Here is a 72,089-nt window from a genome sequence, read left to right as displayed (position 1 = left end):
AAGTCTCGTTTTGTAATCATTTTATTTTTATTTTTATTTTTAAAAATTAGGGTGAAAATTAAGTCTATGGACACTACTTCCACCTTAAATTTTTTCTTTTCTTATCTACTTTTCACACATAGTTTAAAAAATCAAGTCAAATTTTGAGAACTAAAAAAGTAGCTTTCAAAAAGGTTGTTTTTGTTTTTAGAATTTGGGTAAGAATTCAACTACTGTACTTAAGAATGATGTAAATCATGGTAAGAAATGTAGATAAAATAGACTTAATTTTAAGAAAAAAAAAAAAAACAAATGGTTACTAAATGGACTCTAACAAATTCGTTTTTAGTTTTTATTATAAAAAGGGCTAAAACTAATGGGATTGCAAAATCACATTAAATCTTAACCAAATTTCAAAGGGGAAGAAACAAACAAAAATGCAAATTCATTCAAACACATTCACACATAATGGAAAAAAAAATTACATTCTCTCTTGAAATTAATGTGAGCTTAATTTGCTAATAAAGGCACTAACTTAAATAATTGTACTTTTGTGGGTCTCATAAAAAAGGTAAATGACAGCACAAATCCATTTTTAGTTTAAATTCAACCACAAAAATGGCAAAGTGGGTTGTTGATGTTTCACTGAAAATAGCTTCCAATCCAATAGAATTGCACCAACTGTTATGTTTGATTTTGATGCACGATATATATATAATCCCTTGAAGATTCTTTCTTTTTCAAGAAATTAAAGGACCTTATTTTATAAGCACAAAAGAAAGTTCTGGTTCTTAGGGTACTAATTATGGCAATGGAGCACATAAAATATTGTGCACAAGAAGGCCAAATTCCATTAGTTAGCTTGCTAACAGCTGGCCTTTCAATTGTGTGTTGAATAGAGAAACAACCTTTTTTTAGTGCTTGGGCATTGCTTAATTGGCTAAATTATTCTTTTCCCATTAGTTTATTTGTGGTAATATGCATCTATTTATAGGTAGTGATGATAACATTATATTCTATTTAAAGGAAGCCAAAAAGATAAGTGTGAGAATTTGGAGATCATTTGAGATAATATGAGTGGCAATGGCCCCTTAGATTATTTTGATTTGAGTTTGATAGATTCTTTTGGAAAGATATGTATAATAATATGGTATTTTTTTTTCATACAAAGAAAAGTAGAGAAATAACTATATGGTATAGAGAATGTAATGAAATAAAACACCAAATAGTTTTAGTGGTGTCAGATTGAAGATATAATAAAAGGAAAAAATCCTAAGATCTTGAGAGTTAAGATGCTCGAACGCTCTAAAAAAGAGGCAAAATTAATATAATAGTAATGAGAAAGGAGTAGACTAGGGGTCCAAGAAGACCAAGTGATTTTACTTCCCTTACAATACCACAAATCATGAATATTGGTTTCATAATCCTGATGACACAAACTATATATTCTGTTGAGCAAAATCTGGCGACTTGCAAGAATCTCACATGCGGGAAGCGTGTTAAGAGAGACTCTCCATAGGTAGATACCACAATGAATTCCACATCTTATTCATTTGGAGGATAAAGGAGGATGAGACAACAAGAACAATTGATTGAGCCACTTTGTAAATGTTGGAAATGACTTTTGGCTTAGGCCCATAACAAAAGTTAAGAGAGTGAGAGAGTTTTGTCCCACATTGGAAAATTTAGCAATGCCTAAAGGGTATAAATACCAAAGCATACTACATATAAGTTGAAAGTGTGTTGGTGGTGGAAGTATAATCCTTTCACAACGAAAAATAACTTAATTTATGTACACATTTTCTTTAGCTAATAATCTTCTCATCTGTTTTTTTCTACACGATCATATAGATGATTGATTAGTTTTTTTTTCTATACGATCATATAGATGATCGCTTAGTTTTTTTTTCTACACGATCATATAGATGATCGCTTACCTTTTTCCTACAGATCGTTTAGACGATCGCTTAACTTTTTCCTACATATCGTTTAGACGTAGACGATCGCTTACCTTTTTCCTACACAATCGTATACTTCACTTAAACGATAAAAAATTTTGTCTATACGATAGACGAGCTTATCTCCCATTTGCTTTGTTGTTGTATACGATCTCTCTTCCTCTTTTCCTCTTTTCCTCTACCAAATCCAAACAAAGTCCACCCTTTGGATTCTCACTCCAAGAATACTGAGGGCTCTGAGTGGTGGTGTCATCTCCGTTTCCTTCTGTTCGTGTGGAGACTGTTCGAGGTAGACGATTGGATTTTAGATTTGCTGTGAAGAAGAAGTCTTCAACTAGTATGATCTCTCGATTTCTTTAGCATTATGATTGCATTTTAGTATGTTTGAATGTACATGTGGTAATTCTGTCACAGTGAATTGGAAAGATCTGCTTTCACTCGTAAGTACTCTTGAATAAAAGTTCCTTCAAATTTCTAGTTTGAGATCAAGAACAAGAGAGAGCCTCTTCTCTCTTCAATCTCAAGTTGCATAACCTCATCTCAGCAGAAATGAGTTGATTTTTATTTAGCATCAACATCTCCTTCAAAGTTATGAGAATTTGACACCAAATACTAATTAAGAAAGTAGAATTATATGGTGTCAAAATGTGGGAGAAACCCACCATGGTTTTGTTTTTCATTTTAAATTAAAACTGAATCTAGAAATTAAAAAGAAAAACCAATTTTCTAATGTATTAATTCAATAATTAATACCATATAAAATTCATTTTCTAAATTGATTTTACATTAAAATCAATGTAATTTTGGAATTACAATTTTTAAATTAATTTAAATAATTAATTAAATGATTTAATTAATTAATAATTTAATATCCAATATTAAATTACTAAATCACCAATTCCACAAACATGAATCCTTATTCATGTAATTAAATATTTAAATCATACTTAAACATTATCTAATTCTCCAATTTCATTTAATAAGATAATTGAACGTGTAATTATATCATATATAATTACTGATTCCCTTAATTCGAATTTGAACGTTTCGAATTCTCTCATCACGCTATTCTAAGGTTTAGTCATTTTTGAACTAGTAAGGGGACCTAATGGACCTACAGATCATAGGCTCCAACGATCTAAGATTAACCAACTAAACTCTTTAACCTAATTAACCAACATTCATTAATTACCGGGTCACTCCACTAAAGCCCAATAGTTGCATTCCCCTCAGTGTAGATATATTTATGTCCTCTCGATATAACCATAATTAGCAAGTCAAGTTGTTCGTAATAACGGCTGGGTCAAAAGCTATTTCACCCCCGAGATTATATCTTGTTCTTTAAGTTCCATTGATCCTCTAATGAATAATTGGTTTGTGATCCAATCACCAAAACCGAGTCTCTCTCGAGCCCATGAGAGGGTGGGGTCTCTTGTTCAAGACCCGAAGTCAGCATTTAAGGGAACAACCTTTCTACTATCCCTAAAAGCGGGTAGAAGTGAATTTCTTCTTGCACCCTATTTTCTCAGCTATCTACCTGGTCTTAACCCTAAAATGGGAGGCTTATTGAGCCAACGCGGTTGAGCCAACACTCACTCATGCAAATATAAGGATAATTCCGAATAAACAAGAGCTCATAGTTAGTTTAGGATTAAGGTCAAGTTACCTAGGTTATCGCTTTGAAATAGTTAGTTTTAAATAGTGAGTGACTATTTTTTGGTCCATTCTTATACAAACTCTTTGCATAGGTCGCCCCCACTCTCATGCCTCTACATGAATGAATCAGGATTACATCATTTGTAGCACTTTACAACAATTGTAATATCTACAAAGTGAGTCGCATCCGATAGTGTCCCTATAATAAGGTACCCAACATTATCCGTATACTATAGACCATATTAACTATCTACTTAAACTTGATCCACTCTTATGTCTCCATATAAAGTCCAAATACTCATATAATAGCCACTGGATGTTAGTTTATTGGATTTAGGTTCTTTTTAAAACGAAATGAGCAATTTATACATTCAATAACAACTTTATTGAATAGAACTTCAATAACATCTATTGATTGACAAAATAAGTTTATTGTTTACAAACCATGAGTTTTAGGACACAAAACCCAACACCATGGAAATGTAGATGTATGAGATTTTTCAAGCAAATGTACTGCTTGAGAAATTTTCCACATCCTAGAGCATCTATAGAAACCATCTGAAACCAAAAAGAAAGATCTGACACTTCTGGAGCTGATCAGTCACATGCACAAGAAAGAAGTCAACAAGTTAGAAGATAAGCTAATTTCTGGACATCTGAATTCAGTTAATGCTAATTTGGTTGAATCTTCTATTGTTAACAAAGACAGGTTCAAAAATCACAAGAAGCAGTCTAAAAAGAATAATACATCTCTCAAAAGAAGGGATATCACAAAGCTGCTAGTGGGAAAATTGAAAAGAAGAAAATAATTTGCTATGTCTACAGGAATCCTGGGCACAAATCCTATCAATGCAATTAAAGGAAAGGAAGGCCAAATCAGCGACCCACCCCACAGGTTAATTTTGCTGAACAAGATGACATAATAGCTGCTGTTGTGGAAGTCAATCCGGTGGAAAACAAAATTGACTGGATTCTTAACACCAGAGCTTCAAGACACTTCTGCTCAAACCGAGAGCTTTTCCACAACTAAGAAGACACGATTGACGGAGAGTGTGTGTTCATGGGTAACTCTGACACGACATAAGTACTTTAAAAAATGGAGGTTTTTTTTTTTAAAAAAAAATTAACCTCTGGAAAAACTTTATCCTTAAGTAATATATTGTATATACCTTCTGATAGAGTTAGCATGCAATAAACGGAAGTAATTAAGGATCTAAGCATTCTAACTACATCAATTTTAGATAATAAGTATGCATGTACATGGTTTTAGTATATTAGGGTTTCAAGTGAATACCTTGTTGAGATTGGTGTCCTAATTCTCTTGGTAATCTCGTAGTTTGTAAACACTTTGTGAACATATTGTTATTATAAAATAAGTGTTATTTTATAAGCATTTATTCAATTCAATAAACTAAAACCCAAGGTTATTTTATATAACTTGGATCATGTCTTAAGTAATAACCTAAATGGTCTGTAGTATATGGATAAAAGAAGGATACCTTATGCTGGTAACACTACGGATACGACTCGCTTTGTAGATGTTACAAGTGTTACAAATGGTCTGTTCCTGACCATTCTTGTAGAGAAATGCGAGTGGGGGTTTCCTATATAAAGAGTTTGTATAAAACCAGACCACAAAATGATTAGTCTCTTTATATAACATCATTCATAATTGAAACTTACATTTCACTAGGATGACCATAGGTGACATGACCTTAATCCTGAGTGAGTTGGGAACTTCTGTCTATGAGGGCGGTCCTTTTATTTGTATGGGTGAGAGTGGCCAGATTGCTAATTCAACGAGCCTTCCATTTTGGGGATTCGTCTGATTGGGGAGTTGGGAACTCAACCACACAAGATGGAATTTACTCCTTCCCTGAAGTAGGGGTAAGTAGATAAATTGCTCCATTAAGGGCTGATTTCGGGTCTTGAACATAGTGGCCACACCCTCTCTTGGGAAGAGAGGACTCAGTCATAGTAGGACTATGACTTATTGTTCATTAGAGGAATCAATGGTACTTAAGGAGTTAGATGTAACTACAGAGGCAAAATGGTAAATTGGCCCAGGTGTACTTACAAACAAATTGTGAAGAATCATCGCACTGTTGACTGATTATATCCAATGGACACAGAAATATATCTATAGTGCGAAAAGTGCAATTGTCGGTCTTTAGTTGAGTAACCAATAGTTAACAGATGGTGGATCTCGTGATTAAAGAGTTTAGTCAGTTATTCACGTATCATTGGAGTTTCAAGCTACAGATCCATAAGGTCTCCTTGGTAGCTCAATGAGTTCAAGTTGAGAATCAGATTTTCGGTTTGTTTAAAGTGTTCAAATTAACAAGAGGAAATTTGATTGTATGTGATATAATTAAATTGATTCAATTATATGTGATGTATTTGATACATTATCATTTGAGGAATAATATAAATATGATTTATATTAAATACCATAAAATAGAAAAAGAACTATGGTTTATATGTTTCATATGATGAAATATTAAAACTATAGGTTATAAATATAATATGATAAGTTGGTTATTATATTTATTTATATATATTAATTATATGATAATTAATTATTCTTTTTCACAATAACCGACTTCAGTGGGAGGTTATTGGCAGATTGTGGTAACTGTGAGATAAAAGAAAAATAGTTTTTAAAATCATTATGTGAATTTCATTCGGATTGGTCTCACACAAAAAAAAGTCTATTGAGTAAAAATGTTTTACTAAACGATAGCATAGAGAGCATACACGATCAAGCATCGAGTCTTCTATACGATAGTTACTCATTGCTACACGATTGAGTAGTAAGTCTATACGATAGGCTTCTTCTTACTACACAATCGAGTATCAAGTCTATACGATAGACTTTCTTCTACTGTCGCATACTTGATCGTCTACTTGATCGTTCACCTCCTCCATTCCTTTATCCAAAGTCACATAGAAGCCACAACTTCTGGATTCTCACACCGAGAATACCAAAGTAACTCTCGTGGTAGTGTCTTGTTCCGTTCAAGGGTCAAGGATCGAGTTGCACTTGATAGTGACCGAGGATTCTCCAATTCGTGTTGTTGGCTGTTCTGATTGTTACGTTCAAGTTGCTGTTTGGACGCGTTGCTGATTGATCGAGGGAAATGCATGAAGAAAGAGTTCTTCAAAGGTATTACACTCGATCCATTATTCATTCTTTTAAGAAGTATGCTTGTAATTTAGTCTTTATGCATGACTGTAAATCTATTTGTTCTTTCTCAATGGAGTTTGGAACGATCAGTTTCCGCTTATTAGTTCTCTATTTTAGAGTTCCTTCATACCTTTGATGATTCTCCCAAATTGACTGAATTCACCACGAAATTCTTCTTCTATCTCTGTAATAAACCACCACAAGTGTCTTCTATACTAACAGGCTTTAGATTGAGTTGTGGAACTCAAATTGAGAGGAATGTTAGTGTAATATTGGGGTTTGGTTTGAATAGGAAAACTTAAATTATTTCTCCAGAATTTCTAGTTGCATGAAGCTAATCTAATCTGATCAGCTATCTATTTATACAATAAAACCATGCAACACTGAATTGAAGGGGAATTTGACACTTAAACTCTACTAATTTTAGTAAATTAGGTGGGAAAAATTGGAAAAAAAAAAACTACTTCCAATTTTAAGATTAGTTTTTCCTTTTAATTAGATTTTAATTTTCATGGGGCTTAAACACTTATCTATAGCCTTTTGTCTGGGTGGTCTATTGCGATAGACTAGATGATCCATGGCCCTTTGTCTGAGTAGTCTGTTGCGATAGACTTGTTGGTCCATAGCCCGTTGTATGGGTGGTCTTAGGATAGACTTGATGGATAATATTAAAACCTTTTAATGATCCATAGCCCTTTCTTTGGTTGGTCCTGATATGGACTTGATGTATAAAGATGAAATCTTCATAGCTCAGTATTTGAGTGGTTTGCTTTTGACAGACTTGATGAAGATGGTCCAAACACGGACTAGATGACGAAGTTTTCATAGCTCAGTTTTGAGTGGTTTGTTTCTAACAAACTTAATGAGGCATATGACGTGATAGTGAATGTGTGATTGCCTTATATGAAAGAATTTAAAGGTCTCTTTCTTGAGCTTTCACGGTGACTCAGGGTTTATGTGCATGGCCATAATAAGTACACTCTATATCATAGAATCAAGATAAAAACTAGGAGTAAAACGTGTTGTGGGGGTCTCAACTAGTGTTATTGAAAGTTCAAGAGGTAACTCACTCTCTCTAACAAGGTTGTTTCTTTGCTTCACTACGCATCAATTCAAATAGTTAAATATTGATGTTTAAGTTTGATCTCCTTTATTTGCTCAGAACCGTTTCTTCAATTTTTTTTTTTTTTTACTTGTTAACTTTGCCATAACAGTCATTTGTGGAGGATTGTTAGAAATGACTTTTGGCCTTAGGCCCATAGAAAAAGTTAAGGGAGTGGGAGAGCTTTATCCCACATTGGAAAATTTAGCAATGCCTAAAGGGTATAAATACTAAGGCATACTAGATATAAGTCTAAAGTGTGTTGGTGGAAGTATAACCCTTCCACCATATGCAAGCATCGCCATTGTCATTTGGTTGGGTGGGTTCAAATAATCGTGCTTGCGTGAAAAAGAACTAAATTTTTATTACTTATCCATTTAATTTTTTAACTCGGTTTATTTTTACTCGTTTATGAACATTTTTTTTCTCTTCTCCAAACCCTAACCATTTTCGGTTCTTCTTTTTCTTAACGCGTTCATCAGATCTGAGAGCATTTTCTTTATTCTTCTCATATATTCTGAGCGATTTTTCTTCCGATTCTAGTCCATTTTCTAGCGAGTGCATGTTCGGGTCGAAAATCGTTGTCGTTAATTCAATTTCAAATTCGACTTCAACTTAAAACAAAAAAATTATTTATAAATCACTAACTACTACTTATACTACTAGGTAACACAAATGGTAAGCACGGGGTCGAACCACAGAGAGGCTAAGAATTAGATCTCCCCTAAAGCTAAATTTGACTATGGAAAGCAATAAAAACGGGGGTTTTGGATTCATTGACAGGAAAACTAAATGCGAAAAAGTAAGATAGATTGAGAAAGAGAGAGATCGAACACAAGATTACCTTCGTCGATTTAGAGATCATAGGATTTCTTATGAATCTAATCATCGATTAATTATGAAAACATGCTTGAACTAACTATTTCTTAAGCCTAATCGAATGTAGGGACAACCCATACAAATTCCCTAATGAGACTCAACATGCCGCCCTAAATTAACTAAGCTCATAACAAAGGCAATTTACTTAGCTAATTACATTACGTTCATAGATTGATTAAGACATTAAGCAGTCCTAATGTATTTCCAATCTTTAGGTTTTGTTATCAATTAGGTGATCCTAGATAGCCTAGATATCATACCATAATTCAAACTAAAACCTATTGCTATTGAATTTAGCATGCTTTCAATGCAATTACGGATATAAAAAAACACACATAACAAAGACAAACATACAATAAATCAAGTCGTCAATTCATCAATCCTATATGTTTATGCTAGAAATTGAATCAAAGAATGGAAATCATAAAGAAACAGAAAGATACAAACAAAAATCCATAACAAATCTCATAGAATTCAAGAAAATCCCTACAAACCTAAAAAATCAACGTCGTGGCCTTTAATCGTTCATCAAATTTGATTAACGATGCCAAGATATATAATTACAACTCAAAATCAAAGAAAATCTCATGAGTTTTGGCCTGAAATGGTCAAAGTCGAGCAACGCGCTCTCTAAGATGGCCTAACTCTCCTCTTCCCTTTTACCTAATTGGAAAAGTACATATTTATACAATAGTTGCAGCATTGCAGCGCTCTTGTCGATCCATCCCTCAAGCGTTAGAGTGGCGTTACAATTCTGGCGCGACGTTGTCTTGCGCATGCACGTTGGTGGCATTCTTCTTTTCTTCGCAATGTTGCAGCGTTTCTCTGCATCCTTGCATTCTTCCTTTCAACATTGCACTAGAGCGTTGAACGAGGGTTGCGATGCTACAATTAGAGGCACTTTTGTCCTTCATCCTTCTTTGAAGCCTGGATACTCAAATTACCTCTAAATTGCTTCAAATTAACCCCGTTTGAATCCAAATGCTTGGTTCTACCTCTTCGATACTCAATACCTACAAAATAGGATAATTAACATGTAAAATCTATTAAGGAGGCTAAATTAAGCTAGGAATTATAGCTTTTTTTTAGAGCTATCAGTGCACACCTAAAATTGGAGGTTGTTTGACCTTGGAGAGCAACGGGCATAGTGATTAGCACTGAGGTCGTGCCATAATTGCTTTTAGGCCATTGGTTCCTCCATGGCGTAACAACTCTTTGCGACATCTGTTCTAACAATAACCACTTTTAATCAAATATATGCCTTTCTTTGGATCCAATCGGTGGAATGCTTTCTATGGTGGAATCTTTCGACAAGAAAACTAACCTTTTGTTTGTGGGGTAGATCAACAAGTATCATTTTTCTTCTTCTATTGAAGTCAAGTGGGTGCCCCCTCCTCAAGATTCCTTCAAGGTGAATTATGATGCATCTATTGGAAGCGGTAATATGGATCTAGGAGTTGTGGCGCACAATTCCAATGGTGAAACTTTGATGATTTTGGAAAAGACCCAACCTTTCATCAGTTCTGTTGAGGTTACTAAGGCTATGATCCTTAAGGCTGACATTCAACCCTTTTTGGCCTGAGACCGATTCCCCCATTTTTTGGAATCTTATGAATAGATCTTCACGATATTGTAATGAGATTCAGTATTTCGTGGACTCCTAATATGATCTACATCGTAGCGGAGCAATCCAAGATTTCTACTTTATTACAACTGCAATTCTGTTGTATATGAACTTACTACACATGCTCATATATATCGACTGACATTGATTTGACTCGAAGATCAACCATCATTGGTGAACTTCCTTCTAAATGTTGGTTTTCTTTTTTTGTCTTACTGTAAAAATATAATAAAATGAAAATATTAATTACACTTATTATTACTTCAAAGTAAATAAGGTATATTTTAAAAATATGAATCCTAACTAATCAAATTTCAACAACTTTTTTCCCCATAATTTTCAAAGTTGTTATTATTTATTTAGGGTAGGTATAAAGTTGATGCATAGATGTGAATGATATAGAAATTAGTGAAATGATAAGAGACAAGTAAATGATAGTTTGAATTGAAAGTGCTTTTTCACTCTAAAGTAACCGTCCCATTAACAAACAATCAAGTACTTAATTAGGAATTGACGGAAATACCAAACAAAAATATCTCTTTTAGGTCTTTGTTCTTTGATCAACTTTCTTCTAATTTCGTGGTTCTAAACTATATAAACTGAGTTCGTTAGGTTCAAGATATAATGGGTACTAATTCGGTAATAAAATGGAAAGGAACTAAAAAGTAAAACCTAAATTTGGAGATGTAGAGATAATTTCTTAATTTCAACTAATAATCATTAGATTCTTATCATTTAATATCTTTAAAAAAAATGTTAATAGCTTATTACATATAGAAATTAACAAATAAAAAGAGCGGTATAAATATTATTTTGGTCCATATATTTCTTGTTTTAGTCCATTTTGGTCTCTATATTATTGGAAATGATTTTTGGACTTAGAACCATAGGAAAAGTTAAGAGAGTGAGAAGTTTTGTCCCACGTTGATAGTATAGAACTGCCTAGAGGTTATAAATATACCATGACATTCTAGATGGGAATCCAAAGTGAGTTGGTGGTGGAAGTATAACCCTTTCACCACATGTGTGACCATATTTGTTTTAGCGTAGGAACTTTTTTTTTTTATATATATAGAAAGTTGATAATTTAATTTAGCTAATTTAGATTTCAAATAATAATTTGATTTTATTTTGAATGGATTAATGTGATAGAGACAAATCTTTTGAATTGGTTAATGTGGTGGTTGATAAAAAAATTAATGTGAAGATTGAAAAATAAATCTAAAAACAATAAAAACTAAGATTTTAAAATGATAAAGAGAGGGTGATACAAATTGTTTAATCTTTATAATTAAAATAAAAATACTCCATATATTTATTTAACCTTCTAATAAAACTGTCGAATACATATTTAAGTTGAATTTGAAGAAAAATAAATGTAGATTATTCAATGTTAACTAATGTTGAAATTTATTGAATCTATAGATGTCAACCACTTGGATAAAATCGTGGATAACTTTGTTATTTTTCTTTATTTTACTTTTAAATTCGCTGATAATTATCTCCTAATTATTATTATTATTATTATTATTATTATTGTTATTATTTTATTTTGATGATTGATGATTTGATAATTTTTTTATCTCAAACTTTGAATTAAACCTTTTTTTTTTTATTTCTTGATAATCTCTTTTTTTATTTACTTTTTATTGGATGATTTGATTACCCTCCTACTATAATTTTAAATAAAATAAATTATTTTTGCTATAAAATTTCATAATAATTGTCTCTTAGTTAAATTTTTATTTTGATTTTGGTGATTTTATTATCTTATTAATTTCAAACTTTGATTTAAACCAAGATTTAAAAAAAAAAAAAACTTTGTGATAATTCTTTCCTTTTTATTTTAAATTTTTATTGGATAGTTTGATTAGTTCTTAATTCTAAACCTTAACTTAAACCAAAATATTTTTCTATTCTTTTATTTATTTTGAATTGAATATTTTGATTATTCTCTTAGTTTTACATTTTAATTTAACCTATTATTATTTTTATTTAATGATAATCTTATATATATATATATATTAATTTTTTAATTGATTTGATTATATGATTATTCTTTCAATTTCAAACTTTAATTTAAACTAAAATATTAATTTTTCTATGTATGCATAAAATTTCATAATAATTTATTAGTGGTGTAAAAAATTATTTGACTATTTTCTAATTTTAATTTAAAAAGATATATTATATTTTTCCATCAAATCCCTAAAAACCTAAATATCTTTTGATTTCCGAAGTTCTTCTTGATTTTAAACTATATTTCAAAATTTTGTGAAAAGAGAGAAAAAAATACAAAAGCATTCAAAAAGTAATGAAAATGATTATAACCTCACCAACGGGTGTGCATTTACAAAAATAAAAAAGTGAAAAATTAGAAAAGCACATACCTCTAGATTACTCAAATCTTGTTGAATCTCACAAGGATGGTCTTCTACTCTACCCTCTTCAATATTTTAGGATTGGTAGATGAATTTGCGTGTATAAAAAAACTACGATTGCATATAAAAATACATTAAAACACTCTATAAATTTTTTAAAAATTGAAAAGTGACAAAAATTGAAACAGAAGACGTGCATATAAAGAGAGAGAACGAGAGAGAAGTAGAATTTCTTTAGGCATAGAAGAGATACCTTAAACATAACCATTAAAATTTTCTTAAAAAAGAATGAAAAGAAAAGATGTTACTATTAAAAAAATGAACGCTAAACTTCTATACGAAAAAAAAAGAAAAGAACAAAATGAAAGCAAAAAAGTTGGAAGAGCGGATTAACAAAATTATTAAAAAAAGAGAGAGATAAGAGATACTTTGTGAAAAATGAGAGGTTGAATTACGCTATTTATATATATATATATATAAACAAAATTAGATTTCAAAATATAATTAGATTTTATTTTATATTAACATCATGAGATATAGATTGATTGTAAGATAAATTTTGATTCTTTTTTTCTCTTTTATACGTTATGCTAAAAAAAAATATAGGAATAAAATGTGATCTTTTTTAATTTGCCAAAAATAGTATCAAATTTTGATTTTAAATTTGTACGTGTATAAATTTTGAAATAGAGATAAATTTTGACTTTTTTTTTTTTTTTTTTTAATGTTCTGTTCTTTTGTACGTGACACTAAAAAAATAAGGATAATGTGATCTTTTTAATTTGCCAAAAAGAATTCTTTTAAACGTGATACTAAAAAAAATGAGGATAAAATGTGAACTTTTTTAATTTACCAAAAATAGTATCATATTTTTTTATTATTATTATTTAATTTTTATGTGTCGTGTTCAAACTTGGAGAAAAATTATTTGATGCCAATAGAGTGTAGCTTGGCACAGTGCTTATACTATTGACTTCGAGATCTGAGGTTTGAATCCTCACCCCATACTTTAATTACAATACCTTTACAAAAAAAAATTATTTGATTATTTAATAATGTGAAATTATCTAAGATTATCTTCTAACCATAATCTAAAAGGGATAAAAGGAAAAATCAAAAGTTTCTTTCCTATAGCCCATCTTAGATAGTATATAAAAATTGTAGAGTATGTTAATACTCTATTAGATATCAATCAACAACCATATTGAATTTTGGAAAGTACAATCATTAGTATATCAGATATCAATTAGCAAAAACATTAGATCTCTAGTTCAACAACATATTATTAAATATCAATGAGCATTAATATTAAATATTTCAAGTATATCAAATATAAGACATGAATGTATCAACCATTAATCAACAAAATACTTGAAGTAAAACATGGGTGTATCAATAATAGATCTAACATCAATCGACATTATACACATATCAGTAATATATCTATGGACTATCAATGTTCAATCAATAACTTATTTTGAAGTAAAAATGTGTGTTTTATTTTATAAGCATGATATTCTAAGTATATCAATTGTATGTATCATATATAAGACATGAGTGTATCGGATATCAATCGATAAATACTTGAAGTAGTGCATGGATGTATTGACAGCATATCTAACAACAATAAACATTCCAAGTGTATTAGCAATGTATCTGGCAACAATTAACATTCGGTTAGTAACTTATTTTAAAGTAAAACATGTGTATATCATTTAGAAGCATAAATATAAGCGTATCAACAATATATTATTGTCACAAAATCAACAATTAAAGAATACAAGAAGAACGTAAGGAAAGATTGACACACAAATATGTGTGGTTTACTAACAGCGTGATAGCTACGTTCACGGGACAGAGGGCGAACAATATTAGAGAGAATGTTTTCATAATACAAAATGATATCATTAGGGTTAAAGAGTTTATATAGTGTACTCCCCTAAACCTTAGGGCCATAATCGTAAATAACCATAAATAATGAAAAATGCTGAATACGAATTCTAAATAGGTTTCGGGGGCCTCATACTTGGTTCTTCGAAGCGCCAGATAAAAAATTCAAGGCATTCCAAAATATATCATATATAAGACATGAGTATATCAGACATCAATCAGTAAATACTAAAAGTAATATTTCAACAATGTATCTAACGTCAATCAACGTTTCAGGTGAACCAGTAATAAATCTAACAATAATCAACATTCAATTAGTAATATGTTTTGAGAAAGTATGAATTTTGGTATAAAAAATTGTATCAATATCTTATAACCTATCGTTATATAGAAATTGTAGAGTACACAAATAATCTATCAAATATCCAACAACATTCCTTTTTAAAAATATTAAAATTTAAAGTACATATGTAAGCTATCAAATATCAATTGACTTTCATTTTCAACCAAGTTTAAGTTTGGTATATCATGTATTTCAAATGTATAAAATGATATACTAAGGTTGATAACCACACATTTTTACTAATATATCAACAAAATTGATAAAATATTAAAACATTGCTATATCAACAAAATTCGTCCCACTCTATCCAAAAGTATAAATCTGTCATATTAATTTATATTAATTTTGCTTGAGTGAGAAGTGAAATCCTAATTTTGACGAGTGCATCTCCATTTTAACCGCCACATTTTTTTTTGTTGAAAACAAATTCTCTATTTTTTTTGCTATATTTACAATGTTTAAAAATAGTAGACATGGGTGCAATTTTTTATATTCCTTTTGCTATTGTTGCAAATACTCCTATAAATTAAATGATAGAATAATCGTGATAGACATAAAATCTCCCCTAAATGAGTTTGATTGAATTTTATGAGGTGAAATAAGTTTATTGTCACTACGATTTTTTTTTTTTACTTCCTTCGATAAAATTTCATCATGACATTGAAATTAGGTAAGTCATTGATAAAAGGTAATGATATACTATTATGTAAAGATTTTTTTGAATAATTTATAGATGGGGGATCAATCTGTTGATCTCGAGATTGATAATACACACTTAATACTAGTAGTAAATTCATCTTGACTACTACTATGTAGAGATTGAGGATTCTACGACTAAGCATGATTGAATAAAAATATCATTAGAATGAATATATGGTAGTAGTGAGTACAAATAGAAGAAAAAGAAAGAGAGGAGATAGAGGGAGGGAAAAATGCTACCTCAGCCAAAGAAAATCTTAAAATCCAAATAAGCTCCATCCCCAAACCTTAATGACCAAAATTATATTGTTCTAAAATTTGATTAGCATGACAATTATTTACTTTTTAAACTTATTTTTTTAATTATGTCATAAATACTTTTTAAAGGAATTACATCATAAATTTTGATTCTTTATTCTGAATTGTTAAATGATGGTGTGATATGCCTATCAAATAAATATTGATTCATTTCATACATTCGAGTTAAAATGATACTAGGTAGGTTTTTTTTTTTTTTTTTTTTTTCTACATATTTATTTAGTATAGTTATCTAATGTTATGTTATTATTATTATTATATAAATATTACATTTAAATTTCAAATTTGATTATTTATTGCAAAAAAATAATGAATATGTTTAAATTGAATATTCAAATATAGATTATATATGTGAATAATTTGATTTATATTTATTTCTTTCTACTAAAAAAATTTAATTAACTTTTTAAAGTAAAAAATTGAGTAATTTATCTTTAAATTCAAATTATCATGTAAAACTAACCATAATAACCAATTTAATGATAAAGTTGATTATTTATTTACATTTTGCTCGTATTAGTAATTTAAATTAATTGACTTTCTAAAATAAAGTAATAGGGAAAAATTCCCCGTGGGGAACCTGATCCCTGCGAATTTCCCGCGGAGAATCCCCGCCCCGATCCTCGTGAAGAATTTCACGGGATGAGAAATGAAATGGGGAGCAGGGATAGGGAATGATATCCCGGCCCCACCCTGCCTCGTGGACATCTCTACTAATGTCAAAGTGAGTTTAATTCATCCAAGAAATTGGAGGTTCAATCTCTAACACGTAATTGTTGTACTAAAAAATCATATTTATAACAAATTAACTATTAATCATTCATCAAACAAGCCATAATCATGTAATCATAAATGCTACTAAGTATGTATTATTGCACATGTCTTTGTGTGGCTTGAAGATCATCAACCATGGGTAGAGTCTGCCACTCGCTTTGATTTACTTTATATTTAAGTCCTTGTTTATATGAGTTTGTTGTATTAAAAAAACATGTACAGTGTAACCTCTTAAAATTTGATATTTTTTTAGTATAAATTGTTGGGGAGATTTGAATCACAATTTTTTTTTTTTTTTTAATCTTAAACCTATATAAATGTGAGTTGAATTAAACTCTTCTCAACAAAATTTGACGATTAAGTAGACAGATTTATAAATTTTTATAATTTAATCAAAATTTTAGAAACTGGCTTATTTTTAACGTTATAAGTTCGCGCAAAAACCTCAGCCTCTAGCCGTGGATTAGAGATTAGGGTTTAAGGCAAAAGATCGACTATTTTTCTATTTTTTTCAAATCGTGCACAGAATTTAAGGGACGTTTTGATTGTGAAGCTGCTGCGGTTGATTGGCAATAGGGTTCCGCTGTACAAAATTTACAATTCGTGAATCATAATCAACATATTCAAGGGTTGGTTACTACTTAGTGGTTGGTTTTATTTAACTGCTGCTCTGTTTGTTCAAGCTCTGAATCTCTATCACGAAGTCTTGGGAGCAGAAGAGGCGGAGGCATTGAGATTTTTTAGGGTTGTGGATTTTGCTTTGACCCTTAAACAAGCCAAGGAGCAGAAGAAGGAAGAATCCCATAATTTTTTTTTTCAATTTTTTTTCTTGGATGTGAGAACTGCTGTAATGGCGACAGATCTTAGCGAATTCACCATCATCAAGGAGGGCGAGGCTGAGATTCTTATGCACGCGAAAAATGAAGTCTTTTTCAATAAGACCCAGGTGATTTGTTTTTTGAATAATGGGTTTTCTGGGGTTTTGGAGTTTAGGCATTGTTCTTAGTTCAAAAATTAATTGGTCAGTCAAAACTTCCAATGGATTTACATATGATTGATTCTAGATTGATTGAGGAAATATTTAAGACCTGACTTTTATTCTTATTGAAGTGGGAAAGCTTCATGGGGGAGAAGAGGTAGCTTAGGGAACTCATTCATTTTGATGAAGTGAAGAGGCTTTGTAATTGTTGCCAGTAGCGCCAAACTTCAGCATGTTAGCATATTTAACTGATTGATATTTGATGGAGAAAATAAGATATATAATTTATTCAAGTCAGCAAAGTATAATGTGGTATGCTAAATTCAAAGAGATTGTTCCATGTAGTATGCACAACATGGTGGCAATCTGTTTAATCTTGTGAATAACTTATCATTCTTTTTAATAAATCATCCTCTTCTAATTAAACTGCTTTTATGTTTCATGTCCAAGCAGAGTCCCGTCAGTAATTAAGAGTCTTCATGAAAACTATTTCCTTCCTACTTTTTTTAAATTTCTAAAATCATCGTAGAATAGAATTATTGGTTGTTTGATTTTTCATTTTTTCAACTTTTTGTTTTTGTTTTTTATGGCTCTATACTGGCTTCAAGCTTTTTTTTCATTGTCGAATCTTGACTTTTCACCTCTGGTAATACTCAGGTTAACAACAGAGACATATCCATTGCTGTCCTTAGGTTATTTATAACAAAACGCAAACAGGAGCATGAAGCAAAACTATCAAAAAGAGCAAAATCAGGGCAGAAGGTCACTGAGAATAATGGTTCTGAAACTGTTATGGAAGAAGCATCTAATGAATCTGCAACAAATGATGAAAAGTGTCATACAGATTGTGGTGCTCATGAAAAAACATCAAATGAGTGTGGAAGTCCAATGTTGTCAGAAGAACAAAAAGAGGTTGCGGAGGGAAAAGAACAAAGAGATCCCAAGCCAATTAGAGTTCTTGAGGTTGTTTTAATTTCATTGCCGTTTTATTATGTGCATGTGCAAAATCAAATCTTAGTTTATCGTCCAATAAAGTATAGAGTGTGGACATTTCAAATTAGGAATATGTTAATGCCTGGATTATTAGCCCCCACGTTTTCATTCATTTGGAATCTGGGCTCTTCTACGTCATTTTTATTTACTTATTTTTCCCTCTTTTTTTTTTTCTTTTTTTATTCCCTTCGATCATTCCTTAAGTCCCATAGGTTTGATCCTGTAGAATCTGACCCATTTTTTCATTGAGCGAAAGGTACGAAATAAATCAGATTGATTTTTCGATCAAAAGTACTATGTGAAATCTTCATTTTTTTCCTCTTTCTTTATCCCTATCCCGCGGGTACATTGTTTGAATCAATAGAGAACCTTTTCTTCTGTATCTGTATGAATCGATATTATTACATTCCAATTCATTCCCCATACCTCCCAAGGAAAATTCCGAATTGGATCCAAAATTGATGGGTTAGTGTAAGCTTTTATCCATGCGGTTATGTTTGAGTAATATAGAAGTCTTATATTCTACAATCTGTCTTTCCCCCTACAAAGGCAACCAAAATTCTGAACTGATAGTACTACTGGGAAGGACCTTGAACCTCAATTGTAAATAATTTGTTACGAGGGGCAGCCCCATTAGGAGTGGTTAGTTTTTTTCTGTTTATATTTTATGCTATCTTGCTATGTTTAGTGTAACATACTGTGGTGAGTATATCAGAGTGGAAAGTTTTCACCTTCTCGAAGTGATGGTTTGCTTGTGTAATTCTGTTCTGATTATCTAAATATACCCTTGTGAGGTAGTACAACTTTCAAGAGATGGTCAATGAGAAGTTTGGCAACAATTTATTAACAGTGGATAGACCAAGAGTTGAACTTAGCCTCTCTTTTATCGGAATTTTTTTGAACAAGATGACTGAGTTCGTTAGTACTTTGGAGTTTCCTTTATGACAAAAATTTTAGAACGATGCAACATAGCTGGGGGCTTTTCCAACTCCATGTTCTTAGATGGTTGCAATATTTATCCTCCACCAAATGTCTCCTCCAATTGTTAGCTTCCTCAAGTTGAATTGACTAAGACATAACTTTTTTAACAAATGGAACACCAAGGGAGAGGTTAAGGACGTTAAAAAAAAAAAGATGCTACATAACATGATGAATTGATGAATTTTGAATAAAGAAGCTACTGCGTATCTGATATTTGAATTTTTTCTTCATATATGATAGTTTGGTCATTAGTTTAGAGTTTTTCTTATTTTTATTTTAAAAAAAGATCATATATAGAATTTAAAATCTGATTTTGGTTTGCATACACACTTTTGCTGTACATCAATGCATTGTTAAACGTTATGTAAGTGGCTTGCTCAAATTCTTACAGATGCTGTATAGCTTATCATCTCATTCATTTAGTGGTTGTAATTTCAAGTATCATAATGTAAATTGCATCTTTTATGTGAAATTTATGTAGATTTGTAAAAATATACAAATATATTAGATAAAGTTGTCCTTAATGGTGTGTATATGTGATGCTCATTAATGAACGTGTCCCTGTTCTAACATATTAGAATTTATTGCCCAACATGTTGTCTTCGGGGTCATGAGTCCGATGTTATATTGTGCTTCTAAAATTTTGTTTGTGTGTTTTCTTCTCTTTTGGGATTCCTGGTATGGGTTACGGGGATATGTTTTCCATTACTACTTTCTGACTAATTCCTGTTTGAATTTTTGAAGGCCTTGTCAGCTTCTGGGCTAAGAGCATTAAGATATGCTCGTGAAGTAGAGGGGATTGGTCAAGTTGTGGCACTAGACAATGATAAAGGTAACTTTTTAATTATTGGTTATACCAAAAAGTTCTCTTTTGCCTAAAAGAAAAAAGTTCTCTTTAGCAAATATGTCAACTTGGCCATTCTTCGAGAGGGGGAGAGGTAACAATTTGGTTAGCAACGAAAATGACTAACTTAAATAATGAGGAATACATTATTGACTCATATATATATATATATTGTGGGGGAGAGATATCTTATGTTCTTTTTTCCTTTTTGTGGAATAAAACTTTTATTGTCTAAAAGAAAATAAAGAAGAAGATAAAAAAAGAATCTTGCACTTGCGACCAATCTAAAGTTTGAGAGGATTATCAATGGATACATCTGTACACTCACTTCATATGTGCACAAAGAGCTCAAAGTGGTTACTGATCATGAAGCGCTTTACTTCTATTGAGCTGCTTCGCCTCTCTTCCTCTCTCTATCAATCGAGCTGCTTCGTTTCTCTCTTTTGGTCGAGCTGCTTTGCCCCTTCTTTCCATAGTTCCTTCCTTCATTTGTCTGTGCTCCATCTCTACCAATGATGAAATCAAAATGAGGTTTGTCCCTCTTGTGTCTGCTTGCTACTCCTGCTTTCTCTTCCTTGATCGTAGTTGGTCCTACTTTCTCTTGCTGCTCAAGATGGTCGATTACTGCTATCGGCTACCTATGCCTGCCCGCTTCTTGCTCGACCATCTCTCTACGCTCTTTCGAATTCCTATTTTCATCCTTCATCCCATTAGAATCTAACAAAAAATATTCGAAGAATCAGCTGCCTCTCCTCTTCTGGACTCTTCTCTGACAACACAAGTGTATAACATAATTGTCCAGTCTCTCCCTATGACTAAGAAGCTAGACCCAATAAGAAGCCCTTAGATGCTGACATCTCTTTCTTTCTTTGTATATGTAGATTTCCTTCCAGTGTTCTTAGTTGCATAAGGACTAACCGCTTTCTTGTTTGTGATTGCCTTTACGAATTACACTAGATTCATTCCCAATAAGAAGCCCTTGGATGCTGTCATCTCTTTCTTTCTTTGTAGATGTAGATTTCCTTCTTGTGTTCTTAGTTGCATAAGGACTAACCACTTTCTTATTTGTGATTGCCTTTACTAAGTACACTAGATTCATTCTGTTTGCTCTTGAGATCCTAATGCCAACTGCAAGATAACATCAGAAACATCGATGCATCGTCGAATAGGTGGCAACAGCTCTCTATGTACTTGTAGTTGAGTAAGGACTATAAGCTTCAAGTCCTTTCTTACTTATTTTTTGGAACCGTTGAAGAACATTTGCCAATCATGAGGATTTTCGTCTTCTTCTTCGCCTACCGCTAATAGAATAGCTTCGTCCGGGAAATGCGTCCCCTTACTAATCAAATCAAGCTCATAGTCAGGCACGAGATGATTCGTAGGTGGTTTGCTATTGCTTGCCCCTTTCCTTACTCATTTAGGGTTTCCTGTTGCTTTTACAAAACTCTGAGAGTCACATCTGCCACCTTGCTGGCCCATGAAGGCTGGCTTTTCAAAGAGATGCTTCAACGGGTCCCTCATTTCAATCAGCATGGTCGTATAGTTCAACATGTAGTGGCGTAGGCGTTGCGAGGCTCATGGTTGAGCACAACCGCTTTTTTCTAGAACCGTATACCTTGTCTCATAATCAGTGAACTTCTTGCCGATCTCGTATATTGCTCTTTCTTTCCTACCAGTTTCATCGTGCTGACCAAGGACAGACACAACTCATGGATGCTTTCATTACTTACAGATGCATCAGGAGAGGTCGACCAAGCATTGGCGGTACCAGGATGGGAGGATTGAATAGATATTTCTTCACTTTGTCAAACGCCCTTTGGCAATTCTACTTCCTTGTGTCTATCTTTCCTTCAAAAGGCAGGATCTTCTTCTGCCCAAGACTTTTCGATCATGTCAACGACATAGACCCCCATTTCCTTGTTCATCATATCATAAAAGAGCGTAGTCATAGCTCACAGGTAGGTTGCCCTGGCATTCGTTAGACCAAATGGCATCACCTTATAACAGAACGTACCCTTCTATCTGATATGGTGATAAACACCGTTTTCTCTCTGTCTTCCTCAGCCATCTTGATCTGGTTATATCAAGAGAATGCAAGCATCCATAAAGGACAGCATCCCATCGATGTGAGGAAGAGGAAAATCTTCTTTTGGGCGACTCTCAATTCAGGACTGCCGACTTTGGTGATACTGTTATATCAAGGACAACTTTTCCTTGTACAAGCAGAGGAAGTTAGTGTTGATAATTCATTCCCTTTATATCTGTATATACTTGTGTATTCATCTTATGGAGAGCATGTATTAATGTATCGGACTGCTCGTGGAACCTTGAAAATGGAAGTTATACATTTTACTAATCTTACAATATGCACTTATCTATATTGATATGCCGTTTAGCTGTTCATTTTTAGTTATCAGTTACTAACTGAACCTGTTAATGATACAAATTTTTTTTTTCCAACAGCATCGGTTGAAGCTTGTCGGAGAAACATCAAGTTTAATGGTTCAGTAGCGTGTGCAAAAGTGGAATCACATCTTACTGATGCTCGTGTTTATATGCTCACTCACCCAAAAGAATTTGATATGGTATGCACAAACTATTTCAGAAATGTACGTTGGCTTTGAAATTACATGTAGGGAAGTAAACATTGAAATGGATTTTTTTTCCTTGTTATAGTTTAGAATTGTAAGCACATGAATATTTATGTATAGCATGATATGAGCCCTGACATTAATACAAAGGTTGAAACTTTTATGCAACTTATTTGAATTGTTTCAGGTTGATTTGGATCCTTACGGTTCCCCTTCTATTTTCTTGGACTCTGCTGTTCAATCAGTTGTAGATGGTGGCATGCTGATGTGTACAGCCACTGATATGGCAGTGCTTTGTGGAGGAAATGGAGAAGTTTGCTATTCAAAGTAAGGTTATTTACAGTCTTCGATTATCATTTTTTTAATGTTTTATTGCCATAGATTATGTGTCCTAAAACTTGGTCTGATTGATTCAGATATGGTTCATATCCTTTGAGAGGGAAATATTGCCACGAAATGGCTTTAAGAATCCTCCTTGCCTGCATTGAGGTATACCTATCTTCTGTGTATTTCAAAAGTTTTCTTGATAAATTATTTTACCACCTTTCCGTTTTCTCTTTGTTGGTTTAACATGCTGTACAAGATTCTTATCTTAACACACACACAAACACACACGATCAAATAGTGCCTCTTTAACTGAAAGATAACATACTTCAAATTTCTGGTCGCACTAACGAGCAGAAGTGGACTCTTATGCATTATTTTTGTTCTAAATTCTTTGTAGAGCCATGCTAATAGATACAAGCGGTATATTGTTCCAGTGCTATCTGTCCAGATGGACTTCTATGTCCGGGTTTTTGTTCGTATTTATACGTAAGTTGCCTTGGACTTTGAATTTACTGATTTAGCTATATTGCACTACTTTTTTGATGTGTTATAAGTATTTATATAAAGATGGTGAAATGATTGACTGCAGTTCTGCAAGTGCAATGAAAAATACTCCCCTTAAGCTCTCATATGTTTATCAGTGCACTGGTTGTGATTCATTCCATCTCCAGCAGATTGGCAGAAGCGTCTCAAAGGTATATATTTATGCTGGTTAAACACATGAGCTTATTTTTATTATCCGGTGTAATTTCTCAAATTGGTTTGAGTTTTTCCTGCTTATTTATACACTTCCTGGCCCCCTGCCCCTTTTATTTTCTTTTAAACAACTAGCTTTTATTGACTCGAACGAGAGTAAAACAAAGAGCCCACAAAAATGGAACAACCAGCTAAAAGAGGAAAACAGAGAAAGCAAATTACAATAATGGGCCTCAACTTTTGATGAAAAAAATTTATTCCAAAGAAGTTCTGAACTATGAACGAAAAGGAACTCGTCAAAATGCCCCAACCTGCACACATCTTCCTCACCTTGATCTAAGCGGACTGAAAGCTTGCTTCTTTGCCCTGTGCTAAGATGGATTTCTTACATACCTTTTTTGTCCCCAATATGTAACATATTGTTTCTCCTTGAAGGAAAGAAGAAGAAAATGTTGCCAACGTTGCCTATTGATCCTGTACCACAATATCTACTGATGCTTCTATGCTCTTTATATCATATATTTACTTCTGATTGGAAGTTAATCCTAGTTTGAAGTAGTAATTTCTTTATAATATGAATTTGTATAGTTTCTTGATGTGTCCTATCCTTTTTCTTTCAGAACAACAGCGTCAGGTATTTACCTGGTTTTGGACCTTCTGTTGCACAAGAGTGCAGTGATTGTGGGAAGAAATTCAACATGGGTGGGCCTATCTGGTCTGCTCCTATCCATGATCAAGAATGGGTTACTTCCATGCTAGCAGATGTGAAGTCTATGAAGGACTCTTATCCTGCATATGATCGTATATCTGCTGTACTGACAACAATTTCAGAGGTGTGTTTCTATGCGTGAGTTTGGCATTACAACTCCATGTTGAACTATTAGTACAATATTAGGCCATTGGAATTGTGTTGTTAGTTATTTTTGTCAAGACGACCTTGTAATTTTAGCCATTACCTAATTTCCCTCATCAATAGAACGAAACAAAAAGTTTGATAATGCAGTGAGTTTGGCCATCCAGAAAATTCATTATGATAAGTTAGGAACCAGAAGATAAACTCATATAGGTGTATTTAGAAGATTAAGTGTGCGTAGTTTCTAGGATAATTATCATTTTCCTTTTCTTTTCTCCACAAGAGTTGTGCAGGTTATAATAATAAAGTATGTTTATTGCAATATTCTAGATAACCCTGCATAATTCATTCTGGAGTCATCTCCAGTTCCCTGGTACTCCATTTGCCAGCCTTCATGAGGGATTTGTCCTGAGATCTTGTCACCTCGACCATAGCATAATACCTAAAAGAAAAAGGTCTAAGAACATTTTTTAAAAAAGAAAAATATGTATAGAAATACATATTTTTTCCATTTCATAACTTAGGTAGTACATGCAAATAGTTCCCAGATTTTGGTTAATTTTCTTACTCGTGAAGGATTAAGTACAACATATGAATAGTTCACTAGCAAAACCATAGTTAAAAGTCATCCCTAGCATGTTCTTATTCATCTGGCTCTTATGTTCTGATGAGTGTTTTTTTTTTTTCATGTGCCGCATTTATCGACATTTTTCCTGTGCAGGAGCTGATGGACGTTCCTTTATTTTTGAGTCTACACAACCTCTGTGCAACATTAAAGTGCACATCTCCATCAGCTGTAAATTTCCGTTCTGCAGTGATTAATGCAGGATATCGCATTTCGGGCACTCATGTGAATCCATTAGGACTGAAATCAGATGCTCCCATGGATGTTATTTGGGATATAATGCGTTGCTGGGTAAGGCATTCTGAATTGTCAATTTTATTAAATACCTATACGTGAATGTCATTTGGTTATATATTATACCCTTGTCACCAGACATGGAACTGTAGACTGTAGAGCTTCCTTAGTCCTTTGTCTTAATTGTATATCGTGGTTTCATCTATCCCTTTTTATATAGGTAAAAAATCACCCAGTTAAAGCTCAACCAGAAGATCAGCCAGGAAGTATCATTCTTGCCAAGGAACCTGTTCTTGAAGTAAGTTTCATTTTGTAGTTCAACTGTTGGTTCAGTTGCAATGTTTTTGTCCTCTGTTTTCCACTATCAAACATAATGGGGGCATTTGGCCTACTAAATGGAGTTAATAAGTATGAAGTTAATATGTTGGAGTTAGTAAGTTTGTGTTTGGAGTGTAGAGTTATAAGATGAAGTTTCTCGATAATTGTGAAAAGTAGATTAAGAGGGGAAAATGGAGTTACTTGATAAATGTGAAAAGTAGAGATAGGGAAGATGAAATTTCTTGATAAATGTGAAAAATAGAAAAAGATGGAAAGATGGAGTTACTCAATAAATGTGCATACTTCAATAGTGTTTACACCAACTTATAAAGTTTACACCAACTGAGCTAAATTTTGAGTTACCTTCAGAAATGTACCACAGAATGAATGGCCTGTGGCTGATGTACTTTTGCTGATTCTGATATTCTTCTTGGCAGGCTAATTTTGCTAGAGCTGTGGCATCTCTTAGCAAGGCACAAGCAAAGAAAATTGCACGCTTCCTTCCAAATCCTGAAAGGCATTGGGGCCCCAAGCTGAGAGCAGGTCGTCAAATCACTAGCAAACACATCTCTCTACTCGGTGCAGAGGCAGTAAACGGAGCTCTCAGCCATACAGATTCCGAAGAGCCTAATGCGAAACGTCCCAAGGTAGAAGAAGAACCAGCTCCCAACCAGTAAAAGTTTCCTTTTATCTTATATTTTCTTTATGCTTCAAAGTTATGCAATATCTACTTTTTTGATCCTCCACATGAAATTCTTGTTTGGGGACACTTCTGTAGAAGTAGCAGATTTTTGTTTAATCTTCAGGAAGCCTTTCTTTCAAGATATATATCATTTTTGTTCTTCTCTACGATGTTTAGATTTCTGTCAACAGAAACACCAAGATTTCCAGGGAAATGCACAAAGAAGTCTTTCCCTCCCCATCCCTATAGTCAGATGTTTCTGAACGCAAGCTGATGATTGTTCTTATTTCCTCTCCAATGGAGGGCTTATTTTTAAAAATTTTGAGCCGTCTTCGGATAAAAGTTGAGTTCATTAGGCATACTAAGGCAATATATGTCTTAGAAATTTAATGTCTTAGTTTTTAAAGCTTAGGATTGACAACTTCAGACTGGTGTAATTTATATCTGGTTTATACAGAGGAATGAGTTATACGAACTGGTTTTTTCTAATTAGTGTTTGGGATATATGTTGTCGGTGCAATTAACAAATGCATAGTTCAGGAATATATCAAATATAAGATCAATTTCTTAATCACATGTACAAATCTATTGTGAGCTTTGATAAGCTTTTTTTAAGTGAGTTTAACTTAATGATAATTAGCATGGTCTTCCTATTTAGAGGTCGATGGTTCGATTGAAGGGAAGTTGAACATAGCATGCTTTTAAAATACATCTTATTTTGCCACTTGGTTTAACACGGAGATGGAAAATAAGTAAGGTCTTCATAGAGAATGATTTGGTAAATTCTTGATCTTGAGCTTAAAATTGCAAGCATCTATCTTTTAGGATCGATCAAGTTAGAAGAGGACAGAAAAATGGAATGAACCAGGTTGTCTTAGTACTTAATGTTTATAAAAAATATGTTTTTTGGTACGAGAAACACGTGTTAAAGAATTCGAAGAAAAGTCAATCTAAACAAGTCTTTAAAGAAATGTACAAATATTTGTTGGTATTGCTTTTTTTTTTTTTTTTTTTTTTTTTACAACATTTCGAACTTCTCTAAAAGATAAAATTGGTTTCTAAATATAACTTGAATCGTGTAAGAAAAACATCGATGCCTTGTGGGTTACTATCTTGATTTTTGGAGATTGTTCTTATTAGATTAATCTTATAAGGGCATGTTGTTTATGTTCTTGGTCATTGGAGTGAGGGCATAGCAATGCTTCTGAGATCTAGGAAAGAGCATACCTATTGTTGATAAAAAGTTTAAAACTTGAGGATGTTTTCTTATGATTTCATTTCTCTATCCCTATCTAAAGAATTCAAAGTATAGTTGCCTCTTTTTTATCGAGCAACTACGTACAATGACCACATACACATTCACACTAATATATATCATAGACTCTCCGATGCTTAAGTCGGTTCTTCTGACTCGAGTTTGGTAGAAGTTTCGATATAATAGAGAACACCAGTAGGCTTGTGAGTGGGTGTAGGTTGGATTTATTGAGCCAACAGCCCAAGTTGAAAGGTTGGAAAGGTAAAGTTCTTTACAGTGCAAAAAGAGTTGAAAATTCAATTTCATTCCTTTTGTCCCTAAAGTCAAGGTGTTAGAATGTTATTGTACATCCTCCCTCCATATATCTCTCTAACATTGACAGTACCTATTATACATCATCATCTCCAACTGTACATCAAATTCTTCACACTAACTCTCTCTCTCTCTCTTTTTTTTTTTTTTTTTTTTTCTTTTTTTAATAAATATTATTAGTTTAATTCAGTCAGTAAGATGAAACCCTAATGTGGAACCCACTTGGAGCTTCCACTCTTGGAAATTTCAAGAGCTTATCTCCTCCAACTTCTTCCCACCTGCACAAAAGGAAAAAAAAAAGTTTCAATCTTTACATCTATTTTCATGCTGTTTCTGATTACCAAACAATTGCATAAACAAGAAAGAAAAAGCTACCTGTATTTAGTTACAAAGTAATGTAAAAATGTAGAAATCTCTGCAATTCCCAATTCTTTGCCAGGACAATGTCTAGTTCCACCTCCAAAGATGAAGAAGTAATTATGAGACTCTAAGTTTTTGTCCTGAAAAAAAATGTTACACAAGGGCAAAATGGTCATTTTCCAATAAAGGGCAAGAGAGAGAAAAAAGGGTAGAGAGAGAGAGAGAGACCCACCAGCCATCTCCAAGGGTTGAAGGTGAATGGTTCAGAATAGAGAAAAGGGTCATAGTTTATCTCTCTAGTATACACATAAATCCTCCATCCTTTTGGAATGAGAAAGCCTGTAAAAAGCAAAGAAAAAAAAAGAGTTAAAGATTGAAACTTTTTAGCCTAACTTTTTGGTTTGATCTCAGCACATTGTTGTGATGAAAGAGATGAAGAAGATCTGTCATTCTTTATGAGCCTTATCTAAGCTTGACCCACAAAAAAACAGAGGAGAGAGAAGAAAAGTGGCCCAAAGTGAAAAGGGAGATGAATATTGGTAACTGCAAAAACAGGATCTTGAGCCCCTAAATAACTCAAAACAAAACTTGACCATTGGACCCGCTTACGCATACATAGACAATTCGTATAATCTTACAACATTTAAAGATCAAAATTTACTACCAAACCAACCCATGATTGTTTAATTTAACTCAGTCTTGTCAAAAACACAATTTTGGATATAATCATCTTCTTAAACAGATGATTTTTTAGTCTTAAACAAGTTCATAAGAAAACCCCAAAATTTTATTCTTATTTTTATACAATAAAGTACTCATAAACTCACCATTTAGTTCCATGTCCTTTGTAGTTTTCCTCAAAACCCCATTAACAATTGTGGCCAGTCTAGATGTTTCAAATATCACCTAAAAAATTCAAAACAAAAAAACAGTATAAAGTTAGAATCTTTACCCCTTTTTTTTTTTTTAATAACAAAGACCCATCAAAGAACTGTTAAAAAGACAACAGTAAAAACATAAAAATCATACCGCACGAGTGAACTTCATAGCTTTAAGATCATCCCAATCAATGGGGTCCTCAGGATTTTTCTTCTCTCTGATTGCTAAATGCTCTTCCTGCAATTTTCAAATCTTTAACTCAGAAAAAGAAAAAAAAAGAAAAAAACCAACAGCTTTTTCAAACTTTTCCAACTCAGAAAAGTTGTAAATCTTTCTTTCTTTCTTTTGTTTATTCTTTTAATACTCACTCTGAGTTGCTGAAGAACTTTGGGATGATCATGGAGGAACTTTACAGCCATCATTGATGTTGTTGAAACAGTTTCATAGCCAGAGTACAAAACAGTGATGATTTGATCAATAATCTCTTCATCATTTAGCTTATATTTGTTCTCCTCACTCATTAAAAACCCAAGCATGTCATCTTTTTGAATCTTTGAGTCTCTTCTCTCATTTATAAGCTGCTGCAACAGCTTTATTATGTTCTTCCTCGCCTGAAAATCACATAAAAAAATCACTCATTTATTGCTTAAATTCAAACATGTGGCATCAGAGTGGCTCTGATACCATGATAGTTATCGAGTTTTACCTGAATTCCTCGGCGGTAGTTCGTGCCGGGAAGATCGATAGGGAGCGAGAGGGTGCCGAGGACGAGCTTGAAGAACTCCGGGATGAAAGATTCCGATAACGGGCCGGATTCGATTCCGGCAATCTGCTTCAAAGATGACCGGAGAGCCATCTGAAGAGGGAAAAAACAGAGGAAGGAAAGGAAAAAAATGAGTGAAAACAGAGGAAGGAGGAGGAACACCATCATTAGATCAAACTAGCAAATTTTCTTTTGTTTATTTAAAAATAAAGTTCACCTCTTTAGTTTTTTCTTGGATATCGATGATTTGGCTATCCCAATTCCTCAAATGGGATCGCATAAAGTCATCAACTTTAGGAAGAAGACGGTCTTTAATCATGGTGGGGCTAACAATAGCAAGCAGAGCACCTCTCATAAGCTTGTGAGCGCCGCCATGTACGGCGGCGATATTGCATTTGCCAAGTATATCAAGCATGGATTGAGGGTAACCAGGGACAAGCCCTTTTGATTCATTCATTAAAACATATCTATTAACTTCTGGATCCATGGAAACAATCGTAGGACACCCCAAAATATGTGACTTGAAAATGCTCCCATACCTTTAAGAAAACAGAGCAATGATCAAAACAACTCAAAAACTTAGAAAAAAAAAAAAAGTGAAAATTAATTAGTACCTAGCTCTTTGAGATTTCATAAAGTTTGGACCTTGCTTAAGAAACTCAGTAGTTTCTCCGAAAACAGGCCAACCCATTGTACCAGGAGGCAGCCCTTTTTTGCTATATCGAACTTCATTCCATCGGAGTAAAGCAGAGCAAAAACAGAGGAGTAAAAACAGAGCAAGAATCACCATGGCTAACGCCATTGAAGCTCGAATGAAGGTCTGGGGAAAGAGAAAGAGAGGAAGCTTTCTCTTCAATGTATGGAGCTTTGGTTGGATTTATGTGTTCCCAAACCCAAGTGAGTGTCAATATATATAGACCTCTGAACCACCGCGTGTGGGAGGAGAGAGAGAGAGAGAGAAGAGGAACAGAGGTTTTTTTTTTTTTTTTTTTTTTTTTTTTTTTTTTTTTTTGAAAATCAAGATCCCTATACTATAAGGGGAGGGGACCCTACAAATGTTAGAAGGAAAGGGTAGGCTGTAAAATTCAATGGCTATGGAGAAAATAGGAAGTTGTTGTTGCTGTTGCTTGTTTTAACCATTTGGAACTAAAACAAGTTTGATTTTGAATTGGCACTTTAATCAACCACCATTTTCAAATTCTCCCTATAAAGTAATAAAATTTAGATAAAGACAAGAGTTTTTCCACTACCCTACAAACCTCCAAGATTTTAATTCTAAGGGGACCCCTTCATTTATTTATTTATTCACTATTACATTTTTTTTTAAGTATGTAACGTTGTTGGATTCGTAATTTTGTTTCGATCTATTAACTTAAAAGGGTTATTTCGAACATGGTTTAATGGAGGTTCAATCTTTTACCCCATAACTATTAAATTGAAAGAGAAACTTAGGGTTGAAGAGTTCAGTTTGTTAAATTTTTAAAATTAGTTATTTAAAACTTGAGTTTTCATAACTTGTATTAAGACAACCCGATTTGTTAGTAAATGAGGCACTAATTACCTTTCAAAAGTCAATAGTTCGATCTCACCCCACAATTAAAAAAACAAAAAAACAAAAACTTCATGTCTTGAAAAGAGCATATCAACATTCTAGTGTATGCAACTATAAGATATATGATATATAAGTAAAGACAAATCTCTACTTGTATGATTGTTCTTATTATTCGAGTGGAAGAGAAATGCTTGTGCTTCCCACTCTCATCACACACACAAAGAGAAGAAATTATCATGAGACAAATTATGATTTGACAATTTAGTGAGAAGTACAAAAATAGGTAGATCTCAAGATGCATCTAAGTATTCTTCAAAATAAAAAAAGACAAGTTGAGACCTAAAATGGGCATGTCCTAACACACCTTATTGTAATGAGAATCAGAATAGATTTTATTTAGTACAAGTTAAATTACAAAAATTTGAATCTTCGACTTCAAAGAAAGAAGCAAATATCAATTACTGTTGAGATATACTCACTTTCAACCGATTGAAAGTCTTATAGTAATGAGAGGAAAAAGGAGGTTAGATTTGGATATAGCACAAAGGTAAAAGGAAATAGGGAGGGAAGTAGGGTATATTGTATTGTATTGGTAAAGAAAGACAGTTAAGAAAGGATGTGTTGAAGAAGGAGCACATGCAAAGCACCCCATTTGACCACACACACCAAAAAAAATTAAAAAAATAAAAATAAAAATAAAAAAAATCCAGTCCTTCACATGACTCAAACACACATAAAAAACCTCTGATAATGGAATTTACATCACACACTACAAGACAATCTCTCTTTTTTACCCTTACCATGTGAATATGAATATATGTAAAAAGTTTTTAACTTCATGGTTCCATTCTAACTGAAACTTTGTAACTAAGAGCACTACCCTTTCTTCCTCTTTCAAAACAAATTGAATNAGTTTTTAGGGCCATCTTTAGGACATATTTGTCATTTTATATTATAAAGTTGGAAGGATGGTTTTTTTTTTATTTTTTTTTTATTTTGGTCTTTATATTTTGAAGTTTGTTCAATTTTAGTCTTATTTTCAATAAATCTTAAATCTAGTCCCCATACTAGTTTATCTTTTTTTAAAACCTTTTTCTTATCTACTAGCATTTTTACTATACATTTATATTGTTATTTTCTTGCAAGAAAGTTATTATTATTATTTAACCAATTTTGGTAAAAACTAACTTTGGGAGACAAAATTTAAGATTTATTGAAAATACAGAGACTGAAATTGAACAATTAAAAATTCATGGACTAAAAGTGAACAAACTTCAAAAAAATTATTAACATGCTTTTGAGTGAAATACTTTTTAACAAAGAGCACTGATTAACAAGTATTTTTGTGCGTGAAATTAAAAAATTAGTTTGAAATTACGGTAGCTTTAGAAATAATTTATGGTAATTATGTTTTTAGAGAAATGAGTTGTAATAGGAAGTAAAATTAGTGTTGGGAAAAATTCTAAGTTTGAACTTGAAAATGTGTTTGATAAATTTCAATTTTGAACTTGAAACGATAGATTATAGGTGCTGTTTGGATGAAATAATGTTTTATTGCTATTTAGTTATAATGATCGAAATAGATATTATTTTCATATTGCTATTTAATATTTTATTTATTATAAATTAATCGATAAAAGATTTATATGATTTAGATTGCATGTTAAGTTATTTTGTCCAATCTCAATGGTTTGATAAAAATTTAGGAAAACCTTGTTATAACAAAATTGAATCAATTATATATAAATTTGGAATTTTGAAAATGATGTTAGGAGCTACAATTTAATTAAAAAAAAAAAAAAAAAAAAACTAGTTTTACCAAATAATATGTTAGACAATTAATTAGATTTCTTAATTTGTCAATTGCTTATGATCTATGCAAAAGCAATTCCAAATAACTCTAAATATCATGAAAACATTAAACAAATATGTATAATTCACTATCAAACTTACTATAAAAACTATTTTACTCCAAAACTTTTCTTTAAAACTAATATTTTGATCTCTTGTATTAAATGTATATTCTTATAATATTTTTTAAATAAACAAGTTACCTAGTCTTTTATTTAGAACTTGAGATGAGATTAAATTGTCGATCTATAAAAAGATAATTAAATAGATCCTATTTATAAATTCAATATTAGGTCTACTACACTTTAATTAAAATAAAATTTTCACATAGGTCTAGGTATAGAGTTGATTAATATACACCAATAACATGTTAGAAAAATTTCTTTGGAAAAATTATTTAAATGAAAGAAAATGAAATGTATTATAATATGGATTAAAAAAACAATGAAATTACACATTGGGTTACTAAAAAAACTTTAGTATTTAATCATAGGGAAAAACCTTGATCTTGATGCCTCAATGATGGTCAAAAAGGTTGGCCAAAAGTGCATCTGCCTTTCAATTCACTCTGTTGCTTGTGGAATTAAAAATGCATCCTATATTCATTTTTATATATATATTAAAAAAGAAAAAAGAAATGCATCCCACATTAAATTAAAATAGATGTTTGTGCTTTTTTTTTTTTTTAATCAAATTATGCAGCATTTAAAATTCTTTTAGGATAATTACATTTAATAGCACTTTTAAGAATATTAATCAAGTGTATAGCAACATTAAAAATTATAAATATAACAAATACCACCGATACTTTTAGCGATACAATACGTCATTTATATCTTAATATAATTGATATATTTATTAACGAAAAGTCTCTTTCTCTCTCTCAAAGGATAAGTGTAATTATTATAGGTGATTTTTTTTTTTCCTTTTTTGAAAGGGTATCTAATAGCTATAGAATCCAGAATTGTAGTAATTAATGTAATTTTGAATTAGATATGCCATAAAATATAGTATCTGCACAGTAGATTTTTTTCCTTGAATTATTAGAAGTCTGTCTTGATATCAATTATTTCCACTTCTCTATCCCTTTCTCCATTCCCATCTCATCTGTCTTCTCATTATTATTTTTAATAATATATGAAGTGGAAAAATAGAACATCTGATAACATAAATCTTACATAAGTTTTATAAAATCACTTTAATTTTTAAATCTGAAAAAAAAAAATGGTTGAAATTCATTTTATATATATGAAAAGTTTTATTACAAAACTCATAGATCCACACTAATTTATTTGAAACCATCTAATATTGAATTCTATTCACTATTTAAATCACACCCCAAATATGATGATGATAAAATTCAATGATTTAGTTTTAATAACAAAAACGTGTAATTGAAATTCAATAAAAAGCTTTTGCTGCATGTCACGAGGAATGAAGCTTACAAAGAAAGTCGAAATTTCAAAAGACACTTTCCTTAGACAAAGACGATGAACGTTAGAAGCGGAAACGAAAATCGAATAGTAAAAAAAAGAAAGAAAAGAACAGTGAAGTGAATGAAAGGGGAGGGCCATTCAAAATAGTATATTGAAAGTGTGTGGGGGGGGGGCTTCCGTACAGTTGGTGTACATGATGTTCATCAATCTAATCAACATCTTATAGCCTTTCAAAAATGACACATTTATATTGTCCTTTGTATTTTTCTTTTATCTTCCATCCTTTTCATTTTCATTTTCATTTTAAATTAGTTTCAATCTTCAGCGTCTCCAGTATTGACTTTGACTTTCTCGGCCAAATACACTAAGAGTGAGTAATTCAATTATTGTTCATAATCTTGTACGCTCTGCAAAAGCTAATGGAGATTTTTTTTTTTGCGTGTAATTGTCTTTTAAAAGATAGAGCGTTTTATCGAGTTGAATATTACCGACATGGATATCCTCATTTTTTAAGAAGGATTTTGTTGTTTGGGCCTAATCATTGAAACAAAAACAAAATACCGTTTATCCTCTATTTCAAAATCAATATGTATCGAATCAACTTTAAATATAAATCTACATATAACATGTAAAATATGTGTGAATATTTTAGAAATACAACACAATATCTCATATTGACTAGAAGAAATGACCAATAATACATATATGAAGGAAAACATCTCTATAACAATGCTAAAATTTAAACCATGTGAATTTAGGTTCGAAAATGAACAAAATCATATTTCATTATCTAAATAAAAGTGAGATTTATATATAATTTCGTTTTTTGTTTAAAAAAAATGAAGCCGACTTTCTTGTCTTGAGCTGGCACTAAAATTTGGAATGGATAGTGACTTGAAGGGAAGGGTGGATCCATTGGAGATCCCTTAGAAAAGGATTTGACATAATTATCAATATCTCAACTTTATTATTATTATTATTATTTTTTTCATTCTCTCTCTCTCTCTCTCTCTCTTTTTCATCTATCTCTTAAGGAGTAAATTTTCTTTTTCCCATTAAAGAAAATAAATAAAAAACTATTTAGCTTGATGGAAGATTTAAAAAGGAAAAAAGAAAAAAAGAAAAAGAAAATTAAAGTTGTTTGGAGAAGTCAAGGATGACTATTCATATGTTGAATTTCTAGATGTGGAGGGTATTGCCACGTTTAATATTGAATTTAAAACATTTTAAAAGTGTTTTTTTTCCTTCAATTTAAATAACTTTATGAAATATTTGAATCTCATAATTATCAAAAATTAAATTTCTAGGAAACACAACTCGATTTCCAAAAAAAAAAAAAGAAAATGATAATTTGGTTTATAATTAATGGAGTTCTGTTTTTATTAAAAAAAAAAAAAATCTTGAATTTCCTTTTATTTTTATCTCTTTTTTAAAAGATGATCCAATCCTTTTAGACTTGAATTTTAAATATTGAAAGAGATGGAAAGGCATTAATTAAGGCTAAAGAGATAATTCCAATCATAAAAATTGTTGTAGGGAAATAAATGATAATTGTGTGTGTGTTTGTTTCTTTTATTATTATTATTATTGTTGTTATTTTGTCAAAGAAAATGATAGACAACAATAGCTTGCTTAATTAAGTTATTATCTTATGTGTAAAAAAACTTAATTATGACACAAAATTTTAAGTGATCAAGAACTTTTTGGGAAGTATTGGGCTCATTTTATTGTATTTTTATAATATATGATTAAGAAGCCAAGTCCATATTTTTTTTTAATTTATAAACTTATGTTTAATACTAGATTAGTGATTTGTAAAATATTTTAAAATTATAAAACTCACTTTTTATGTAGGAATTTTGTTTGAATAAATAGATGAGGCTAATTTAACTTTAAAAGCATTACAAAACTTTGAAAGGTATATTGAAACAAACTACGTAAACAAAAAAATTTCACATGTTTTTAAAAGCTAAATAGGATCATGCTATTCTTTTCATCGTATATTAAAATACATTTTATCCAATCTAACAAGAATAGATGCTAATTAAGTAGCCTCCAAAACACATGGACTACTTTAGAAGGTGACCAATAAACAAAGACACTTCAAAAGAGTCCTAAGTTTAACCAAACAAACTATACATCGTATTAAATTAAAAAGAATCAATGTCGTTTAACATATTGCCAAATCAGATAATAACAAACTAACTCATCACAATCAATACAAACCTCTTGTTATTAAAAGAGAAAATTCAATTCTAAAGCAACTATATAGACACGATATAAACATAGGAAAAAAGAAAACGACGACAACATATGATATAAAAATGTAATCATAAGATATAAATCATATAAACAGATCATTGAAATATTAAGTTGCATGTTAAAAAGAGATACATGTAGAAAAAAACATTATATTCCTAAACTTTATGGTTATGAGTTTTTTATGTCGCAAAACATTGAAAAGCTTCCTTTTTTTTATAATTTAGTCCAAAAAGTATATTTTTCTTTTAAATAAAATATTACAATTTGATATAACAAATAATGTTTTTAAAAATCAAAATACATATGTGATATGCTGGTTAAAATTATATATATTATAAAGACCGTTGTTACCATTTATTTTTCATATCGAAAGATATCACGCTAAAATCATTTACCTACTAAATTCTACATATTAATTAATTGTCCCACCGATCTAACTTGAATAATATTTTAAGAGATGTCGCATACGCCTTTTAATTCTTACACATTAATCGTTACGTACATTTTTATATCATTTCAACATAAAAAAAAAAAAAAAAAAAAAAAAAATTCATTGATGTTTTTTTTGGAACAAATTTGAAGAAAAAGATTGAAAATTTTCCCATAATTGAAACATACCTAAAATTTTTAAAGTTGACAAATACTTTACATATATTTTTTCTTTAAAAAAAAATTAAAATTGTAGAGATGTAGACATGGGGTAGGCAAAGGAGGGTAAATGGAGGGACAAAACATACTATAGGTAATAGGATCGGACACACAGACATAGGGTGACAAATAAGATATATTGTTTTAATTTAAATTTAATTCCTACGGTTTTTTTTTTCTTGTGGAAAAAAATAGTAAATTGAGAAAATAGGAAGGTAGATTTAATTTGGGTTAAAATATATATCATATAATATAATTGAGAAGTGCATTGCCGACATGATATGATGTGTGGATTGATTAGAAATAAAAATTAATAATTTAGAGAGAAAAAAAAGGTATATAATGTATATATTGTATATATAAATAAAAATGAAAAATAGAAGAAGGTGAAGAAAAGGGTGATGGGGATAGATCAATGATAGAAGAGTATGAAAGAGGAAGTGCACGGAACTTGCATATAAAGTTCACTTGCTAATATATATCTCACACGCCTTATTTAGTGAGAGAAATAAGAGGGAAAAAATAGGGTTAGAATGGGGATGGGTTCATAGAAGTTTCGATGTGACACATAATATCAATCATTGATCAATAGCGGATTTAGAAATTTTGTTGACGAGAACTTTATATAATTTAGTAAAAATAAACATAATGAGTAAGACTTAAACCTAGGTCTAGAGAAGACTGAAAGATAAATTCACCATTGGTCTAGCTGCTGAGCCCATACTAAATCCACTCATATCAATGACTCTGACACTTTTTTTTCTATAAAAAAAATATTATACTTTTCGCTTATAAAGTCGAGGCTTTATCTCAAAATCAATATCTTATTAAATAGTGTGAGATCTCTTCGTTTTCTATAATCCTCGATGTGTCCATTCAAGATAGTGTCTTTTAGAAAAGTGAGTTAAATTCAGCTGACATAAAATATTATTAGCGACTAAAAGATTTGTGGTTTATATTTCTCACTTCCTTTTATACTGATAAAAAAGAAAAAAACGGTGTCTCCTCTATTGGATTGGATCCGCCTAATTTCTTTAAATAAAATGTATGTTTGGATTTTATGAGTCGAATGAAGGTAAAACTAATATTATATCACTTAAAAGTTTCTCTTGCTCGGGGAGCTTGAACTATGTGGAAAACTCAACAAGTGAAAATTAATATTCATTGGAGAAGAAATAATAATATTGCAAGGGTTTGAAACACAGAATCTCTTTGACCACATGCTCTAATACCGTGTTTAATTACTAATTAACCTGAAAGTTTAAGTTGATTGATGAACATAAATTATTTAATATTATATCATTTGACATATGAGATTTCATTTCAAAATCTTAGTCATGAGAGAAGTAACATGTGTCTTCTAAAGAGTAATACGTAACTCTTTTTCTTTAAAAATTGAAGATTCGATCGAACATCCCTACAGTTATCGTACTAAAAATAATAGAAAAAAATCTCTCTTTTTCTTTCTAATGCAAAGTCTTCAACAAAATTTGAACTACTCATCTTTGGATGAGTTGAAAAAAAGAAAGGGCAAAAAGAAGGGGGAGGAATGTCTAGGCAGACGCACACATGCGGGTTGGACAGTGGCGGGACTCGGTTCATTAATTAAATAAATAAATAATTTTTAAAAAAGTGAATTAAAAAAAAAAGAAAAGAAAAAAAAAAGTAGTGATGTAGATTCAAACAAGCAGTTGCACGAGGGCCTCTTTTTTGTTCTTTTGTGCTCTTTCTTTCTCTCTCCTCTGCCGCTTTTTTTCCATTATTTATTTTTTTTTTTCTCTCTTAATAATTGAAACCAAACCCATCTCTTTCACACACTCTCTCTCTGTCACATGCACATGCACACGTGTGTACACAGAATAACTCTTCTATCTGACCCCACCTCTCACATCTCCCTTTTATTATTTACCTTTTTTTCTATTAATATACTATTTTTAGTCCTTCTATTTTAAATTAAATATTTACAATTAGCTTTGTGTGGATTTATATTTTCTTTTTGTTATCTATCAACATGTTTACTATCAATTTTGAAAATGTATTTACATATTTTAATTTATTAGACGAAAATTTTCATTATTATTTAACCAGTTTTAATAAAAAAAATAATAATTTTGAGAGACTAAAATGAATGTATGGAATCAAAGTAATGTTATTAAATCTTACTCTTTTTTTTTCCAAACATCGACTCTATTGTTTATTCGTAAACATAACATAATAAATAAAAACATCAATTCTATTTCAAAGATCAATATGTCAAACTTTTAACTTGAGAATTGTTGCTCAAAAAAGAATATATATATAACAAAAAAAATATTAGCAAATCCAACAGTCTACTAGACTACTTAGTGAACAGGACAATACGAGGAAACAAGACCCAACCCAATTTGAACATAATTCATTTGATAAAACATTTATTACTAGGTTAATTTTACAAAATTAGACGCTAATTTAGAGGTTTAGGATCTTTTTGATTTATAAACTTTTAAAATTATTAATCTAGGAATTTATTAGACCTGAAATTAAAAATTTGGAGATTTCATTTGACATAAAATCGAACTCAATCGTATTTAATTGATCAATTGGATTTTTTTTAAAAAAAAATTGAATTTTCAAGAATGGCACAAAATTTAGAGTTTAAAGTCTCTATTAGATACTAAATAAGTTCAATTCCAAGAATATTCTCGTCTTTGCTTCATTTTATGGTTTTAATATAGCTTTCATTTAGGGGCATTTCAACCTTCAACAGCTTAAACACGGGACCTTTCTGACCTATCTATTATGGTACTATCTTAAATCGTCAATCAAATCAAAACTTAAGTTGATAGGTGAAGGTAAATTTAATATAATATCATCTAACAACTATAACTCATACTTAACCATAAAATTACTATTTAAACTCTTTCTTGATATTTATTATTTTATAACCATCATCTCTCATTATTTGTAACTTACGTTAAAATAGTTTGTACCCTAAAGTACATATTATTATAAGTTATTGAAACAACCAACTAAGAGTTTCAAACAACTCATTTTATTCTGTTAATTTCTAAATTTTTAAAAGTTTCACCTTTATATATCAAATTTCAAGAAAGTGTATTATTTTAAAAAAGAACAATCATTTGTTTATTTTTTAATTTTATCAAATTTACCATATATATGTTTTATTATTCATGTCGAGAAATTTTTATAGATAGAAAAAATGTCAAACTATTTATAGAAATAGTAAAAAAAAAAAAATACTGATAGACACTGATAAACTTTTATCAACCCCTATCAATGATAGACTTCTATCAGTTTCTATCACTGACAGACTTCTATCCGCGTTAGATTTGTATCAGTTTTTATCACTGATAGACGTTGACTAATTTCTATCAACGTCTATCAGTAATAGATATTGATAACAATGTCTATTACAATTATAATTAAATTTTACTATTTGTGTAAATATTTTTCCTTATTTTTCTATTTTTTAAAATATCCCTTAAACATATGTAAAAATACCTTAATTTATCAACTACAACATTGAATAATGAAATCCGATTAAATAAAAAATTTATAATAAAAAATTATGCAACATCAACAAATTTATAAATAAAACTTTTTTTTCTTTTCGAAATCTTATGAGCAATTTGTATCATTTAACTAACTCATACAAATCAAGTTAAGTTTTAAGTTTTTTTTATTTAAAAAAAAGTACATTTCTTGGGTACAATAACGGTGTGAGATCAAACCTCTGATCTCTAAGAAAAAAGGTCATACTAATTATCATTGAGTAAACTCATTTTAGAGGGAAAAAAAGATAGACAAACTTTTAAAACAATAATGTCCAAACTTATGATTTAGTAGTGTTAGGTCTAGGTCTAAACTATAAGAAAGTTAGAGAATGATTCAAGATGGAAAATAAAAGTACAACCATTATCCTTTGTGAGATCGTAATTTAACGAATAGAAATTGTTAAACGCATGCATATAACTCAATCAACATAAGATATACATTCATGACGGAAAGAACGTATGCATATAACTCAATCAACATAAGATATACATTCATGACGGAAAGATCACATACTCGAATCCCTCCATTCCAATTTATTATAACTTGTCATATAAAAAAAAGTTTATATATATATATTTCTATCATCTCAGAAGAATAATAGCAAAATCTTATTAAAGTCAAATTCTTTCATTTTCTTTGAATGAGGATTTGGCTTATTAATATTTTGTAGCAAGGCATGGAGGCCGTTCTAGTTGGCTTCATCGAACAATAAAATAGATTGATTGCAAAATTTCATTATTTATGCAATAATTAGTTGGTATTATCCAACATTTTATCACAAAAACAAGTGGTTAATATTCAAAAGTTGCTATTTTGCTATAGCCCCCTTCTATCCATAACAGTTCATCTCAACAGTAATTCTACTATTTCTTTTGTCTCATTCTTTTTGTTTCTATTATCATACTATAAACTTTGTCAATTTTTTAATTTTTTTTTTTCAACCCAAGTTAAAAAACACTTTGTCACAATTTAACTCATGTGCTTCGATTTTTGTAAGAGACGAGAGTTTTAAATTTTAGTATACGAATATTTAGTTCAATTTAATATTTGCAAAAAAAAAAAAAAAAAAAAAAACTCAAATTTTTAAAAATAGCAATTAACTATACCATAAATTGTAATAAATTTGAAAGTGTAGGAATAAAATCATTTTAGTTTTTCGTATATAGATCAATAAAGTGTTTATCTTAGTCTTATTTATTTATCAATTTTAGTTTCAAATTTATAGTGGAAACTAAATAAAATATTTGAATAAATTTACTTTTGTCAATTCGGTGATGCATTTTGCTTTTGGTCAAATGGAGTGAGTTTATGTCGTTTGAATAAGTAGTTTTAATAAATTACAATTAAACCAAAAAAAATTGTTTGGATGTCTGTTTTGTTGGGTTTTCACCCTTTGCGAGTTCAATTATTTGAAGTTTGTTTTATTCAAATTACACTTTAGCGTCATGTTTATCAAACCGTATTGAAAATTAGTGTAATAGAATTAAGATTTAATTGATAGATAAATTGTAATAGACCTGAATCGTAAACATAATTTGATTGTTTTTATCATGTTTACCTAAAATTATGAATTTGTCACATTTTACTATTACCGTTATCGTTATTGTTAACAGTAAAGATAAAAGTAATCATAAATGTGACAGATTCATAATTTTCACATTGTTATTTCGAGAGGAGCCCCACCACATATTATGATTATGGAATGCAAATAAATAACAATAAAAAATAATCAATTGGGAATCACTTTTTACATTACCATTTATGGATGAGCTTTCTCCAAAGATAAACGTGGCCTAAATTCTATTAAATTATATATTCTATTTGGGATAAGTGTTTTGACTTTTACTCTCAACTTTAAAATATGCAACAATTTATACTTGTGATAAGTTTACGTCTGAAAAACACTAAAAAGAAAAGTCTTCTTATAAATGAACTATATATATATATATATATATAAATCTTAAACTTTTGATGGTGTCATTTATGCTAAATTTTGTGCTATTAGTCAAATTTTAATTTTGTTAAAAACTAAACTCTATTAAATTAGTGAGTTCTTATATTAATATTTATAAAATTAATGTGAGTGAATTAACAAAAATCAGATACATGGTAAATATTACAATAGTTATCAAAAGTTTAAGGTCCGAAAAGATGAAACCGAATGTATATAAAGTGTATCATTATGTTCCTTTGTTTGATAATCATTTTGTTTTTGCAAATTAAGCTTGTGGACACTACTTTCATCTCCAAATTTCTTCCTTTGTTATCTAATTTTTACCAATAATTTAAAAAACCAAATAAAATTTTTAGAACTAAAAAAATGACTTTCAAAAAATTGTTTTTGTTTTTAAAATTTAGCTAAGAATTCAACCATTATATCTTAAAAAATATGCAAATCTTTATAAAAAATGTAGATAAAATATGTTTAATTTTTAAAAACAAAATAAAAAACCAAAAGATTATTAAATGGAACTTTAACAAGTATGGAAGGAAGGATTATTTTTAAGAATACAGAAGTCATTAGTTTTTTTTTTTTTAATCAGGAATAAAATCTAAGTCACTAAAAGTAAAATTAAAAAGGACAAAATTAAAGTCAAGAGTTAGAAATATAGAGATTAATTTGTACATATTATTTTCTTGAGATCCGTGAATTTCCATATAATTCATGGTAGGACGGCTTAACGCAAGCTTAGCTAGACCATTAGAGCAATAATGCACCATTTTAATAACTTTTGCAATCTTAAGAATATTTTACTATATTTATATATTAAAGGAGATTTTCAAAAATAGAAAAATTAGTGAAACTATTTACATAAAATAGTAAAATTTTAATCTTCTTTGATAGAGTTTGATAGAGGCAGATAGAAGTCTATCAATGTTTATCAATGATAGAAAGTGATAGAAGTCTATCATTAATAGACACCGATAAACTTCTATCAGCATCTATCAGCTTTTTCTTTTGCTATTTATATAAATAGTTTGACTCTTTTTCTATTTGTAAAAATTTCTCTATCTGTTAACTTCTTAACAATAATTGTATTTTACATAAATAATTAAAAATTCACTAATTTGAACATAATTCAAGCCATTCTAAAATAATTTAGGTTAAAAATAAAGCATTTTATATGGTTTGTAAATAGGGAAAATAATTTATTTTAATGACATTAGACACGAGAATACGTATATAATCCCTATGACCTAAAGGAAATGATCAATTAGAGTACACATCATTTGGTTAATTGATTTGAACCTAATTTAATTGGTTAAAGCATTAGTTAGTTGCGTACTTTTAAGTTAATTTACTAATTTAGTTTCAAAATCTTTCAACTTTGTGTCAAATGAGTCATTGAACTTTAATATGTTTTTAATAGGCCATGGACTTTTGATTTAATTTCTAATAAGTTTATGAAATTTAAAATGTATTTAATAAGCCACTAAATTTCTGATTTTGCATCTAATAGATTATTGAACTTTTAATTTTGTGTCCAACAGCCATTAGCCTATACGATAGTTTTTATAATCCATGAACTTATTATTGGACATAAAATTCCAAGTTTAATGATATATTAAACAAAAAAAATAAAAAATAAAATCAATTTTGTGTTTAAAAGTATATGATAAATATGTATCAAAAACAAAACTTAAGAATTTAAAAAGTGGACAATCTAGAAAAACAAACATAAAAGTTCAAACATTAAACTTATAATAATTCAACCTATTTTTTTTACTCATCATTCAATGAATCTAAGTTTTACTCTTTTCCCCTCATCAAACATCCTTTTCCTAAAAGAATATTCTACTTTTTCATCTCTTAATTTCAAATGATAAATCTGAAAATAAAGTAGAATATGTTGGTCTAAAGAATAAGAATTGAGATAACTTCACTTCTTAAGATATGCTTATTCGATAAATTTTTAAATTTACTGTGATGTTATGATTAAAATATATCAATTTTATGTTTATTAACTTTTTACCTTATAAACTCAACGACTAAACAACTTTATTAGATATTAATTTAAAATCTTGGAAACTAAAAGAAAAAATGGAAGAGAGAGAAATATGATTGTGGTTTTGGGGACCCATGATAATAATAATTTATTCAATTTTTTTTTTTAAAAAAATGAAGGGTAAAAAGAAAAAAGAAAAATGGGGAGATCCTAATGGAAGAAAGAGGCGTTAGAAAAGAGGGTTTGTTGTTATTTGGGAAATAGAGGTCCTTATCTTATCACACTCAGAGAGGCCAGTTGGATGAATGACTCATCATTGTGCACGTGTGCCTCCTCTCTCCACGTGCGCCTGTCTTATTCATTCTCTCTCATATATTTACACTTTTTTTTTTAATTTTTTTTTTCTTTTTTACTTTCTACTCTCCTACCACTCTCTTTTAACATGAAAAGGGACTATTTAGTAGCCCAATATATGTTAGGTTGGGTGGGTAAAAAAAGTTGAATTCGTGCTTATTCCATTCACAAAAATAAAACGATGAGTTTAATAATTTACCATTTTATCATTCTCATTTTTACCTATTTTCTCACGTGTTTTCATTACTTTTTTAATTTGTCGTTTCTCTCTCTCATGTGTCTCTTCACATTTACTTCCCTTCTCTCTTCTCTCTTGTTCTGTCTGATTCGTCTTTCTCATCTTTTCTCTTCTTACTCTGTTTCACTCGTATAAGTTTTATTTTCCATTTTCTTCATCAACTTCTCTTTTCTCTTTTTTTTATTTTATTTTATTTCTATAGCTGTAAAATTTCTTTAGCCCACAGTTTCATTTTTTTTGGAATATATATCATGGGTTTTGATCTGTATGTTCGTGTATTTTGATTGTCTCATGTTCTGTTCTTCTTTGCATGTTAGATTAGCCTACAGTTCTATTTTTGTTCTTTCAAATTTATGTTATGGGTTTGGATCTGTATGTTCGTGTTTTGATTCTCTCGTGTTTTATTCTTCTTTCCATGTTAGATTAGCCTACGATTTCCTGAACTTTTTTTTTTTTTTTTTTTTCCATTTTTTCACTGATATGTGATCGATTTCATGTACAATGTTGCATGGTAGATCTGCTGTGTGTTAAGGTTTTTTTTCCTATATAGTTTTTTTGGTTTCCATCTTCTGAGTAGGGTTTCTTGTTCTTCTTTGTCTCGACTATTTTTTTTTCGCTTGTTATATATCTGCACCTCAAACACATACTATAGTAACATACAGACTACTATAATCATAGGCTATAATAGCCACTAGTTATAATAACTAACACTCGATCGGCATCCCAAACACCTCCTTAAAGTTTGTAAGAACTCAAGCATTAGACTTTCAGAAGTGTCTAAAAAGACATCTTGCCTTAAGGATTTGTGGACTCCTCCATTCAAAAACATTCATTTCATGTCTTATTAACTAATTACATTGTCATTTCTTTTATAAAAAAAATTATTTTCATTGTGAGATTATGACTTAACGATTCTTTAGATTTGACAACTCCACTCCTTGTCTCAAATGCTCTCTAATAGTTTTGTAGTCTTAATTTTGTGTCTAATTGAAGTTTAAAAATGTCTAATAAATCTATAAACTTTCAATTTTGAGTTTAATAAGATCTTGCCATATTTGAAAATTTTAAAAATGAATTGATTGATTATATTTGAATCTAAATTTTATTTCAAATCAATTTTATATCTATTAGCTTTGTAAATTAGAAAAATATGTATTTATGTTGAATGAGTCAATGACATACTAGATAATTCTAGAAATTCAAAGATCAAATAGATATAAACTTTAATTAATTTTTTTTAAAAAAATCTTAAATTCGATTTTCACCGATATGGTAAGTCAACTTTACCGTCACTTTTCATTCTAAAACTAAAATGTCAATTTTTTTTTGGAAATTTTGATGGGTAAAAAAGGAAATTTTTAATAATTATTCTTCTCTCAAGTTGCATAATAAAATTGCAAATGTGGGTTTTAAAAAGAGAGAAAAAATTGGAAGTACGGGAAGATTTTTTTTTTAATTTATATTTATTACATACATGAAGTGACGTGAGAGGTTGAACTTCTGATTTAGAGAGACAACATGTAATTAAGCTATCTCTTAAATTACTGATTAATCTGAGAGTTTAAATTGATAGATGAAGGTAAATTTAATTATATATCATCAAACAATATCTTATCAATTAATGATTTGTTTATTTGGCATGCAATTCAAATTAAGTCTCTTGATTTTGAAAATTAAGCTTATTTTCTCTCCATTTTTAACAATGATTTGCATTTTTTAAGTATAATCATTGAGTTCTTAGTCAAATTAAACAAAATCAAGTTTTTAAGAGTTATTTTTTTTAATTTTCAAAATTTAGCTTAGTTTTTTAAACAATTGGTAAAAAGTAATAACAAAAGAAGAAATTTAAAGGTCAAAATAGTGTCTATAAACTTAATTTTCAAAAAACAAAAAATTAAATGGTTACCAAACAAAGCCTAAAATATTTGTTTGGTATTTATGTTTTTTTAATCTCGTGATTTAAATAGTAGACTATCACGTCGTTGTGATACCTGTCTTGGGGTTTTTTCTTTTTACTTTTTTAATTTATATTTATAACTTGCAGTAAGTGACGAGACGAGAGGTTGAACTTCCAATTTCAAGAGAGAGCATAGTAATTAAGTTGAATTTGGCCAATATCTCTTAAACAACATATTGATCTGAAAACTTAAATTGAGAGGTGAAGGTAAATTTAATTATAGATTATCTAACATTATATTGTCAAGTAATGACTTGTTTATTTGGCATGCAATTCAAATTAAGCCTTTTGATTCCAAATTTGTCAAATCAAATTGAATAAGTAAGGTCTCGTTTGGTAACCATTTCGATTTTTTGTATTTAGTTTTTAAAAGTTAAATCTATTTTCTTCTAGTTTTTAATAATGATTTGCATCTTGTTAAGTACAATGATTGAATTCTTAGCCAAATTTCAAAAACAAAAACAAACCTTTTTAGCCATTTGATAACCATTTTGGCTTTAGTTTTTGTATTTGAAAATTAAGTCATCTACTTTTCTTACCATGATTTGCATCTTTTTTCAAGTACAATGGTTGAATTTTTAGTCATGTTCAAAAAACAAAAACAATTTTTTGAAAGTTATTTTTTTAGTTCTCAAAATTATTTGGTTTTTGAAACCATTAGTAAAAAATAGATAACAAAGAAAGAAATTTGGAGGTGAAAGTAGTGTCTATAGGCTTAATTTTCAAAAATAAATAAATAAAAAAAATGGTTACCAAACAGGTTTTAGTTTTCAAAATTAAGAGTAGATAACAAAGGAAGAAATTTAAAGGTGAAAATAGTGTCTGTAGATTTAATTTTTATAAATAAAAAAACAAATAATTACCAAACGGGATCTAAAATATTTATTTAGTATTTATATTCTTTTTCGAAATCTTGTGATTTTAATAGTAGAAATCCTAAAAACAATATTCTTTTTAATGCATCTAAATTTTAAAATTAAAATTTTAGTATTTAGAATTATATATTCTTTTCCTAAGAACTCCAATAGATATATTAATTTTCACGATAAAAGTTTATTATATTTTTTTCGTAAATTTTAAACTCGTATAACATTATTATAAATTATATAATGTTGTAAATTAGGTAACTATACAAAATTTGTAGCACACACCATATTCACCGAAAATTTTTACCGATAGAAAAAATATCAAATTATTTATAAAAATAGTAAAAAAAAAATATTGATAGACACTTATGGATTTTTATCCCTTCTATCAGTGTTTTAGACTTCTATCCATTTCTATCACTCATAGACACGGACAAGCTTTTGTTAACCTCTATATAAAAAAAAAATTAAACTTTTACTATTTTGTGTAAATAATTTTACTTATTTTTATATTTTTGAAAATCAACCTTCATAAAATAAACAAATTAATAACAGCGGAGACTCAACTAAATATTCAATTGATATAACCATCACAAATCGAACCATAATTATTTTTATTGTATATAAATAAACTACTGGAAATATTTTAAATTTTATATCATTTTATGAAATTGCTCCCAAACACATATTAAAAAGCGTCGATATAATCATAGTTTAAAATTTTGACCGCCTCGAAATTTTGGTATGGGAGAATTTCGATTTTCCTCCATCGAAAATTCTAGAATTCTCGAAATTTTGATGGAAATTTCAATTTTCTTTTGTTAGCAATTAGACTAAATGGAAGTTTTTAAGATTTATAGAGTTGTCTTGCTTACATGAATTGCATAGTTTCACACATCAATGTATAATATCACATCAAAATAGAATTTGTGTTAGTTTTATTTTTTACCATCCAAAACTTTCATTTTTAAGAAACAAAAATTGAGAAAAATAATAACATATATTTATGTTTAACTTCATTGAAACATTTTTTCACTAATTTTTCACATCATTTCACCTCAAAATTAGATTGATGTAAGTTTTGTTTTTTTTACCATCTAAAGTTTTTATTTCTAAGAAACCAAAATTGATAAAAATGACGTATATATATTTTTAATTTCATTCAAACCTTTTTTCAATTGAATTTTCACATAATTTCACCTTAAAATTGAAGTGATGTGAATTTTGGTTTTTTTAACATTCAAAGTTTTCATTTCCAAGAAAAAGGCTTTGAAAAGATAAAACAAAATTTGATATTATTTTGTAATTATTTTTCCATTTCCTTTTAAAATTTTTACTCTTACATTAACATTTACACAGATAATTATATTATACCTCTAAATATTGGCTTAATTTATAGAAATGATGATTAAAAATAGTTAAAGATAGTTTAATTCGGTCACAATCAAAGTTTCATAACTAATTATAACAATTTCTATGAATTTTCATAAATTTTTCCAAAATTTTCATCGGTATCGATATTTTCATTATTATTTTCATAAAATCGAGACTTCGATATTTTTATCGACATCGATATTTCAAATCTTGGATATAAAAAATGAAATACTTCAAAAATTTGCATAACATTTGACCAAACACACAGTAAAGATTTCAAACACCTCTCTCTAATTTACTCTCCAATTTTTGAAGATTGTCTTCAACTCGATGCATGATATCTTTTTGTAATATAATATATGTGGAGAGAACAAATTATGTGTAACAGGTCTAAATTTGTGCATCATATGTATTATTATTATTATTTTTAACTATTCCTAGACAAGTGTTTGAAAACTTCATGTAACGAGTAATTTAAGTTTTAGGTTATAAGAAGTGTCAAATTTATCAAAGTATTAAGAAAAAAGAAAGGTAATGACAAAGATTAAAAAAATATAAAATATATTGTTAGAAGTTAAATATGTAACGTCCTAGTTCAAGAGAATATATGAATGAACCAAGATAATATCTAGATAAGAGAGATTTTGAGCACATGAAAGTATGGTTAAAAAAAATTAAAAAAATTGAAAGTTATTACCTATATCAACACGATGATTTTTTTTTTTGTGCCTCAATCATAGAAATTCCAAAATTTAGATTGCTTAGCTTGGAGCAAGTGGCTCGTCATAAAGAAAATTTCAAAATGAGCCGTGTTGTGGTTTTGGAGCAAACCTCATTACAAGAAAAAGGAGTTCTCCTGACGCCTAAATAGAGCGTGGGGAGTTAGGTCTTCGGGAGAGATGGTCTCTCCCAACGAAGTAAAGGACCGTCGGGATTCCCCACTCTCCCTATTTTTATTTCTCTCCCTCTCAAAAAACCCTAACCCCCCACCCACCCACCGCCGTCGCCCCTATTTTCTTCCTCTCCCTCTCAAATTTTTTCATCTTTCTCCACCATTCTTCCCCCCTCTACCAATTTTCCCATCATTTTACACTTTAACTTCCATTTAAGACAATTAAAGATGACATTATCAGATTACAACGGATACAAAGGAATGTCCGAATCATTAGGTATTGAATTTGGATTTACAAAATCTAAACCTTAATTGGTTTGTGTAATTACTAAACGAATATCTAATGCCAAGAGAGATTCCAACTTGACATTTAAATTAGGATAATAATTCAACCGATCTTATATCTAACTAAATACACACCTTTAATTTAATAGGGAAAACAACATATACTTAATTTATATCTTAAAGACTTTGCAAAAATAAGAAACTAATCAACGCACGTGAATGTGATAATATTGTGCACATAAAAGGTAAGGAAGATCCCACAAACATATTTAACAATTAATAATGAACATTAGACAAGATTAATGAAATTCAATGTTAGTAAATGAAAGGGAAAAAAATGACCCAAACCAAACTCTGTGAACCTCTTTGACGTGTTATAAAACTTCAACAATCAAACATAAAAATGGGGACAAGTGTTATTAAATTGAAGAGGTTGTGACATAAAAACATCCTCATTTAAGTAACCATGCCACAAGGCAATAATGCATTTAGTACATGTAACTTCTTTAGAATTAAGAATGTAGTAAAGCAACAAGTGTGCGGTGAAATAAGGCATTTTATTGAATTGAACTTTAATGAGACTTTATGGATATTTATGTAGCTATAAGTCAACTAACTTTATATTTAATATAAAATTTGTATCATTGGTCTCAAAATCAGAAGTTTGATTCTCTTTAATTTTACATATCATTTAAAAAAGACTATTAAAATTCATATCTATAATAAAAAAAAATGGATTGTTTTTAAATATAGAAAAATGAATCAAAATATTTACAAAATATAACAAAATTTTATAACTATCAATGATAGATATTGGTCGACACTGATAGACTTTTATCAGTGTCTATCAAGTCTATCAATGTCTATCATTGATAATTCTAAAATTTCACTATATCTTGTAAATATTTTCAACAGTTTTATTATTTGAAATAATTTCCTTAAAAGAATATTGGTTTTTTAATCTTAAATTATAAGTTTAACCTTGAATTTTGAGGTACAAGTCTATTAAGTTTCGATTGACTTATTTTATATCATATTATATTAAGAGGGACAATAAAGAGGGAATTTTTCTCTTTCCTTTTTACACTTAAACTTTTGAAAATCCCTATTTTACCCCAATAGTCCTTCACAATTATATGTTTTTAAGGATTTCTATTTTGCCTTCATCATACTTAAACATACACATCTCTAAGAAAAAAGGATATCATACCTTTTCAATTTGACGCATCACTTCACATAATAACTAAAATTCATATAGACACATCTCTTCACTTCATAACTATAAATTTTATAGATACATCCCTTCACATCATAAACTATAAATTGTGGACATATCCTTTTATATTGTAACTATAAATTTTTCATAGTACAAAAACAAACTTCTTTACTTTTTCCATAGCCCCTTCTCCATTTTCAAAATGTCTTATGATAGAGAAAATTTTATAATGATAGTATTGAAGTTTTCGTTCTACATTTCAAGATGGTCACAATCCTCTTTTGTATCTTTGTTTTGTTGGTTGCTTTTTTCAGTTATTTTGGTTGCCACCGCCATCCAAAGCTCTCCTTGGATAATGAAATCTTAAGGAAATTCTCTAAGGTGCTTCCATTTGTAACAGAAACTAGGTGAATTTCTTCTCTATAAACTTTTATTTTTTTTTTAAGAAAGAGAATAGAAGATGTTAAGTAAAAAATAATTGAAAAGATGCATCTATTCTTGCATGGACATCTTATTCGTCCGGAATCATTAACATGAAACTTTGTCATATCTAAAAATTGGGATACTCTTTCTCTATACTCTAACTTATTCCTTAATTTAATCCATTCTTTATTCATCCTTAAAAATAAATATTTTCTAACCAACTTGTAATCCAAAACAATAACCTGGATTAGAGGACAAAGTACAAAGTTTTATTAAGCGATGAATTTGATTAAAATTCTAAGTTTGTTTCAGAGTATTTAAATTTTTAACTAATTTATAATATGGATTTGAACTTTTTTTTATTGATAGTGAGTTTCATAATTTTCATTTTTTAAGGCAAAATAAACACATTTTTGAGACTACTGTTTTTAATCAATATTTACAAAATATTTTTAATCTATTTTTTTTAAGTGCACCACTTACTCAGAAAAATTGTTATGTAACAATTTTTTAAAAAATATTAAACTATTATATTATTATTTACTATTTATAAAAAAAAGTGATGAATGAAGGCTCACATAATCCTTGCACTTTTTTATCTAATAGTCTCTAAACATTTAAATTGTCTAACACTTTCAAATGTTTTATTAGTACGTCTCCAAGCTTTCGATTTGTGTCTAATATAGGCCTTTCATCTTTCAACATTTTTTAAAATTTACAAGCCTATTGGACACAAAATTAAAGTTAATTTTCTATTAGACACAAAATTGTTTTATGTATAGTAGATTCTTTAAACTTTTTAAATATTAAATGTGTTAGGACTATAAGTACCAAATGAGGTTTAAAGATTTATTTTATATTTTATATTTATAGATTTATTAGACAAAAACATATAAGCATAAAAAAGTTCATATACTAAAAATAGCACATAGTATCTATGTACTAATTTTCTTTCTAATTTCAAGGAAAGTTCGAAATGTTAAATCATGCATGCTTAAGACTCCAAATAACCAACATCATATCATTTTTTAGCATAAAGATAGTTTTAATCAACTTGAAACTTAAAAGAATGTAATAATGTTTATCTAATTATGAACATGTTCGTTATAAAATTACTCTTAGAGACTTTCAGAGAATTGTAAACAAATATTATGATGCAAAATTGACGAATTTAACAAAAGCGACATGCACCGATATTGGATGATAAATATGTGCATTAGTTAAAATTTAAATTTTGTATCAAAGTTGATATTATTGAAATCTAGTGAAATTGACATAATCTTTAACATTGTCTTCTTGTATTATGGTTAATTAATTGTAATATTTATCAAAGTTGAGGTCTAATTTGATTAAATTGAAAGTCGCGAATAGAAATGGATACACACATTTGAATGGGCATGATTTGTACAAAGGATATGAATGATTTAAATAAATATCAAGAGAAAATAAAATGAGAAGATTACCGGCGGCGGCGGCGGTTGAAAGGCGGTGGTGAATGAGATGAGGAGACGACGCAACGGCGGGTAGTTGGTTGCAGCTGCTGACTGAAGGGAGGAGCGGGGCGCGGCGGAAAAGAGGGAAAAATGGGAGAGGGAGGGAGAGGAGTGGGGGGAGGGCGAACGGGGCGGCGGCGAGGAAGTAGGGAAAAAATGGGAGAGGGAGGGAGAGAGAGGGGCGTGATTGCGGTTAAAAAGAGGGGAAAAATGGGAGAAGGGAGGGAAGAAGAGTGGGGAAGAATGGGGAGATAGGAGAAGGAGCGGCGAAGCGCACGGGTTAGGGTTTTTAGGGAAAGAAAATGGGAAGATGGGGAGCTAGATCCCCTTTCCCGACGCTATTTTTTAATACGTCGGGAGTTTCTCTTCGGGAACTTTCGACGAGCCTTTTACGGCGTCGGGAGGAAGGAACTCCCGACGGGCCTTTATGGTGTCGGAGAGATTTGGTCTCCTCCGACGACCAAACTCTGACGTTGGAATCATTTAGGCGTTGGGAGAACTCAAATTTCTTGTAGTGATGGAGAGATTGAATGGAAAATAAATTTTAGTTAATAATTATTCTATCAAATTGCAAGACAACTAATATTAAATAAACATAGATACAAATATTCTAAAATATAAAAAAGAGGATACATATGTGCAACATGATACTGGATAATGTTTTAAAAAAAAATTCAAATAGTACAAAATTAACCAGAAATATGAGTTAAAAAAAATAACTTTAATATACTATAGTTTAACACATTTAGTTTCGGATTGACAAGAGGGATTAAAGGAATTTTTTTTTTTTTTTCTATTTTGATATATAATAATAATAATATAAAAGTGGGGTTATCTTCCAATTTTGTTGTTATTTTTTAGATAAATATCTATTATATCCTTAATTTTATAAAATATATTCCTTTTTTTCTTTTCTAATTTTTCTCTAGAAATCACTATATTACGAGAAGTATGTCAAGTAATTATCTATTAAATAATAAGGTCAAATAATAAGTTATATTATTTTGTCTATTTTCTCATCGATTTTATTTTACAAATTTCATTTCGATTACATCATATGTGTTTTATTTTTCTTCATCTCATATATATATTACAATCTTTTTCTCTTTCTTTGCTTTTATTCATGTCAAATTTTTAAAATTTAAACTCAATTACAAGTATATTCATTAAAAAATCTTACTTCTATATTAAAATTATGTCTCAAAATTTTATATCAGTATTTTGTTATTTATATTTTGATTTGAATGAAGAAGAAATAGAAATGGTTTTTTTCACAAATATAATCGAAAAAATAGATATATTCACAAGTATAATCATCATTTTAAAGAGTAAAATCATTATCAAATCGCCGTTATTATACAAATTAAATTTGTTTTGGTTGTTTTCACCTTTCAATTTTATTGAATCAATGATTTGAAATTATTTCATTTCTAAGTTAATATAAATATAAAATTCTTGAAAAATCTAGAAATACATGATGTAATCTAAAAAACTATAAATATAACCAATAGTTTTACATTCCCAATGAATATATAGTTTTAGGTATTTTCTTTTTCACTTCATTTGATGACAAGTATTTAATAATTGAACTAAAATGATAAAATAAAATCTCAATCAAAATTTAAATTTTATCATAAAAATTGTCATAAACATTATAAAAAATTTTAATCACGTACATCACACATGTTTCTACCTAGTTTTTTTCTTTCTTTTTTTTTAAAACTTTATTATTATTATTTTTTTAAGAATGTGTGAATTTGCAACACAAAAAATTGAAAGTAATTTAGAGCCTATTAAACATAAAATTTAAATTATATACAATAGATCTATTAGTTTTAATTAAATTGAATGTCGTGGATACATCAAATACATATTTAAAAATTTGGGGATCTATTTAGACATTTTTAATGTTTAAGGACCTATTAGATAAATAATATGTAAGGTTTAAAGATATAATAAACGATTTTTAAAGTTAAAAAACCAAGTAGACAAAAATCTCAAAATTCAGATAATAAACTTGTAATTTAACTACATTTTTACTATTGAATTATAATTGTCATATTTAACTTAATTATATATATATTTTTTTATTTTATCTTTTGAGTTAGTTCGTCAATATATGATTGGAGATTCCAATATCTAATCTTTTGATCGCATATATACCTTAAATTGTTGAACTACGTTCTAATTGGTCTAACCTAAATAATATTTAAAACCAAATCTCTTTTCCATTTTATGCTTTTAAACAACATTCTATAAATTGTAAAAAATGTTAAAAACAAATGTCAAACAAAATCTGTCTTGATTTTGAAACTAACTCTCAAAAGCAGACAACAAAACAAAAGATGTAAACTCCATTCAATAATTATTTGATTTTTAAAATTTTGTTTATCTTCTCACCTTTTTTTTTATAATAGTTTTCATCTGCAAAATTAAAAAAAGTTTAAATTTATTATTATTATTTTTAGTTTCAAAACTTAGTTTGATTTCGAAATCGACTCTCAAAAGCAGACAACAAAACAATAAATTTCATATATGTAAATATATAGTATTTATAAACATGATAAAAAAAAAATAAAAACGAAAAAGCTTTGATGATTATTTAGCTTTTGAATTTTGTAACTGTTAATGTTCTCACACTTTTTACCGGATTTGAATTATTAATTTTTGTTTGAAAAACGTTTCGAAAATTATTATTATTTTTTTAGTTTTCAAAATTTTGTTTGTGTTTGAATTTTGATCAAGACTTCAAACTTTTTTTTTTTTTTTTTTTTTTAAGAAAAATGAAAACTATATTAAGAAATGGTAAGTAAACAAGTATACACTTTTTTTTTTTAATATTATTATCAAATTGATCCCCTTTTTTTTTTATTATTATTATTTTTTTTTTTTTTAAAAAAAACAGGTCTCTCTCTTTGAGAACTCTCATATTTTTATATTAGAAATTCAGAACAATGTGTTTTGTTGCATACATCTCCAAATTTCCTTATTTTCTAAATGCTCTCTCCACAAACATGGATTGATTCTCGAGCGTTAGATATTTGAGGTAATGAGTTGATTATTATAGGCTTAGATTATTATAGTTAGATTATAATAGTTTGTGTTTGAGGTGTAATCTTAGGTTGGGTTATAATAGTTTGTATTTGAGGTGTAATATTACGTTGGGTTATAATAGTATGTGTTTGAGTTGTAAACTATTTTAGTTTGAGAAGTAAATAATAAACACTTTAGAATTATGGATGTAAAATAGTAAAAACTGTAGCTAATAAGGAAATACATAATATTATTTAAATGTGGTTATTATAATTTTAGGATAGTTATTGCCTCAAACACACTCTTTAAGTCTATGAGTATTCAACATTAGGTACGTTTTGATTCCTAAAGTTTCAAACTTTATCCTTTTAAGTTGAAAAAGTTTTTGACTAATTTTTCTTCTATTATTTTAAATGTTAACTTGACATTTTGAAAAATAATTTTAAAAGGGAGATTTTTATATATAAAAAAATAAAAAAAACTATTTATACAAAATAGTAAAATTGTAATATTCTTTGATAGAGACAGATAAGAGTATAGAATAAACATTATACCAGTTGAGTTACGTTTGTATTTGTTGGTCTAAAAATGTAAATTAGGCATAGAAAGTGCATTTATTGTTGAAAATTCAAAGAAAAATTTCTCTTAAAAAATACATTTTCAAAGTTTCAAAATATCGAATTGCAACTATTGCTAAAAATCTTAATAATTTTTTTTTTTCCGAAGAAAAAAAGGCAGCATTTTTATATAATGGGTTGAACTGTGTAGTTTCGGGTTTTGCAGGGAAATAGTTTCTGTTTGTCAGTGGCAGTGTAGCAGATGAAGGTCACGTGTGTTTGTCCTTCCATCCTCACTTCTTCACTTTTTCTTTTTTACACTTTTTTCGAGTCACCTTAAAAAAAAAAATGAAAAAAAATAAAAATCAAAACACATATATTCAACAAAATAATAATGATAATATATTTATATATATAAAAAATTATACAAATTACAAAAATCACTCTTAAAGTACGGTGACAGTTGTAGTTATGAGTGTTAAAATTAGGTCAAATTGGACCTTCAAATCTTACATAATTATACAAAATATAACCTTTGTATGAGTTTAAGGATTCAAAATGTATCGTTTTCGAGTTCAATTTCTACAATTATTGTAAGTTTGAGAGTCCAATTTTAGCACTTGCAGAAGTTTAGGGGCTCAATTTTTATAACTAGAAGTTTGAGAGTATAATTGCAATTACCACCATACTTTAAAGGTGGTTTTTGCAATTTGCCCAAAATAATTGTCATATAATTGGAATATAGGACAAATTGTAAAAACCATCAATGAAGTATAGTGGTAGTTGCAATTACACCCTCAAATTTTCAATTATAAAAATTGAGTCTTCAAACTTATACGAGTATTAAAATCAGACTCTCAAACTTATAAACGTTGTAAAAATTGGACTTTCGAATGATAAAGTGAACTCTCAAACTTAAACAATTGTTACAATTTCTACAATACTAAAGTTCGAGTGTCAAATTTTAACACTTGTATAGAATTTGACGGCTCATCAATTTTTACAATTAAAAGTTTGTATGTACTATAATTGCAATGCAATTACCGTCATACTCTAGGGGAGTTTTGCAATTTGTCCTATATATATATATAACCTAGAGTAATTTTATTAGTATCTTACTTAATGGACATTTTTTTTTAGTTCAAATCTTATTTTAGTTCCTATATTTTTAAGTTTGTTTTGTTTGAGAGGTTAAAAAAGTTGGTACACATATTTGAAGCTTTGTCATTAGTTTGTCAAAATAAAAAATAGAAACAAATAACTTGAAAATTTAGAGACTAAAATTGACATTTTAAAAGTTTAAAGACTAAAACAAAATCTATATATATACCTTTAACTAAATTGCATATAAACCAAATTTAGGTAGATTTCATTATTTATATAGAGTTCATAATCGAGTTTGTAAATTGCATATAAACCATATTTCATCTAATTGAATATGTTTTAAATGTCACGTCGAACTTTAGTGATGTAAGTGAGTTAATAATTTATCGATTTACTTAAAATTTTGAGTTTAGTACTAATATTCAATATCCTATAAATTTTCTGTTCAAGTCATACAATGTCTTTTCTTTAATAAAATAAATTCGCTATACACACATATTTTTAGAAATACATGTATTAGTGATAAAATATATTAAAGGGATATTTTTTTTGTGACAAAAATATATACTTTCCATGCATAATTGAAATGGGATAGGGGTTCATTATTAGGGCTTATTTTTCAACATAAAAATGATTACTCGATTTGTTTAGTAGTCACCAATGCAAATAAATATAGTATATTAATGTTTCAAATAATTTGTTCTTTTATTAATCAACTCTTCAACATCTCTCTCTTTAGTATTAATAATTTCAAAGAGTTAATTATATCTTTTTAGCAAAAGAACAACAAAAACTAAATGAAATGGTCATAACATATATGGGCCTAAAGACGATGATGTGTCTACTCCGGATTGGTTCGTTAAATTCCACGTCATAAATTTTCATCTTTGGAAGGTTATGGTTTTTTATTAGATTGCAACCATCAATGTAATTGAGACAAAGTACGAGAAAAAAAAAAGTAGAAAAGCTCATGAACATTTTAGTTTGGAAGCAAATGTTAAAATTGTACGAAGATAGACATAGAGATTATGGCATAGAAAAAAAAAAAAGGAAGGGAAAGACAAGATTTGAAATATTCTCTTTGAGTGGGAGTGTGTTATATAATATGATAACGTACAATAAAATATCGAGTAAAGATAAGGTCTTTATTGGTATGAGGATTATTAGATCTAGGTACGAAAACGAATTTATGCGAATTTAGCTAATGATGAGAATGAATATCATGTCAAAGTGAAGATAAGGAGTGGAGTCCCAACATGTTAGATCTTTGGTATTGACAGTATTTTTTAAGGTTGTTTTGACAGTTGTGGTTTGGAATGTTATGCCTTTTGTTTTCAGAATGTTGTTGCTCTTGCGATTCCTGGCAGAATATATTTTCTTTACATGAAATTTTTTGTTGATTATTTCCTTTGTTCTTTACTTCTTTCCTTGGGCGTTGCCGGTTATGAAATGATCACTCTCTCTCTCACCTTTATTGCATCGTTTATGGAATGAATGTATTTTCTCTCTTTCTTTGTGCTGGTTATTTATATGGGGGCATTGACCCTTTTTAAGGTTAGCCATTTTGTCGAAATTGAATTGAGGGAATAGTCATGGTTCTATGTTGTTGCCAAGAAGCCAATGTGCTAGGTTCTTGTTCTCATTCTTGAGTGTTGATCTTGAAAAGTCTTTAAGATCGTACTAAAATCGTCTGTTACATCTTGTGATGTGATTCACCTATTTCGAGGAAGCCTATGTCTATCATGAAGAGTTATTTATTTTAGATTAGAAAGATAGATGTTGAAGAGGAATCTTCTATCAAGTACTCGGTCACTAAGATTATCTTAATTAGGGGGAGCCTAAGTTGCATGAAGAGGAAGTCTTACACTTTGAGGGGAGTATAAGTGATCTTGCTTTGAGTTTGGCTTTAGGAGTGTCTATGTAGTTGTCGTTTCATTTATAGATAAGTACATTGTTGTAATTACTCAACTTTCTATTAATGAAGATATCTTTCTCGGGTACTCTGTTCTTAGACGTAGGCAATTTTATACTGAACTGAGTTACCAAATTGTGTATTATTGAATTTTATCTTTCCTTCTTTAGTTTCTTTACTTTGTTGAATTGTTGTAACATTACAGGGAATAAGTATCTTTGTGTGCTAAACATCTTTTATTTCACAACACATATACGTATATTATATGTTTTATAAAATCGAAATCATATATATATATATATATATATATATATATATAAATTTACGAAAGATCTAAGTCCGATAAATATACACTCGTACTGTTCACGTACACTGTTTGAAATGACTTTAAGTTTATTTTACGTTGAAACATTTAATTACAAGAGATTAATTAAAGTATATATGTACTAAAACCTTTATGTGGCCTTGTAAAAAGTGTCCACATTGGTACTAAAGACTTTTCCCACACACTTTGCCCTAACTGATTTATTACCAAAGCCATGTTATAATAATTTTGAAAAATTTTTTTCCACAGAAAATATCGACTTAAACCGTAAAGTAATAATTGTATCAATTTAAAGTTTAAATTTTTGTAAGTTTGTTGGTTTACACCTTCTATTGTCCGAGCAATATACACATGCTTCCAAATTCCAACCATTTTTTTTTTTTTTTGCATAAAAAAGATTCTCTCAAAGGAAAAAAGAGAAAAAAAAAAAGTTTTGAAAGGGGGGTTTTGGCTCCACAAGGGGTGAAGCAGCCTCCCACCCCCATGTGTGAAAGGTCCCCCATTTGCATATTTGTGTTGATGCCCCAACCCAAGTGGTTGTCTTTGCTGTTGTTTGCTTTCTCTCTATATTCCCATAGTTCTTTGGATTTTTTTTTAGAAAATAAAGAAAAACCACATTAGGTATAACCCTTATATATATAAATTGTTGTAAAGAGGGTACCAAAACCCATGTGATGATCTGGTGTTTGCTTGCCCTCAATGAGGATCAAAATTTGGCCCTTTTTTTTTTAAAAAAAAAAAATATTTTTATTTTTTGTGGGGCTCTCTTCCCTTATTCTCTTTCTCATACAAACAACAAATGCAAAATCATGCTTCCTTTCCCCATCTGCATGTTACTTCCCTCGTGGGTGTACCCTAATTCCGACTCCTTACGATTTCGATAGCACTCGAATATATCCCTTTCTCTTTGTATATATCCTCTCTCAACGCAAAACTTTTCGATCTTTATTCCAAAACTTCGAGAAATTATTCAACAAGTCTACTACAATTGTGTTGTATTGTTTCATATCTTTAGACGTGAAAGCAATTTCTTGGGATTGAACCCACAACTTTTTAGCCGATCATGCCCCTATTTACCAATTAGGTCAACTCGGGATTGTTAACCGTTTAGAGATGGTCACATTCAATTATTAAAAGTCTTTTTATCTTTCTATTTGGCTGAAATTCAACAATCAATTTCACATCTATGGATCCGGGGTTTATATAATGCAGGGTAGTAATAATTTTTTTAAAAAAGTTTTTTTTTTTCATTGATGTTGTTCGATGTGTCGTTTTTGGGAGTTGGATGATATTACGTATGAAAGAGGGTAATGCTAAACATAATTGTTAGGGTCGAAATCGTTTGAAAATTATTATTTGAGAGAAAAAAAATTAATTGTTTTAAAGTTTGGAAAAATTAATATGGATATTGGAGAATCTTGTTTCCTCCAATGAACCTTAGCCTATACTTGAATATCTTCCTTTTTATGTATGCTTTTGTGAATCAAAATGAAGAGGGGTTGACCTTTCTTTTTTCTTTTCTTTTTTCTTTTTAAAATAATAAAAATAAAGTATATTATGGCTTTTGATATATATATAATTTTTTTACATAGGGTGTAAATGTGCTGGAATTTTGCTTTCTCACCCTAAATTATCCATATATTATAATCATGCATGCATAGGAATATCTCAAATATATTTAACAATGAGTGAGAGCCTTCTCCCAAAACAAAGAAAGAAAAAAGTGGAAGCCCTTGATTCATGAAAATTTGTAGGCTTCAAGTTTTCACGTTTCAAAAACTAGTACTTTTTTAAAAAATTCGGTACAATAGTTTTTCTCAATCCATCTCGTCTGAGATCGACAATCGAGATTTACATAAAAATTTAACTTTTTTTCTAACTTGTTGCCCGAAATTTTATCGAGAAACCCAAAACAATCTATAAATTCAAAAAAAAATAAATTTTTAAATAAATCTTGGTGTTCGATCTCGTCCAAGATGGATCGAAAAAAACTAGTTTAAGGAGTTTTCAAAAAGTATGCTAGTTTTGAAAAATGAAAACTTGATAGTGTTATTTTTTTTACAATTTTCCATTTAATATTGTATTAAAACATAGTAAGTAAAAAACCTAGACTATTTTTTTCTTGTATTAAAAAAAGTAAGTAAAAAAATTAATTGTTCTTGTTCAACCTAGACTTTTTTCAAGAACAAAAGATAGGGTTTTCAATTTTTTTTTCTTAATTTTCTTAGTTTTAACAATTTGATTGGTATTTTTTCAAAAAAAAAAAAAAAAAAAAACCCAAATTTTAAACACGAGAATTTGAACCTCCAATTTATTGGTTAATAATACTTTCATGGCAATCGAGTCATACTCATGTTGGAAAATGGAAGTGAGTTAGAAGGATTTAAAAAATTGGTAGTGTTTATAAGCTTAATTTTAAAAGATCCAACAAAAGAAAAAAAAGTTATCAAACGATGTCTGAATTATCATTAAATAAGCCTTTAATTCATAAATCTAAATTAAAATATTATTTAGGTCCGCATACTTTGCATCTTATTCTATTTTAGATTATGTACTTTTAAAATGTCCAAATTGAGTCCTTAAACTTTCTATAAATCTAAAAACATTTCATATTTTCTAATCAAATGAAATAAAAAAAAAAAGGAAATAAGTATGAAGTTAATTTTTTCCTTTGTCAAAATTGATAAAAGTAATTATACTAATAATTTCATTAAAAAAGGAGACAATATAAAAATATTTTCAAACAAAATAACAAATAATAAAAATTGTGAATAAATAAGAAGACAAATCTAAAAACAAAATCATTGCAAAAATAAATAAAACAATAATTTAGATGTTTTTGTGGTTAGCTCATTGGTGAATACATATGATTCTTTAATTAAGCAATCTTTGTTATCTTTGTTAACTACAAAGAAGACAAAGTCACACCCAATTTAAGTCAACCATAAAATAATAATCTCTCTCTCTCCTTTTTTTTTCTCTTAAAGTATATTAAAATTATTTAAGCACATAGAATGTGTGGTGCACCCAATAACATGGAGCCCATTAAAACTTCTTGAGCCTCAACATCTTTGAAACCATGTTACTAATGAAAAGTATATATTAGTAGGTTTTTATTGATATTGAAGATCTTAATAATTATAATATATCTCTCTATATATACTCTTATATTATATCTTTAATATAATTATCTCTCTCTTGTTTAATATTATTGTTCTTAAGATTGGTAGCATGTGTTAGATACCTCTAAACCTACCTACTCTCACATGTGCTTCTCACTAATCAGATCACTTTGGATGTGCCAATGTTTATATTAAATTTAATCTAAAGTTTTTAATTCAATGCANTGATATTACTAAAGAATTAATTTCACAAATCTATAGGTTGAAAACCCAATGCATATTTTGACTGAATGTTTGTTTTTTTTTCCTTCTTGAATTTCTAATCATCTTGGAATTGGTATTAAATTATTAATTTAATGATTAATTATCCACTTGGAGTGTGACATCACAATGACCTTAATTATGGTTTTATGTGTACAAATTTAAAATGATCATAATTGTATTTATTTATTTTGCAATTGTACTAGCCTCTCATTTTATTTTGAGCAATGTTTAATTGCAATTTAAATGTACTTAATCTTCCTACATTTATTTATTTAATTATTTTTTTAAAAAAACAAAATTGCCCCGTGACATTTTTTTTAATTGGATATAGCATGGATTTATAGTTTGATAGATCGCACACAAGTATTTTCCTTTTACTTTTGAGGATTTTAAAATGTACTATCTTATGTATTAGATATAGAAACTCCTAAAATTAAGTAGATTATGTATACTACTTTTGTCTAGTATTTGTTGTTATTATTTTAATTTATAGATAAAATACCATATTGCTAAGAGAAATATATCAAAGATTTTTTTTTAATCTATCTGTTTGATCTTGTCATTTGCAATGATTGATCTTAAATTAATCTTGACCAATCAGAGATGATGATCTTCAATGGAAATAAAAAAAAAAAAAAGTATTCCAAAGTTTTAGATCTATATTTTAGAAACATAACCAACTCATAAAGCTCACACAAGATTAATAATGTTACAAGAATGTTGAACTAAAAATAATCTCCCAATTTAATAGCATTTTAAATTATTAATGGCTTAAATGTGTTTAAGCTTTTGAGCTTATAGAGTCTCCTAAATAAGGGATAATAATCTTTTATTTCTTTGTTCTTCAAGTTTTAGAGATCCTTATGATCTCTTAAACAACTATATCATTAAAAATAATACAAATAACAATGTTCAAATTTGAAAAATACTCATAATCAGGTTAGTCTTTGGTCTCGTCGATTAAAGCTCTTTTTGAATTACGGTCCTACTACCGTAGCTCTTAATTTAGCGACTTTCATTTTATCTTTTGTCTTTTCCTCTAAGCACATCTCTTCTCTATATCTGGTTGAGCTTTTCTCTAGCTTTTCTTTGTACTATTTTTGTGAAATGAAATCACTTTGGGACTGGGATATGATGAGAATGCTAAGAATCCAATAACTTAATTGAAGCACCTACTGAATTATGTATCATTTAGAATCTTTCTCTTAAAAAAGTACTTTGTTAGTTGGTTTAGTTATTTAAGATATTCAATTAGAATTAGTGAATTTAGATATGATATCATATTTTTTTAAGCAATCAATGATAGTCGCTTTTGTTAAGTCAATTTTGATTGACACTAAATAATTCAATTTTAACATTAGGTTTGGCCAAAAATCATGTCGAATGAAATAACGTATATGTCTCAATTGAACTATACTCGTATGGACAATAATGTAAGCAAATAATTGAAATAGGGTAAAAAGGAAGATTTAATAAACTCTAATATATAAAATAGAAAGCGTATTAATGTTGATTCGTGGGGTTGGATATCAGACAATTTGGTGCCCATTGCCACCGCAACAATGCAAAACAAAGAGGATTTTCAGGAACATTTATTTATTTTATTTTGAAGGGAACATTTATTTTTTATTTATTTTTTTAACTTTTTCATTCTATTTTAAATAATGAAGTTCATTCGTAACTGTAGCCTACTTTTGACACACAAAGCAAACATTATAACTATTGCCTTTTATTTTATTTTATTCTTTTATTTTTCCTTTTATAAGTATCCATTATTTTTTTTAAAGTAAGATTTGAGTCGAAGTCTGAATATTATTAAGTTAAATAATCAAGTTATTATTTTAGTGTTAATTCAACCACATTTATATTAATAATCTATCATGTAACTAATTATTGCTGGAAAGAATAAAGATTAATGTATAAATTTTTCTTGGAAAATGTTACGCTTGCTATTATTTTCTAAATATTTATTTTTTCAAATTACTTTCATGAGCCAACATTTTTTTTACGGTATTATGAGTCACTATTGAAGAGAAGTTTAGTGTCAAAATTTGTAGATTAAGAATGAGATTCTTTCTTTGTTATATATATACATCTCAAGTTCAAGGTTCGAAATTTGAATTTGGTATTTGATGGCTCCGACATTTTCCTACAACCTGTAATGTCATCCATGCTTTATTTTTTCTCTCCTGCTTAGAAAAATTTAGCACGTTTAACTTTAGAGTTCCTATAGTTAAGTCATTGAAAAAGAATGTGTACATTATTGATATAGGTAGTAGTTATATACTCTTTTAAGTTTTTCTTAACCATGTATTTATATCTTGAAGATCTCTCTCATTCATGTGTGATTTCGATTCATTCATATACTCCTTCTAAACTCGCTTTATTTCATTTTTGTCCTTAGAAATTTTCACAATACTTGTTTGGTACTTATATCCATTTGTTTCAATTTTTTTTTACAAGACACTTCATCAGTAAAAAGACGCAACTCACGAATATTCTCATTTAATTAAGAGTCCATTGGAAACAAAAATGAGATCAATAGAAGATTTGTTGTCTAAATGAAGATTACTTCTGTTTTAGTTTTATATTTTTAGAAAATGAGCTTAGTATTTTTTTTTAATTGTATAAAATTAATAAAAATAATCACCCTCCCTCTCTCCCCTGTCTTGTCTTTTAACTGTGGAAGGTGTATGAAGTCAAAAGGCCCAATGTTAACCATATTGGTTTGATAAGTACCAAAGTGGATAATGGACTTTGGCCCATATGTCCAAGCCCATTAGTTTTTATACAGCTGAAGTAAGAGATTTTCATGTGCTATTTATCTAATTTATTTCACTTGTGTTCTCACCACTAGAGTAGGTTTAATTATGAATTTCATCCCGATAATTAATATGCACAGTTTGATAAAATCTTCATACATAGTCTCATAGATAGGAGTTTCATAGGTTAGGTTGAAAGATTTTTTAGATCCAATCCAATTGTTCGGGTTGTAAATTTCTTCAACCCAAATAACCCTTATTAAAAAATGAACCAATCTAACCCAATCATGAAATATTTGGGTTGACTTGGTTTGGGTTAATCGGGTCATTTATTAAAAAAATTGTTCTAAAAAGAAGTAAAACATAAATATGTAAAAATTTAATTTAATTATTTTCATATATTAAATTAAGACTAACTACTCAATTTCAATTTATTTAGTAAAAAATTTCTTTCTAAAGTGCAAAGAAACTACTTTTAAGAGCTGCTGAAGAATAAATTATTCAAAAAATATTAGAATTAAATAAAATTAAAATCAATATATACATAAATAATCATGTTATAAGTAATAAAAAATATATATTTTAAAGTTAATAATAAATTCGGGTTGGTTTGGGTTATATTAGGTGAACCCATGAACCAACCCAATCCATAAAATTTTCATTTATTTGAACCCAACCCAACCCAAATGAGTTGATAATCCAATCCAAACTGCACGGATTGAGTTGAGTTTGTCGATTTTTTTGGATCATTGAGTTTTTTGAATATTCCTACTCGTAGAGATTATTTATGAGAATTTTATCGAATGATAGAGACTAAAACTCTTATTATAAATGAAATGAACTAAATTATAATTGGGGATTAAATCTACTATTTGACCATAATTTTATCATCAATAACACCCACACATCCCAATGTTTAAATATATAAATGGTCAAATAACCATTATTAACTTTTGATGTGCATGAATAACAAACTTTTTTTAGATACTTTTATATAGCCACTTCCCCTTTTAATAGGCACAATTTTAATAATTATAAATATCAAAAGAAAAAAAAGGCTAAATTTCAAAAATCATTCACATATTTGTAAGTTACCTACAAAACTTCAATATTAGCACAAGACATTAATATAAATTATTGTTATTATATAAAATATATATAGAGAAAAAAAAAAAAAAAAAAAGATGATAGGATAAATTACCTTGGAAGAATCTCAATATTCAAAACATATATATTTTTTTTCCCAAAATGTCATTATTATATGTTGAAAAAAAATATTTGGACCTTTTACACCTATTCTTAGAAGTTTGGGGATTAAAAAAAATGTATTTTGAAAACTCATGGACCAAATATACTAAACCTAAAAATTTGGAAATTAAAAAAGTATGTTTTGATAACTCATAGACCAAACACGCATATTCTTCGAAACTTGGGAACTAAAAAGGCAAATTTCTCTAGAGGATACATGATTCAGTTTTATCGATTTTGGAGCCAACCAAAAATCATGCAAAACCAATTGGTTTTATATATAAGTGATCCAAACTGATGTCCATTAAAGAATCAAACCAACCATTGGTTTTTATTTGGTTTGATTTGGTTCTCGGTTTTTGGCGTTTTTTCTATAAATTTTTTGTTTTACTTCCACTTTTGTTTTGAATTGGTCATTTTTGCTATTTTTGAATTAAAATTGAGTTTATTTTTTATTTTTTATGATTGAAATTGGACATTTTTATTTTTCTTTTCTTGGCATTTTTCTAAATAAATAACATACACACTCCATAATAATTTGTCTTTTTTCTAAATAACAAATATATATGCACCATAATAATTATAATACAAGAAGATATCTAATGTCAGATTTTATTGTTAAGGGTATATATATACTCTCGGTTTGGTTCGATTTTGATTGATTATTTCAATAAAAAATTTATCCAAACCCATTTTGGTTTTCCCCAAATAAAAACTAAGATGACCAATTTTATACTAAAAAATCGAATAAAACCAATGGATTGGCTTGATTTTTTGGTTTTTCAAATTTTTGTTAAACTTTTTCCTTATAAATATGTATAATTGCGTACTTGAAGCCTTTTGTTCTCATGTAATATTTTACTCTCAGTCAATCACTACTACATCCAAAAGCTTTATCGAAAATTCAAAATTTAGAATATATTTGTAACAAAAAATTGTTTTTATATAATCCAAAAAGCTAAAAACATATAATTATTCTTGAAAGACCCTTTACCCCACACATGAATGAATGTCCTCTGAAGCACACAAGAGCTCCCCATTCAAAGTATCCAAAGCTTGAAATGCCCCTCCTCCATCACTCCTCTGCCCAAAAAATAATTAAAAAATAAATAATGGAAAATTAATGATTTCAAATATTTGAGAGTTAATTTTGAAGATATGACACAAAAACACAAACCTTATAGAAATCAAGAGCCACAAAATTCGGCCATCTGTTACCAGCTGCCCCATGACAAGTTTGAAGCATGTCTAATAAATCCCTAGAATTATCCTCACATGCTTCTATCTTCAATGGAACTGTTGGAAAATAGTTCATCAAAATTAGTGATTTTCCCTTGTCATCAAGTCTGGATGATTCTCCCCTGTTTGAACAACTCCCTTCTTTCATTCCATCATCCCCATCTGCCCAAAAAAATTAAAAAAAAAAATCTATTTTTTACGTTGTATTTGTTCTCCAACATCGAACAACGGTATAAAACTGTCAGTCACATTGTATCAATCTCGAAAGAAAAGGGCTAACTCTTTTCTAACTTAGCTTACACTGATTTTCAACCATGTAATTCCATTGATATGCTATTCCTTCTGTTGCTTCCTTTGTGCTATTTGATGTGAAGACAAGCAGCCTTTGGTTGTTAGCAACCATGTCGGTGACTCGAGGCCAGTCGTCGCCATTCTTTGGCATGTTCGCAATGGGAAACCAGAATTTCTTTAGCCCGGCGTCGGTGAATACCTTGGTCAATCCACTGGGAGATTGAACATAATCTTCCAAGATCAATGTGACAATCTCTTCAGTGTTTGCTCCTAAAAAAGCCTCTATAACTTTTAATGTGTCTAGTGCTGGTTCCTATAACATATTATAGAGGTAAGAACAAAAGTTGGAGTAAATTTAGAATTCTGTTTGAAATGATTCTTCACGCACTTAAAAAACTCATTTTTAAGCACACGTTCTCAAACAGGTCTTTAATAAGGAAGAATATAAATATTTATGGAACGTACAAATGCAGTGTAATTATAGCACTTTCCTCCAAAGGAATGGCAGAGCCAAACATCTCCCAGAAAATCATAGGTATCCAACATAAAAGCTCTAACTCCATTCTGCAAAATTGGTTTAGAAATATTAACATCAAAACATAAGAGAGGAAAACAAAATTAAAAGATTTAGGGCTAATTTAAGGAAATTATAATGTACATTAAGCTGTTGGGAAATTGTGTCCTCTTGATTGTTAAGGGTGACACGTGGCACTCCTGTTTGAGAGGGCTCTCCTTCAATAGCAAATGAATTATGGGTTGCTAGATATGCATACTTGTTGAATGGTAATGAATTATTCTTCATAAAAAAAAAGGAGAGAATAATTATCAGAAGGGAAAAAAAAAACCATCTACAATTAAGTTTAAAGACAAGTACGTAATTATCTCCATTGTTATGAAACGTCTTTATAAGAAAAACAAAAGAAATAAAATAAAATTATAAGATTTTCTATAACGGTTAATCATATAGTACATTGTCGAGATATGTAGTCTTTTTAACGTACTGAAACAAAACAAAGGACATGCACTTTGAATAATCAAAGTTGAGGTTGGAGAACTACCAAAGGATTATCATCTAAAAAAAAGAAATATGTATTTTCATATTTAATTTATTTTGATTGTTCTTTTAGAAAAATCTCTCATTCTACACTTCAAAACTTCATTTGGAACTAGAACTTTTCAACTGAGATTTAAGGTCACAAGTCTCGTATGGATCTAACTAAGGTTTTTCCCCCCTTTTCTCGAGAGTGATCTAGAGATGGGTGCACAAAAAGGAAAGATTAGCTAATAGGGATGGAGATGAGAAATTAAGCGTCTATTTGGTAGGTAATTTGAGAATAGAATTTTGAAAATAAAGGGTTAAAAAGAACAAGGTTGTATTTCATGTTTTCATATATGTGTTTG

At 29.3% G+C, this 72,089-nt stretch overlaps 3 protein-coding genes across 3 annotated transcripts in view; 1 reads left to right on the top strand and 2 right to left on the bottom strand.

Moving 5' to 3' along the window:
- Positions 1-17,640: 17,640 nt before the first annotated feature.
- Positions 17,641-27,369, top strand: LOC120079744 (probable tRNA (guanine(26)-N(2))-dimethyltransferase 2). Its single transcript, XM_039034107.1, has 12 exons — positions 17,641-17,736; positions 18,427-18,732; positions 20,488-20,575; positions 23,051-23,172; positions 23,366-23,505; positions 23,595-23,667; positions 23,903-23,991; positions 24,095-24,200; positions 24,822-25,034; positions 25,776-25,970; positions 26,134-26,211; positions 26,669-27,369. The coding sequence occupies exons 1-12, from the start codon at positions 17,641-17,643 to the stop codon at positions 26,906-26,908; spliced, it is 1,746 nt and encodes a 581-aa protein (XP_038890035.1). The 3' UTR covers positions 26,909-27,369.
- Positions 27,370-28,452: 1,083 nt separating this feature from the next.
- On the bottom strand, positions 28,453-31,419 carry LOC120079745 (cytochrome P450 85A-like). The gene is made up of 9 exons (XM_039034108.1): positions 31,097-31,419; positions 30,700-31,021; positions 30,426-30,575; positions 30,088-30,330; positions 29,870-29,956; positions 29,668-29,746; positions 29,073-29,179; positions 28,856-28,980; positions 28,453-28,758 (listed from the first exon to the last, which is right to left on the bottom strand). The coding sequence occupies exons 1-9, from the start codon at positions 31,282-31,284 to the stop codon at positions 28,671-28,673; spliced, it is 1,389 nt and encodes a 462-aa protein (XP_038890036.1). The 5' UTR covers positions 31,285-31,419; the 3' UTR covers positions 28,453-28,670.
- A 38,594-nt stretch (positions 31,420-70,013) lies between these two features.
- LOC120080377 (PI-PLC X domain-containing protein At5g67130) overlaps positions 70,014-72,089 on the bottom strand; it is a 3,447-nt gene continuing 1,371 nt past the window's right edge. Inside the window, exons 3-7 of the mRNA XM_039035023.1 lie at positions 71,347-71,484; positions 71,154-71,252; positions 70,698-71,001; positions 70,336-70,559; positions 70,014-70,241 (exon numbers count right to left, since the gene is read on the bottom strand). Coding sequence (XP_038890951.1) covers positions 70,149-70,241; positions 70,336-70,559; positions 70,698-71,001; positions 71,154-71,252; positions 71,347-71,484 — 858 coding nt within the window. The 3' untranslated portion in view covers positions 70,014-70,148. The remainder of the gene's footprint in view (positions 70,242-70,335; positions 70,560-70,697; positions 71,002-71,153; positions 71,253-71,346; positions 71,485-72,089) is intronic.

Source organism: Benincasa hispida, chromosome 6 (genome assembly GCF_009727055.1).
Source record: "Benincasa hispida cultivar B227 chromosome 6, ASM972705v1, whole genome shotgun sequence".
NCBI classification, from domain to species: Eukaryota; Viridiplantae; Streptophyta; class Magnoliopsida; order Cucurbitales; family Cucurbitaceae; genus Benincasa; species Benincasa hispida.
Note: the sequence above shows the minus strand (reverse complement) of the source record. Positions and strands in the feature narration are given on the sequence as shown.

Bases quoted from the DNA above. Each gene is read 5' to 3' on its own strand.
- LOC120079744 (XM_039034107.1), top strand. From the start codon at position 17,641: ATGGCGACAGATCTTAGCGAATTCACCATCATCAAGGAGGGCGAGGCT. The intron at 23,992-24,094 runs GTAAGTTGCCTT...GATTGACTGCAG, and splicing joins GTTTTTGTTCGTATTTATAC to TTCTGCAAGTGCAATGAAAA. The intron at 25,971-26,133 runs GTAAGGCATTCT...CTTTTTATATAG, and splicing joins GGGATATAATGCGTTGCTGG to GTAAAAAATCACCCAGTTAA.
- LOC120079745 (XM_039034108.1), bottom strand. From the start codon at position 31,284: ATGGCGTTAGCCATGGTGATTCTTGCTCTGTTTTTACTCCTCTGTTTT. The intron at 29,747-29,869 runs GTATGATTTTTA...TGAATTTTTTAG, and splicing joins CTATGAAGTTCACTCGTGCG to GTGATATTTGAAACATCTAG. The intron at 28,981-29,072 runs GTGGGTCTCTCT...ATTTTTTTTCAG, and splicing joins TCAACCCTTGGAGATGGCTG to GACAAAAACTTAGAGTCTCA.